This window comes from Gossypium raimondii, chromosome 13 (assembly GCF_025698545.1).
Source record: "Gossypium raimondii isolate GPD5lz chromosome 13, ASM2569854v1, whole genome shotgun sequence".
Lineage (NCBI taxonomy): Eukaryota > Viridiplantae > Streptophyta > Magnoliopsida > Malvales > Malvaceae > Gossypium > Gossypium raimondii.
The window spans coordinates 49,564,011-49,616,924 of NC_068577.1; the positions used below are offsets into that span (position 1 = coordinate 49,564,011).

At 32.3% G+C, this 52,914-nt stretch overlaps 2 protein-coding genes and 1 long non-coding RNA gene across 3 annotated transcripts; 2 read left to right on the forward strand and 1 right to left on the reverse strand.

The window, feature by feature from the left end:
- The first annotated feature begins 508 nt into the window (after nt 1–508).
- Nucleotides 509–5,254, forward strand: LOC105784150 (benzyl alcohol O-benzoyltransferase). The gene is made up of 2 exons (XM_012609949.2): nt 509–994; nt 4,280–5,254. The coding sequence occupies exons 1-2, from the start codon at nt 530–532 to the stop codon at nt 5,210–5,212; spliced, it is 1,398 nt and encodes a 465-aa protein (XP_012465403.2). The 5' UTR covers nt 509–529; the 3' UTR covers nt 5,213–5,254.
- Nucleotides 5,255–15,746: 10,492 nt separating this feature from the next.
- LOC128031900 (benzyl alcohol O-benzoyltransferase-like) lies at nt 15,747–20,841 on the forward strand. Its single transcript, XM_052626008.1, has 2 exons — nt 15,747–16,232; nt 19,839–20,841. The coding sequence occupies exons 1-2, from the start codon at nt 15,768–15,770 to the stop codon at nt 20,769–20,771; spliced, it is 1,398 nt and encodes a 465-aa protein (XP_052481968.1). The 5' UTR covers nt 15,747–15,767; the 3' UTR covers nt 20,772–20,841.
- Nucleotides 20,842–21,792: 951 nt separating this feature from the next.
- On the reverse strand, nt 21,793–22,686 carry LOC128036059 (uncharacterized). Its single transcript, XR_008192897.1, has 2 exons — nt 22,439–22,686; nt 21,793–22,089 (listed from the first exon to the last, which is right to left on the reverse strand). It is a non-coding gene; the product is annotated as an uncharacterized LOC128036059 (long non-coding RNA).
- Nucleotides 22,687–52,914: the final 30,228 nt, after the last annotated feature.

Consider the following 52,914-nt stretch of genomic DNA (forward strand, 5'->3'; position numbering starts at 1 on the left):
ACCCATTTTCTAATAGATATAAGAAAATAGGATGCTCAATTCTTCCACCGTATACACAAGAGGACCACTCAGAGATTTTATTTTTCCAATTTTAGTGATGGTACTAGTGATATTCCTCTTCTTTTACTTTTTATCTTCTATGTCATCTATTGCCCAGTTAGGGTTCAATTTTTAAAGTGGTATTCTTCTTCTTCTTCTCTTCTACATTATATACTGCTCAGTTAAGGTTCAAATTTTAAATTGGGGCCATTTAAACGGCAACTAGGATGCCAATGTGGCTAGTTAAATGACATGTCAACTTTACGTTACGTCTGTAACGAAAAATGATTAAAAGGACTGTTTTGTTATTTTTTGAAAGTTGAGTGACTAAATTGAAACTTGAGTGACTGTTTTGTCAGCTACCCCAAAGTTGAGTGATAGTTGGTATAATTTACCCTAAAATAAACTTCAAATTTCTACACTTTGGTTCCTATATAAAACATTTCAAAACACTTGATTAAGCACCAAACACTAGCTATTCTTTTCTATCATGCATCCTTTTGTCATGGCAACACCTTCCAACATTCCCCTTGAGTTCACTGTCCGACGTTGTGAACCGGAACTTGTCACTCCTGCCAAACCTACACCGTATGAACAAAAATTAGTATCCGATATTGATGATCAAGAGGCTTTCCGATTACACGTTCCGATATTCAACTTTTATCAATATGAACCTTCCATGGAAGGAAAAGATCCAGCTGAAATTATTAGGGAGGCACTTGCACAAACCCTAGTGTGTTATTATCCATTTGCAGGTAGATTAAGAGAAGGGGCTAATGGTAAGCTTATAGTGGATTGCACCGGTGAAGGTGTGATGTTTATAAAAGCCGATGCTGATGTTACACTTGAACAGTTTGGTGAACCAATTTGCCCACAATTCCCTTGCTTGGATCAACTCCTTTATGATGTTCCAGGTTCTGAAGGGATTCTAAATTGCCCATTGCTGTTGGTTCAGGTAATAATGTTCCAATTACTATGTGTGCGAGAGTTTTTCTTTTTTAATTCAACCATCTTCCTATTTCTGTTTGTTTTCAAAGTTTACCATTGCCGTATTAGATTGGTTAGATTAATAATATGAGTAAAAACTGATTTAGAAACTTCATTAAATCTAATCTCGCACTTGTACAAGTGATATTGTTTGTTTGGATTTGCCATAATATATCTGCTATACCCAAAAAAAAAAAAAAAGAACACCTAATAATTGATGGATTCAAATTGTAATTCTTAAAATGAATTTTAAACAATTGATTTTAGAAATCTTATATATATATATATATATATATATACTAAATTATATCATACTTACGATATAGGTGAAAAAGTTATCTAATAGATATATCTATAAAAATATCATATAAAAAGAATAAATGAGGTTTTGGTTGAAATAATAAAGTTAAAATATTAAATCATAATAATTTGAATTTTAATATTATTATTTATATATTTTCTAAATTTATATAAAATTTAAAAGATAAAAATACTCATAATATATTTATTATTTTATAAAATAATTTGATAATTTTCTAATTGTGAAGAGAACTCATTAATGGATTAGATCAACATAGGCAACCATATATAATTGCAAAGAAAATCTAAAAGAATAATAAAACATTCTTTTAAAAGACTGATCATATATTGATACATTAACATCTCGTATATTGGATGGCTGAAAATCAGACCGATTTGATTAAATAAAAATTGTTAGGTTGGTAAAATTTTAAATTAGTATAAAATTTATTTAACTTGTTAAATGGAAACAAGTAAAATTTGGTTTGACTTGAATTTTTTTTAAATTTTGAGTTAATCAAATTAAGTTATTCAATTTTTTAAATTAACTCAAATAAGTAATTTGATTTTTGTTCGAGTTGAATTGAATTTTACAACTCGAATTATTTGAGTCGTTGAATAACTTGAATAACAAAGTGATGTAAATACCTGTTGTGTCCTTGAAAGTTTTGAAAATTTACAAATTGGTCCATTTCAAAAAAATTAAAAATACTTCAAAATATTTATAAAGTATTTTTCCAAAATTTTTATAAAGATTTATGAATTAAAAACTAAAATTGTTAAGAAATATTAAAAATATATAAAAATAGTAAATTAACATTTAATTTGTTTCAAAATGATAAATTTGAGGCGTTAAACAAGTAAACTATCAAATCAAGTTTATTATACTGATTGACTGAGTCTTAGAACTGTCAAATTTGATTCAAGTGCGTTGAAGCACATTATCATTCTATTTAAGAGTTGGAGAGGGGCTATGGGATGTTCTAAACATTGTATCAAAAAGAACATATATAATAAGGACCTATAATGAGATTAATGTTCAAAAAAAGTTTATCATACTAATTATACTATTTTTTTCACATATTTTATTAATTTATTTTCAAAGAGATTTCTCATATACATGGTGTTTATGGACTAACTTGGAATTTAATCATATTGTCGAAAATTTCAATATGACCGGTTTAATTTTTTTAATTTAACTTGAACAAATTTATTTGACTTGAGTCAACTCAAATTTCATTTCATTTGATTTAATTCAAAAAATTCCAAATCAAGTTAGGATGATAAAATAGGACTCAAATCAACTCGATTAACTCAGAATTTTTCACTCAATTTTACTTGATTTGATCGAATGCTGATTGTTAAATGTAATTTTTAAAGATTTATTTGTAATTGATGAGATTTTAACTTTTAATTTATTCATTTTATATTAAATATTATAAAATTAAGTCAATACATATTTTATTATTTACATAGTTAGTAAATTTAAAACTATTTTTAACGAAAATGATTTGTTAAATTTGTATTAAAATTTTAAAACTCTACGAAAAAGTTATGTTCTTAGGGGCAGTAAATAAATAAATAAAAGATATTGCACACTAATAATGTGGCTGGAATTAATAAATTCCATAATATATATAAAAAATCAAAGGTCCAATGCGTTGGATCTTAAATCCGACTTTATAACCATTATAACTAAAATTACATCTTACTTTCTAATTATTTGGATTTTTATTATTTTATTTTATTTTACTTTGAGTAAATTTTACAGTTAGTTACAAAATTATGAAAATTTTTCGTTTTGATCACTTAATTAAAAAAATTAAAATTTTATCATTGAAATATTTAAAAGTTTTCATTTAAGTAACTAAACCATTCAAGAGTTTTCAATTTAAGTTATTAAACTATTCAAAAGTTTTTATATAAGTCACTAGGTTGCTAAGTTTTTTTTCAAGTTCTACCAGTGAGCTCCAAGCGACAATTCAACAATGTGTACGATGGATTAGTACTCATCACATACCTTAGATCTAAGTCCAACTGACAGTCAGTGTTGGAAATCAAAGAAAAAATATGTTTGAATTTTGGTTTACATATTCGTGATGTCAAAAGTCGTTCCATGAAAAAGAAATTGAACTATAAAAGAGAAATGGAAAAAGAACTTTCAATTGGTGCAGACAGTTCAAACACAAAAAACCATATAGCACCGATTTTAATAGTCTAGGGACTTAAATGAAAACTTTAGAATAATTCAGTGACCAAATTATAGCTTTTTTTGTTAAGTAACAAAAACGAAAGTTTACCCATAGTTTAGTGATAAATGATGTAATTTACTTTAAAATTTTTATAATTTAAATCAATAAGGTAAAATGTTGTTTAATCAATAAAATAATTTTAAATTTAATTTAATTATACAATATATATTAATATTAATATAATATTTTAACACATTTCAAGTAAAAAGATCAATTATAACTTTTCCTACTCAAAATTTTAGTGAATGACACCTCTTTACAACACAAATTTGGGTGTAAATTTGGGTGTAAGTAATTAGGTGAGAAATGATTATATGAAACTATGATTACATGTCATTCTTATCCGTTTCCAATAGGAGAATGACAAATCAGATTTTTTCTCCTCATTTTCAGCTTTTTCCTTTTGAAAAACTCAAATCCAACTAAAAATGCTATAAATAAGGAGGAAAAATCTAATTTGTAATTCTCCTATTGGAAATGGTAGGAATAACGTGGAATAACAATTTTATATAATCTCCTCTTGCAAGTAATCATAGTTTCATACAATCCATTCTCTTAATTATACTCTAGTGGTTCTATCTTCCATTATTTATTACTTTTTCTTAAGCACACAGTTTATTATATATATTTTTACATATTTATTAATAATCTAATATTTTTTTATGAAGTTTAAGTAACTAGGATTAGTTATTGCTTAGTAGGTAACAAGGTTGAAATGCGGTGGTTTCATATTCACTCTCCGTCTCAACCATGTCATGAGTGATGCTACTGGCCTAGCACAGTTCCTGTTTGCCCTGGGTGAAATGGCACGAGGCGTAGCCACTCACTTGATCTCACCTGTTTGGGAAAGACATCTCTTAGATGCTCGACACCCGGCAAGAATCACATTTACCCACCGCGAGTATGATGAAGTGGAAGCCCCTGTCACCACCCCCATTACCATCTTGCCATTTGACAATCCGGTTCAACGTTCCTTTTCCTTTGGCTTTGCAGAAGTTTCACTTCTTCGTAGCCTCCTACCTCCCCACCTTCGCCGTTGTACCACGTTTGAACTCATAACGGCTTGTTTATGGCGTTGTCTAACCCGTGCTATAAATCTTGACCCTGATGAAGAGGTACGCATGCTATGCGTTGTTAATGCACGTTCTAAATTCAATCCCTCATTCCCATCGGGATATTACGGGAATGTGATTGTCCTCCCGGCAGCAATAACAACAGTTAAAAGTCTCTGTGAGAAGCCATTAGGGTATGCAGTGGAATTAATAAAACAAGCGAAAGCAAGTGTGACAGAGGAATATGTGAAATCCGTGGCAGCTTTAACGGTGGCTCAGGGTAAACGGATCTATTTCCCGAATGTTATCGGTACGTACATTATATCAGATTTAACAAAGGCCGGATTCGAAGATATAGATTTCGGATGGGGTAAGGCTGTGTTTGGAGGGCCAATGATAGCGGTTGGGGTGGTAAGCTTTTTAATGCCAACCAAGAATAAGAAAGGAGAAGTTGGAAGTGTGACATCAGTTTGTTTGCCAGCTCCAGCGATGGAAAGGTTTGCTAAGGAATTGGACATGTTGAAGCACCGGGCAAGTGAGGGTAAAAAGAGTAAATCAAATTCAATTTCTTCAGCTTTGTAAAAGAAAGGGATGAGAAAATAAAGGGAACAATAAAGAATCGAATTCAACAGCATTTAGTTTATTTCAATTCGATTTTTATTAAATTTACTCCAAGTAGAAATCTTATAGGTTGAGTTTAGGTTAGGTCAAAGTATGATATTAGCATATTTTATATTTGTTTAAGTCCGACTCAATCCAAAATATGGGCTTAAAATTTTTTCCAAAATTACTCATATTTGCAAAAGCTAATTGAAGCCTATTTTAGGCTCACCCATTTTATTTTTAATTTTAAAAATATTTATATTATATTATTTTAATATTTAATAATTTTATATATTTTTATTTATTGAAATTTTGATATAGTAATCTTAAAATTATTTTATATTTAATTAGAGTAGTATTATATATTTAGTATAAGTTTATTTTTTAATTAGTTATAAATTACATAATATATAAAAATAACATAATATAAAGTATTATAAACTAAAAAACTATTCGGGTCGGGTTTTGAATATTCAAGCCTAAGCCCGATCCATATTTTAAACAAACCTAATTTTTATGCCCAAACCTATTTTTCAGGCTTAATATTTTTGCTTAAATCCTCTCAAATAATTATTTCAAACAAATTTATTTATTAAAATTAATTTCATAACATTATTACAAAGTAGTTTAATAATATATAAATACTTAAAGTTAAATTGGATTTAATTTTTGTTTAAAACGAAACACATGTAATTAAATGTTAATACGGAAAAAATTAGTAAGAAAATAAAAGAAATATTGTATACAACATTCTAACTTGTATCGTATTTTTGTTCTAGAAAGAATAAAATTATATATCAACATGATTTTTTTATATTTAGTACAAAATAGATGTAACTTTTCTTATTCATTACTAAATTTGTATATTAATGTATTTTTATTTATTTATATGTAAATATTTGAGTGTTACACAAAACCTAATTTACAAAAGGTTACTTTAAACTAATTGATTTCTTTTAATAAAATTGTATCAGTAATTTCACAACTATTAACTTCTTATAAACTATCTAATTATTTTTATTATTAAATTTTTGGGTTAAGCATATTTTAAATAAAATAATCTCTCCTATTCTTTTAAATTTATTTATCGTCTATGTCCTAAAGCATTAAAAATAATGAGATAAATACTTGTCATCGTATGTAACTTCCAAATAATTTTGAGCAAGTAATGATTATGACTTCTGCCCTTAAGATTCAAACTTCAAACCCTTATTTTTCCATCCCTTTCCATATTTTGCAATTCTACCAAATATAAAGACAATAAAACAATTAATTCAAAATAAATAAAACTAAATTTAATAAATGTTAAAAGCAATTTTGAAAAAAATAATTACATTAAAATGTTAATAATAAATTAGGAAGAAAATATATTGATACTAGTGAATAGCTCCTCTTCTCAAGTTACCATTGTTGAGGCATTTTCTTCGTTTGAGTCAACAAATTTTAGCAATAAAATTCTTGCCCTTGTGTTTCGTTTTGTTACTTTGGATGTTTGCTGGCTTATATTCCCAAGTCGCATCTACCATAACTTAGTGTTATCAAAATCTGGATCAGCTGACGATTACATTGCTGTTAAACCCGTAACCATGGAGCCATCCAAGAAATAAAGGTCTCGCTTTAAATGTCCGTGCATCACAACCATGGCACTTGAGAATACTTTCAGCACTCCACCTTCACTAGAGTATCAAAAGCCTTTCTTGTCCAAAGTACTCCAGGAAATCAAGCTTTTCTTCATTTTTGGAATGTGTCGAACATCTACTAGGTTTATACCTTAAAAACTTTAAGTAGCTTTTGCAATATAAGAAAAGGTGTAAGCAATGTAGACCTCTCAAAGATGTGTGTTTACAAGTGTTAATCTCTCTTAAAGAATGTAATTGAAAATGATAAAAATATCTAACAATAAGCACCTAAGAGATATGTACAAGAGAAAATGAAAATAAAAAAATTAAAGAATTGGAGGCTTTTCTTTTAAATTTTATGCTTGAATGTTCATTTCTTGTGTCTTGATGTGTTTTTTTACTTGTATTTATAACTATTGTATCCCATTCTTTTTGTAACAGCCCGATTCTAGTGCCATTAGAAAATAATAAGATAACTATTGTAAGGACCTGATAGTCAGGGGTGTCGAAAAGCAAGGTTCGAGACTTTATTTTCGTAAAACGAACTTGTAGATATTTTTTATTAAGTATGCAAAAGGTTAGTTTAGTAATAAATTAAATTTTGAATAAGTAATTTGCATGAAATTAGGAGTTATTAAGGTATAAGGACTAAATCGTGAAAGGGTCAAAAGTTGAATTATAGATTAAAATAAATAAAAGGGGACTAAAGTAGCAAATATACCGTTTATTAAATGGTGGGTGTGTGGCCGGTCATGGTTAAGACCATTAGTGTGTGTATTATATATATTATATATTTATGTTAACTTTAATAATAATGATAAAAAATAATAGTAATAAATAGTAAAACCAACACATGCAGACATTAAGAAAGAAAAGAAATAAAGAAAAGAAGACGAGAAAGCTTACGGCTAAGTAGACTTGTCCATGGGCCGGGCCGGGCCCGGAAAAAATTTTCGGCCCGACTCTTAGGCCCGGGCCCGGCCCGAAATATGGGCTTAAAATTTTGCCCAGGCCCGGCCTGAGAAAAAAATAATAAGCTCGAGCCCGGCCCGATTTTTAATAAACACAAAATATTTTAAAAATAAAAAATAAAAAATAAAAAAAATATTTTTAAAGTATTTTAAAATTAAAAAATAAAAATAAAAAATATATATTTATTATATTCGGGCCGGGCCGGGCCGGGCTCGGGCCAAAAAAGTTGAGCCCGAGCCCGGCCCATTTTTTAAATGGGCCTCATTTTTTTGACCAAGCCCATATTTCGGGCCTATATTTTTACCCGAACCCTCCCATATTTTGGGCGGGCCGCCTGGCCCATGGACAGGTCTACGGCTAAGGGACCTTAGGGTTCAAATCCAATTTGGTTAGTGCAATTTAGTCCTCTTTCTTGTAATTTTCATATTTTTGGAATCCCGGTACTTAGAGTTATTGGACCCATATTGTAATTTTTAGTATTCTTCAAGTTTGAGAATGTTACCATTATTAGTTAGCTATAAAGGATTAAATTGATAGATTTTTAAGTTAGAAGTGGGAAAAGACTAAATTGTGGAGTAAATTGTTGATTTTGAGTAATAAGGATTAAATTGTAAAAAAGTTGAAATTAAAGGGTAAAATTGAAAATAGGGAGCTAAAATTTAGCTTAGAGTGAAATTAGTATAAAATTTTAGGTTAAATATGGATACTAAATTTAGTCTCGGTTTAGGGGCTAAATTGAGGATTAAGCAAAATATAGTAGAAAAATTACAAATCTCTTAAGAATTGAGTGATATGATATTAATGTATTTAATTGTTTTATTTCGTAGCTAACGTCGTACCGGAATCCTCGACTAAAAAGGGGAAGGATAAAATCGACGTCAAATAGCTCGGAATTCACGATTTGTGTTTCTATATTCTGAACTCTTATAAATTGTTGCATTTTGAACTAATATGCATGGTAATACATGAGGTGAGTGGTTTTGTTACTGTCGAAACCCTTTTTTTTTTAAAATGAAAATGAGAGTTGCCACCAATCACTTTTAGGAGGCGTGATCAGGTCAACTCGTAATTTGATTGTTTTAATAAGAGGTTTGATTTATTAAAACAATATTTTTCGGTCTACAAAAATCTAGAAAATGGGTTCAAGAGTTGTTTATGCATGAGGAAGGATTAGTACACTCGTTACGCCCAAAATTGGTACCTAATTGATTACTTGATGTCTTTAGTGTCGAAAATTAAAAATTTGAAAAGAATTTGAAACATGATCCTTTTTTTGCATAATATTATTAAGATATGATTAACTAAATTAAATTAAATGGAACAAACCTTATTTCGAGTTAATCGAGAAGAAAGACCATGTCCCGTAAGTTAGGACACGATACCTTGGATTCTCGAAAACCAAAATAATTGCCATTTAATCGCTATCTAAATCTTACTTTTCATTGTTTAAATAGGATATTCGGTTATTTTGATTTTAAGAAGATGCCATACTCTGTAAGTTAGGAGCACAACTCCTCAAATTCCAAAAATAACGAACATTGGCTCGGTTTTGAGTATTTTCTATATGTTTGATAAAACGACGATATTATTCAAAATGATATGCATCTAAATTATTTGGGCATAGTGTAAAAATGAATAAATATATTCTAACATGACGGCATAGTAATTAATGAAATGAAACAAAATAGTGATGGGTAAAATAAAATGATATTAGAATGATAAATAAAATAAATGATAATAATAAATGACAGTCTCACTTTTTGGCTTTTCGCCAATTTTTGATTTTCAGTGTTGTGTTTACACACCTGTTATGGTTTCGTGGCAAAACACTTCCGTGCTCAATAGTTCCTAAAATTGATCATTCACTTTAATCGTTAGTCTCAACTCATGAAAGCACAACAAGACCAAATCGAATATACTTCCATTTCAAACGCATGATACATATCTTGAAACTCCGAATGAATATACTAACACTCCATAGAAGAGGGACCTAAACCAAAATGATTCTTTGCTGTCAAGACGATAGCAACATCCAATCAGCATTTAAATTAGGCACAAAACAAGGTGTCAAAGTTTTACTTACTAGAATAGCTACGAGAACCAAACCACGAGAACAACCAACGATAGAAAAACGGAATGACAAAGTGGAGGAGACAAGAATCGGCAATATGAAGGGAGACGAAAAGAAAAAGAATTGGCCTAAAGATTAACAATTCGGTAGCAACCAACAGGAATAGAAATGAGGTGACCGCAAGAAAAAGAAAAAAAAGATGGGTAGGGAAGTGTGTAAAACCAAAAAAAGAAAAGAAAAGAAAAGAATAAAAAAAGAAGTAAGCAGAAATTCACTAGCAATATTCGGCAGAAGAAGGAGAACAGTTGACAAAAAATTGAGCGAAAACAAAAGCTAAAGCTGAATTTTGGAAAATGAATCAGTTTCGGCACCACTACTGATCACCTCCCTTGATCCACTCCTCAAAACTCTCCTACTATCCCTCCACAAACCGTTCACTTCCCACCATACCTCAAATTCCTTATTTTCCTCTACCAATCCCACAACTACCGAAATCTCCCTCATTATCCTCCTAAAATTCGCCCACAACCTCCCCACACTCCTAAAATACTTAGAATTTTGTCAAACTACAACACCCACAAGGCACAAGCAGTATAAATAAATCCCCTGATCATGCAGAGATTTGAACACAAGACCTCCAACATATTTTCACTCCACTTAACCACTGGACCAGCAGGCCCATTCTGATGTATTTTACCAACATTTATTTATAAGCCTACTGATTAGAGATAGGGGTTTATTCATTTAAAAACAAAAATTTACCCAAGCTAAGGCTTGAACTTGGGACCTCTCAAACATTTCCTAGAACACTTAACCACAAAAGCTGATATATATTTGTGCCACAAGCATACGAAAAATTATATAAGATGATTTGCATTATCTGGTGGTTTATCCACAATTCTGATCTAGCAGCTTTAACTGTAATTTTGGTGGCACTGTCCACAATTATCTGTTGGTGTGATTTTGTTGGATGAGTTTTGGGGAACTCTATTTTGGTGTGTAGCGGAGTTGGGTAGGATGTTTTCTGATAAATCTGCACTCTGCTTTTCTAAAAAAACATTGCATTGGCATAACCATACATCCTCTGTTCTGTTATACGATCGTTATGAAATCTTTGAAATATTCTGATTTGTTCCGCTCTAGTTATATGATCATTATGAAACTCTTCATTACTCTGATTTGTATATTGTGTTTTGTTTTATCTCTGTTTGAGTTTAGTTATATATTGAGCTTCATAGCTCACCCTTTTGTTTTATCTTTGTCTATTCAGGTAAACCTCTAACTTAGGACCAGGCGACGTGTGGGAGCTCGAATTGTTTTTGCACTTAGTATAAATATGGTGAATTTCGTAATTATTTGTTTTGATATTTGGGGTTTGTAATCTGTTTTTGAACTCGTTTTGGTTTTTCGCTTAGTTTGTCAGTAATTGGTATTTTCTAACGTGAGACTACAAAATCACTTAAGTTGCCAAAACAGATTTCGATTTTCAAAACTAAAACTTTCAAAATGGTTTTCCACTACAGATTAGGTGATTTCTTAAGTAATTTTTGAAAGTGAACAAGTAGTTTTCTAACGATTGTTTGCAAAAGTCTTAATTGTTAAATACTTACTGAAATCAATTTTCCTAACAAGTGGATGTAATTCTCCAGATTCGGTTATAACTTCTAGGCCGAGTTTGAGGTGTTACATTTCATTTTATTTTATATTTGGTTTTTTTCTTTATCAACTAAAATCCCCCTTTATTTATTTTTTAGCTCTGCAGGTACAGGTTATGGGCATGACAGCGTCCTAAACTCAAAAATCTGGCCACGTAAACAGGAAAATTTGGAGTCCCTGTTCCTGCGGGATTGACCCAACTTCTCTATACTACTGTTTAATACTTGGTAAATTAATAGATGGGACTTGTTTGATAATCCATTAAAAAAATTTAAACGAGGTGAAAATTAATATTTTCAATGATATAAATTTTCAACTTATTTGATAATCTATAAAGGATAACTTTTTACAAAAAATGTCATTTTAGCCCTCCACGTTAGCAAAGTTAACATTTGTTAACTTAAATGACAATTTTTCCATCAATTTTGGGTGATTTGATAGAAAAACAGATGTTCAAGGGTTGAAAGAGATGAAAAGTTTAATAAAAGGCTAAAATGACTTTTTCATTCTAAAATTAGAAGGTTGATTAAGTCATTATACTTATTTAAATAACATGAAATGCTTTAAAAAAGATACAAACGTAAAATAAAAATATAATTTAAATTTAAATTTATCAAGCAATCTAATTATATTTCATATATTTAACTTTAAATAATATAGCAAATATATTTACAACTTAATTTTAAATATAATTTTCTTAACACAAAATTTTTCAATTTATCAAATTACCTTAATTTAACATTTGAATTACAAAAACGTTTTTTTTTTGAAAATAAATGAATCACATTTTACTCTTTACATTTGGATATATTCCATTTATGGGTGCGCTGTTATGGCTCTAAATACAGTCCAAATAACCCTTAAGTCACAGAATAGCCACTTAAATTTTGTGGCCAAAACTTTCATAAATATAGCATGTGAAATGTGAATCATGAAGTCCGCGAGATGGTACATAAATATATAAATTCACATAAAAATTTGGTCCTCTCTTTCTTTTATTTGCTTCCGAAAAAGTTTTATTTTATTAAATTTTAAATGTATGATAGTGACGTATTTAGGGGTTGGTAGGCCTGATTTACTTAAAATGAAAAATTATTCATTTAGGTCTTTTAAAATTTAAAAATTTTAAATTGATAAATATAAAATTACACTTTAATCCCTTCTAAAATGATAAAAATTTAATTTAATCCTTTAAAATTATAAAGATATAAACTATTACAAATTACAATTTAATTTTTATCCCCTAAATTTTTTTTTACTTCACCCCTATTTACTATGTAAAATAAATTTCTTCAAAATTTACCATTGTAATTATAATGATAGGATGAATAAAAGGTGATTGGACGCGTATCACAAGGTAACGGTCATCTCAATTCGGGCAAGCAAGTCAATCATGAATGCAACGACATAATTGGTTTTTTTTTCTTCAATTTTATCTCTTTCTTCATTAACTTTTACATATATTGATGTAAAATAATGATAAATTACACCAACAGTCATTCAACATTGGGATAACTGACAAAACAGTCATCATGTTTCAATTCAGTCACTCAACTTTTGAAAAATAACAAAATAGTCATTAACGTTATCAAAAAGAGACAAATCAGTCACCCATTAACATTTTCCATTACAGACTTAACGGGACTGTTGGTGTGGCAAGTTAACTAGCTAATTTGGCTAGTTAACTTGCCAAGTTGGAATTGAGCAGCCAAACGGATATAATTTGGGGCGGAAGGGACGGGTAAAAAAAGAAAGAAAAAGGGGAAATTGAAATTTGGGATGGGTTGAGTAGAAGAAGAAGGTGGAGGAGGAAGATCTTAAAATGAATTTAGTTCAATCAGAATCAATTAAATCATCTGAAAGTATCAATCCTTCTTTGCCAGCATTCTAACCACCTGTTGGAGCTCTATTCAACTTTGGTTTCTCAAAGGTAAACGATGCAGTTTCTATCCCTACCTTCAACAATATTGGTGCTACTTCTATTTTTGCTTGTTCGCCCTTAGAAGTTTCTTCGCATGGGTTCACATTTTGTGCCGGTCAGACTCAGAGAAGTATGTTCGAGAGCCTAGGGAACATTAATGCCAGTGGTATTTCAATGGATAGCACTTAAATTCCAAAATTTTGTTTCAAGGGCCTCAATTTAAGAATCCTTTTCTGATGGCAACCACTATTTGAACTGCCTGATTCTGTCCTGAATTCACTTGTTGCTGAAGTAAATTTTGCTGATTAATCAATCTCTTTGGTTTATATGATACAAATTTTAGTCCAAGACTACTGAGATTTATCTTTTTTTTTCTTCCTATAGTTGGTAAAGCAGTACGAAGATCCAAAACTCCAGCTTCACTGATATGTAAGGGTCACTGACAAACCTTTCTTAGGAATGATGATTTCCCTGATGGGCCAGCTCAGTTACACACATGTATGTGAAAATGTTTTCAGTTCTATATATTGTTGAACCTTATAATCTTTGTTCTTTGACTGAATGGGCTAAAATCCTTCATGTTGCAACTCTTCTAATGCAACAATACTGGAAAACCAAGATAGAGAAACATGGAGGGACAATCTCTAACTCGGTTATTGGTAGTTGTTTACATATTAAACTCCATCTATTTGATATTGATTAGAATAAGGTGTTTCAATCTTACTACACTCCTATTAGAATATGGTTTTACAAGCCTATAAATAGACATTCTACTCCTCTTATAATTAATTCGAATTCGACATAGTGAATTATCTTCTCCTCTGCCCATGGTTTTTTTTCCCGAAAGGGTTTCCATGTAAAATCTGTGTGTTCTTTATTTTCTCTCTCTTTTTCTTTGTGATAAATTGTCATTACTGATGTTCTATTTTTAACATAGCCATTGGACTTATTTAGTTAAATGATAATGGATGGAACATTTCAAGGAAAGAGGGGTACGAGTGGTGAGTGAAGCTTGGTTACTACACAGCATTGAGAAGCAAGAAACACAACCATTAGAAGCTTATGACATAGTTACAGATCTTGTTGTTGATGGCAAAGGAATTCCATGGGATAAACAAGTTCCTGAAAAACGTGCAATCAAATCACTTTCAACTGAAGTATGCCATTTCCTCTGAGAAATCTAAGGATAATTTAAAAAAAAAGATCAAACCAAATAAATTGTTTGTCTCTATTCTGTGATTTAATTGCTTGCACCTCAAGCTGTATGGAAAAAGAGGAGTCTACAAGGATACTAGATTGCAAGAGCAACGTGGCCAAATATTTGAGGAAGATGGGATATTATAAAACTGTGCCTTTTCACTTTGCGACCAATGAGGATGCATTAATGAGTAATCCAACGAGTTCTTTTATCAATTCTGGATTGATACTACCAATCAATAGAAAAAGTTTGTAGAAAAAGTGAAATCAATGAAAGAATCTGGACCTAAAGTAGAGGCAGTTTGGTAAGACTTTAGCCAAAGATGGTTCACTCTGATGCATTCTTCTACGCCCTTCATCTTCAGGGACTATCAAGAGCTTGTAGATCATGTGAAACTTGGAAGTTCAACATAAATACTAGTCCTTTTTTAAGTCTTATTTTTCTTCTTCCTGAACCAGGGCTTGAATGTTGTAAGCTGCAGCATCATTCGAGTGTGTTCTAGATATTGTTGTGGCATCCTATATGATTGGACATTTGGGTGATGATACTCTTGATGACCCATTTTCTAATAGATATAAGAAAATATGATGCTCAATTCCTCCACTGTATACACAAGAGGACCACTCAGAGATTTTATTTTTCCAATTTTAGTGATGGTACCAGTGATATTCCTCTTCTTTTACTTTTTATCTTCTATGTCATCTATTGCCCAGTTAGGGTTCAATTTTTAAAGTGGTATTCTTCTTCTTTTTCTTCTTCTTCTTCTCTTCTACATCATATACTGCTCAGTTAGGGTTCAAATTTTAAATTGGGGCCATTTAAATGATAACTAGGATGCCAATGTGGCCAGTTAAATGACATGTCAACTTTACGTTACGTCTGTAACAGAAAATGATTAAAAGGACTGTTTTGTTATTTTTTGAAAGTTGAGTGACTAAATTGAAACTTTAGTGACTGTTTTGTCAGCTACCCCAAAGTTGAGTGACAGTTGGTATAATTTACCCTAAAATAAACTTCAAATTTCTACACTTTGGTTCCTATATATAACATTTCAAAACACTTGATTAAGCACCAAACACTAGCTATTCTTTTCTATCATGCATCCTTTTGTCATGGCAACACCTTCCAACATTCCCCTTGAGTTCACTGTCCGACGTTGTGAACCGGAACTTGTCACTCCTGCCAAACCTACACCGTATGAACAAAAATTAGTATCGGATATTGATGATCAAGAGGCTTTCCGATTTCACGTTCCGCTAATCAACTTTTATCAATATGAACCTTCCATGGAAGGAAAAGATCCAGCTGAAATTATTAGGGAGGCACTTGCACAAACCCTAGTGTGTTATTATCCATTTGCAGGTAGATTAAGAGAAGGGGCTAATGGTAAGCTTATAGTGGATTGCACCGGTGAGGGTGTGATGTTTATAAAAGCCGATGCTGATGTTACACTTGAACAGTTTGGTGAACCACTTCTCCCACCATTCCCTTACTTGGATCAACTCCTTTATGATGTTCCAGGTTCTGAAGGGATTCTAAATTGCCCACTGCTGTTGGTTCAGGTAATAATGTTCCAATTAATATGTGTGGAGAGTTTTTCTTTTTTAATTCAACCATCTTCTTATTTCTGTTTGTTTTCAAAGTTTACCATCGCTGTATTAGATTGGTTAGATTAATAATATGAGTAAAAACTGATTTAGAAACTTCATTAAATCTAATCTCGCACTTGTACAAGTTATATTGTTTGTTTGGATTTGCCATAATATATCTGCTATACCAAAAAAAAAAAAAAAAACACCTAATAATTGATGGATTCAAATTGTAATTCTTAAAATGAATTTTAAACAATTGATTTTAGAAATCTTATATATATATATACTAAATTATATCATACTTACGATATAGGTGAAAAATTATCTAATAGATATATCTATAAAAATATCATATAAAAAAATAGATGAGATTTTGGTTGAAATAATAAAGTTAAAATATTAAATCATAATAATTTGAATATAAATATTATTATTTATATATTTTCTAAATTTATATAAAAATTTAAAAGATAAAAATACTCATAATTTATTTATTATTTTATAAAATAATTTGATAATTTTCTAATTGAGATAGAGAACTCATTACTGGATTAGATCAACATAGGCAACCATTAATCTATATATATATATATATACTAATGTATATATAATTGCAAAGAAAATCTAAAAGAATAATAAAACATTCTTTTAAAAGACTGATCATATATTGATACATTAACATCTCGTATATTGGATGGCTGAAAATCAGACCGATTTGATTAAATAAAAATTGTTAGGTTGGTGAAATTTTAAATTAGTATAAAATTTATTTAACTTGTTAAATGGAAACGAGTAAAATTTGATTTGACTTGAATTTTTTTTAATTTTGAGTTAATCAAATTAAGTTATTCGATTTTTTAAATCAACTCAAATAAATAATTTGATTTTTTGTTCGAGTCGAGTTGAATTTTACAACTTGAATTATTTGAGTCGTTTGAATAACTTGAATAACAAAGTGATATAAATACCTGTTGTGTCCTTGATAGTTTTGAAAATTTACAAATTGGTCCATTTCAAAAAAATTAAAAATACTTCAAAATATTTATAAAATATTTTTCCAAAATTTTATAAAGATTTATAAATTAAAAACTAAAATTGTTAAGAAATATTAAAATATATAAAATAGTAAATTAACATTTAATTTTTTTTAAATAATAAATTTGAGGCGTTAAACAAGTAAACTATCAAATCAAGTTTATTATCTTGATTGATTGAGTCTTAGAACTATCAAATTTGATTCAAGTGCGTTGAAGCATATTATCTTTCTATTTAAGAGTTGGAGAAGGGCTATGGGTTGTTCTAAACATTGTATCAAAAAGAGCAGATATAATAAGGACCTATAATGAGATTAATGTTCAAAAAAGTTTATCATACTAATTATACTATTTTTTCACATATTTTATTAATTTATTTTCAAAGAGATTTCTCATATATATGATGTTTATGGTCCTTAACTTGGAATTTAGTCATATTGTTAGAAAATTTCAATATGACCGGTTTAATTTTTTAATTTAACTCGAACAAATTTATTTAACTTGAGTCAACTCAATTTCATTTCATTTGATTTAATTCAAAAAATTCCAAATCAAGTTAGGATGATAAAATAGGACTCGTCAACTCGATTAACTCGAATTTTTCACTCAATTTTACTTGATTTGATCGAATCTTGATTGTTAAATGTAATTTTTAAAGATTTATTTGTAATTGATGAGATTTTAACTTTTAATTTATTCATTTTATATTAAATATTATAAAATTAAGTCAATACATATTTTTATTATTTACATAGTTAGTAAATTTAAAACTATTTTTAACGAAAATGATTTGTTAAATTTGTATTAAAATTTTAAAACTCTACGAAAAAGTTATGTTCTTAGGGGCAGTAAATAAATAAATAAAAGATATTGCACACTAATAATGTGGCTGGAATTAATAAATTCCATAATATATAAAAAACCAAATATAAAACATTATAAATTTATAGAATAGGTCAGGCCGATTTGGTCTTAAATGTTCAAGTCTGAACTTAACTCATATTTTAATCAGAATTAATTTATTTTTCAAACTCATTTTTAGCTTAATATTTTAGATAAATTATGTAAAAATTTAAATAAATTTTAAACTTGAATGAGTAATTGAATAATTCTAATCCTCAATCAACCCAGTGTAAATAAAAAGAAGAAGTGTAATGAGAGTCAGCTAGTAGTGTATCAAACCCCAACACTTTTTAAAATGTAAAACAAAATTACTAAGCCACGAGATTAAACAAATTCATTCAAATCAAAGGTCCAATGCTTTGGATCTTAAATCCGACTTTTATAACCATTATAACTAAAATTACATCTTACTTTCTAATTATTTGGATTTTTATTTATTTATTTTATTTTACTTGGAATTAAAATTTTGAGTAAATTATACTGTTAGTTACAAAATTTAAAAATCAAAATTTTATCATTGAAATATTCAAAAGTTTTCATTTAAGTAACTAAACCATTAAAGAGTTTTCAATTTAAGTTACTAAACTATTTAAAAGTTTTTATATAAGTCACTAGGTTGCCAAATTTTTTTTTCAAGTTCTACCAGTGAGTTCTAAGCGACAATTCAACAATGTGTACGATGGATTAATACTCATCTATGATTAGAAAAATATACCTTAGGTCTAAGTCCAACTCACAGTCAGTGTTGGAAATTGGAGAAAAAATATGTTTGAATTTTGGTTTGCATATTCGTGATGTCAAAAGTCGTTCCATGAAAAAGAAATTAAACTATAAAAGAGAATGGGAAAAAGAACTTTCAATTGGTGCAGGCAGTTCAAACACAAAAAACCCTATAACATCGATTTTAATAGTCTAGGGACTTAAATGAAAACTTTCGAATAATTCAGTGACCAAATTATAACTTTTTTTGTTAAGTAACCAAAACGAAAATTTACCCATAGTTTAGTGATAAATGGTGTAATTTACTTTAAATTTTTTATGATTTGAATCAATAAGGTAAAATAGTGTTTAATCAATACAATAATTTTAAATTTAATTTAATTATACAATATATATTCATATTAATATAATATTTTAACACATTTCAAGTAAAAAGATCAATTATAACTTTTCCTACTCAAAATTTTCGTCAATCACACCTCTTTACCACACAAATTTGGATGTAATTAATTATGTGAGAAATGATTATATAAAACTGTGATTATATGTCATTCTTATCCCTTTCTAATAGGAGAATGACAAATCAGATTTTTTCTCATCATTTTCAGCTTTTTCCTTCTGAAAAAACTCAAATCCAACTAAAAATGCTATAAATAAGGAGGAAAAGTTTAATTTGTAATTCTCCTATTGGAAATGGTATGAATAACGTGAAATAACAGTTTTATATAATCTCTTCTCTTACATGGAATCACAGTTTCATACAATCCATTCTCTTAATTATACTCTAGTGGTTCTATCTTCCATCATTTATTACTTTTTCTTAAGCACACCATTTATTATATTTATTTTTACATATTTATTAATAATCTAATATTTTTTTATGAAGTTAAGTAACTAGGATTAGTTTATTGCTTAGTAGGTAACTAGGTTGAAATGCGGTGGTTTCATCTTCGCTCTCCGTCTCAACCATGTCATGAGTGATGGTACTGGCCTAGCACAATTCCTGTTTGCCCTGGGTGAAATGGCACGAGGTGTAGCCACTCACTTGATCTCACCCGTTTGGGAAAGACATCTCTTAGATGCTCGACTCCCGGCAAGAATCACATTTACCCACCGCGAGTATGATGAAGTGGAAGCCCCTGTCACCACCCCCATTACCATCTTGCCATTTGACAATCCGGTTCAACGTTCCTTTTCCTTTGGCTTTGCAGAAGTTTCACTTCTTCGTAGCCTCCTACCTCCCCACATTCGCCATTGTACCACGTTTGAACTCATAACGGCTTGTTTATGGCGTTGTCGAACCCTTGCTATAAATCTTGACCCTGATGAAGAGGTACGCATGCTATGCGTTGTTAATGCATGTTCTAAATTCAATCCCTCATTCCCATCGGGATATTACGGGAATGTGATTGTCCTCCCAGCAGCAGTAACAACAGTTAAAAGTCTCTGTGAGAAACCATTAGGGTATGCAGTGGAATTAATAAAACAAGCGAAAGCAAGTGTGACAGAGGAATATGTGAAATCCGTGGCAGCTTTAACGGTGGCTCGGGGTAAACGAATCCATTTCCCGAATGTTATCGGTACGTACATTATATCAGATTTAACAAAGGCCGGATTCGAAGATATAGATTTCGGATGGGGTAAGGCTGTGTTTGGAGGGCCAATGATAGCAGTTGGGGTAATAAGCCATTTAATGCCAACCAAGAATAAGAAAGGAGAAGTTGGAATTGTGACATCAGTTTGTTTGCCAGCTCCAGTGATGGAAAGGTTTGCTAAGGAATTGGACATGTTGAAGCACCAGGCAAGTGAGGGTAAAAAGAGTAAATCAAATTCAATTTCTTCAGCTTTGTAAAAGAAAGGTATGAGAAAATAAAGGGAACAATAAAGAATCGAATTCAATTACAGCATTTAGTTTATTTCAATTCGATTTTTATTAAATTTACTCCAAGTAAAAATCTTATAGGTCGAGTTTAGGCCAGGTCAAAGTATGATATTAACATATTTTATATTTATTTAAGTCCGACTCGATCCAAAATATGGACTTAAAATTTTGTCCAAAATTACTCATATTTGCAAAAAACTAATTCAAGCCTATTATACGCTCACCCATATTATTTTTAATTTTTAAAAATATTTATATTATATTATTTTAATATTTAATAATTTTATATATTTTTATTTATTGAAATTTTGATATAGTAATCTTAAAATTATTTTAATATTTAATTAGAGTAGTATTATATATTTAGTATAAGTTTATTTTTTTAATTTGTTATAAATTACATAATATATAAAAATAATATAATATAAAGTATTATAAACTAAAAAACTATTCGGGTCGGGTTTTGAATATTCAAGCCTAAGCCCGATCCATATTTTAAACAAACCTAATTTTTATGCCCAAACCTATTTTTCAGGCTTAATATTTTTGCTTAAATCCTCTCAAATAATTATTTCAAACAAATTTATTTATTAAAAATTAATTTCATAACATTATTACAAAGTAGTTTAATAATATATAAATACTTAAAGTTAAATTGGATTTAATTTTTTGTTTAAAACGAAACACATGTAATTAAATGTTAATACGGAAAAATTAGTAAGAAAATAAAAGAAATATTGTATACAACATTCTAACTTGTATCGTATTTTGTTCTAGAAAGAATAAAATTATATATCAACATGATTTTTTTATATTTAGTACAAAATAGATGTAACTTTTCTTATTCATTACTAAATTTGTATATTAATGTATTTTTATTTATTTATATGTAAATATTTGAGTGTTACACAAAACCTAATTTACAAAAGGTTACTTTAAACTAATTGATTTCTTTTAATAAAATTGTATCAGTAATTTCACAACTATTAACTTCTTATAAACTATCTAATTATTTTTATTATTAAATTTTTGGGTTAAGCATGTAATAGCCCATTTTTGCCCGGCCCATTCAAAATAAGACCAACCTAAAATCATTAACATAGCCCAAATTAAATACAATTAAACCCAATAAAACTTGGGCCGAGCTTGACCCAATTACAAGGCCCAAGTGGCCTAAAGTCACAAAAACCCTAAGCAGCAGATAGCCGAGACTGCTTGCCCCACGTCGTCCTTGCACGTCGCACGTTGCCTCGCGCTCCAGCACGTTCTTCCTGTAGCAAACAACAAACTACAGCCACGAACAATAGTAGAAAAATGTAAGGAAAATTGTAAAAAAGGGAGCAGCAGTTTTTTGGGAGTTTTTTTGGCTTTTTTTATTTCGGCTATTAAAGCCAAATAAGAATCGGTAAAAAAGGGGGGGTGGCTCGGATATAAAAGGCTGATTTCAATTTGTAATAGGGGTTAGACGATTGTTGTAGTGAAAGACTGAAATACAAACAAAGAAAAATCAAAAAAACTATTTGGAAGGTAATTAGTCGACTCCATTTTTCTTTTCTTTTCACTGTTTTGTTCCTTTTTTTTTTCTCCCTTGTTTTGAAAACGAAAACGAAGCAAAGAAGAAGGAAAGGGGTTCTTACCGGTGGTAGCGCGCCGTCGTGGCGCCGTCGTCGTCGTTGTTGCCGGTCAGAAATGGGTCTGAAATGGTGGAAGGGAGGCTGCGGCAAATACAAAAATGGCAGAGAAAGGGTTTTGAAATGGGATTTTATAAGGGTTCAAAAGGGGCCATTTGCGCGATTGGTCCTTTTCTTTTTGGGGTTGTTTAAATTAAATTTATTATTTCTTTTAAATTTTACTGCATATTTTAATATTGTTTCAATCCGGTCCTCATTGCTGTGCAGTGTTTAGGAGGTTTGGGTAAATTTCTTTTTAGGTCTTCCTCATGTTACGCGCGTTTTAATTTGCTCCTTTTCACGTTTTCAATTTTTGAATTTAGCCTTTAAATTCTATTTATTTTCAATATTAATCCTTCATTTGTCATTTTAAGGTTTTTTTTTATAAATACTGTTAGATTGTTATTATTAGTGTATTATTATTAGTATTATTTAATATTATATTAAATATTAATATTATTATGCCTATATGTATATACGCATATGTATGTTAATATATATGTACATACTTTAAATGGCTTTAAAATATATAAACGTGTCTTGTATATTTTATTATTACTATATTTTTCTTAGTTTTATATGCATTCGTACATATACATATGTTTTATGAATTTTATATCATTTTCATTTTTCCTTTTTAATTCTATATATATATTTCTTTTATAATGTACATATTTATACACTATTCAAAGTTATAATAAAAATATTTTTCGCATTTTATATATATATTCATATTTTCATAATTTGCTAATATATTATGTTTATACATTTTATGTTTATTATTTTTAAAATGCATGTATATTTTATTATTGATTCATTTTCATGATTTTTGTATACGTATATATGCACGAGCATTTTATCATGTTTTTAAAGAAAATATATATATTGGTTCCATCAAAGTATTAAAACCATTTTTTTAAAAAATTAAATATTTGGCAATCATGATTCTCGAGAAAGATCGTGTCTTACTGGATCGTGATCATTTTTCGATGAATTTAGAAAGCTAAGTATTTATTTTACAATAAATTCGCAATTTTCAAATAAAAGCTTATTCTCGGGAATAAAAAATGTCGGGTCCTAACTTACTGGTCGTGACATTTCATCATCTCGAAATAAGAATTTCTAAAACGAAAGGTGCTATTCGGTATTTGAAATTCTGAGAAATTGTGCCTTAATTTACTGGGTTTCGATTTTTCTTTATTTGATCTAAATAATCGAATACCCTTTTAGATTTAATTGTGTGAGTTTTAAAATCAAAAGACAAACTTAGTTTTAAAGATTTAAAGATATTGTGCCCTAACTAACTGGGTGTGATATTTTATTTCTTAGAAATAGGAATGTTTATCTTTTTAATTCATCCTCGAGTTAAAATTTTTTATTTAAACTCTTTTCAAATTTTCGACATCAAGACATAAGATAATCAAATTTGGTACCGATTTTTGGGCGTTACGAGGGTGCTAACCCTTCCTCGTTCGTAACTGACTCCCGAACCTGTTTTCTCAAATTTTGCAGACCAGAATTGTTTTTATGGTGAGCCGATCACACCTTAATAAAGGATCGGTGGCGACTCCAATTTTTGTTTTTAAAGTCGATAACTTATTTTTCTTTTAAAAAAATGGTTTCCACAAAGCATATTTTAAATAAAATAATCTCTCCTATTGTTTTTAATTAGAAACTCTTTTAAATTTATTTATCGTCTATGTCTTAAAGCATTAAAAATAATGAGATAAATACTTGTATAAAATTTAAATGTCATCGTATGTAACTTCCAAATAATTTTGAACAAGTAATGATTATGACTCCGGCCTTAAGATTCAAACTTCAAACCCTTATTTTTCCACCCCTTTCCATATTTTGCAATTCTACCAAATATAAAGACAATAAAAACAATTAATTCAAAATAAATAAAACTAAATTTAATAAATGTTAAAAGCAATTTTGAAAAAAATAATTACATTAAAATGTTAATAATAAATTAGGAAGAAAATATATTGATACTAGTAAATAGCTCCTCTTCTCAAATTACCATTGTTGAGGCATTTTCTTAGTTTGAGTTAACAAATTTTAGCAATAAAATTCTTTCCGTTGTGTTTCGTTTTGTTACTTTGGATGTTTGCTAGCTTATATTCCCAAGTCGCATCTACCATAACTTACACTATGTTTGGTTGGGTGTATTGGATTAGCCAATACACCCCTAATCTGTGGGCCCCACTTAAGCCCCTCTTAAGCAGGTGTTTGGTTCAATGTATTGCCTAATACACCCCTAATACGTTCGCCCTAATCCCGAAATTCTCTGTTTTCTAATCCACAGCTTACCTTTCGGTTTACATCCGTTTTAGTTTTCACGCCTAATTTGCCCTCTGTTTCTGTATCATCTCTCCTTTATCTCATTCATTGCTTGCTTCGCCTTGCCGATAGCCCCAATTTCTTGTCGAGCATGCCATAGAAAGGCAAGAAGAGAGAGCTATACATTTTTCTTTCTTTGTTTTTCATAATGAGACCGAAGTTTTAACCCAGAAGCCCCAAATTCTTCTCCTTTCTTTCTTTGTTTTCTGTAACAAACCCAGAAGTTTGCACCTAGTTTCAGGTATTTTTTCTTCATGTAAACTATGATCATTTTCCTTGTATGCTAATAACTTAATATCATTCATTTACTGAGGTTTTTAGCTCTTTTGGTTTTATATTGCATCATTCATTTACTGAAGTATATAGGCTTTGTTGGTTCGTTCTAACAGGGAATTGGAAGTTGTTTCATTTTGGGTTTAAATTGTTAAAAGCATTAATTAATCAAAGGAAAAGAAGCATTTTTAAGGGGGATTTGGGGTTGCATGTGTTCTTCTGTTGTTCTTATTGATTTGTTGTGTAAAAGAAAGCAGTTGGTGTTAATTGAAGTTATTTGCAATGCATTTGATTGGTTTTATTTTTGAGCGGTGATTTTGTTGTCATTTAAAGTATGCTAAAGTGAATGATTTTGTTGTCATCTGTCGGTCATTTGGTTCCTGACTTGGATGACTTAAACTGCGAAATTTGTAAGTCGATAGTGTAGGCCTAGTCTAATTTTGGTTGACCCCAAAATAGATAACTCATTGTTACCTCTCATTGTTAGAATATTGAGACATACATAAAGGAAAAACAAAACACCAGCATGCTTTTGTCATCCTAGTAACCAAAACTGACCAGAATGTCTGAGTTATTCAGGTATACTAGTAGAAATAGTTGTAAACAATGATGTTCTATGCTAATGTTAATTACACAATGGTTTGCATCTGTTGTCATCTTTCCATTGGTTTTGGTTGCATTTTCATAGATACATGCATGGTTTATGTGCTTCTATTGAACTTCTTTTGCTGAAGATTACCATTTTTTTTATGACAGGGAGCTTTATAGTAATAACAGTGAGCTTGGATCTTTACTTGAATACTTTAACCGGACACATTCCATCTACTCTGGGCAAGCTTCAAAAGCTTCGATTCCTGTAAGAGTACATTTTTTGAGGTTAATTTACTTAATTTCTTTGCCCTCTTGCTTTCTAGTCATGTGTATATTGCTAGCTGAACTGGACATTATGTAAGAACCCACCATGGCCTAGACATATCATCAAAATGTTGACTAACATTCTAGGTGTGTCCAAATTCCAGATGATACAAGTAAACACATACACATATACACGATCCCCAAATCATAAAACATGTATCTAAGAACATAAGAACAATTAATATCCCGAAATGCTTGGCTAAAATTAAAAGAAAAAAAATAAAAGGGGTTCATTACTTTTAAGATAATGGGTTAGTTCCCTAGGGTGGGGGAAGGCTAGGTAGCATTTGCTAGATCACGACGAGGTAAAGAATTAGAAAGCTGCAGAATGTGACACACATAAAACATAATGGTGAACCATTATTTTTTGGGTATAAAAGTAGGGTCCTTTTTACAAACAATGCCACCATCTTTTTCATTTGATTAATGGTGAACCAATTTATTAATATTTACAATTACTAATGCCAAAAAGCTTAAAGGCTTGAAAATGGCCAATGAGTCCACTCCCTTCACATTCATTTACTAGCTATTTTGCTTAATTTATCCATAAAAAATGACATCGATATTAGTTGTCATATGTTGCTTTAAAGCATAATCAATGGAATAAAGAAAGGAAGGAAAGCAACATAAAGAGGAAATAAAATTAATAATTGATGAATCATCAAATTGCTCATCATTTTTTCTTTGCAATAAAATAATATGGATATTAGTTGTCATACGTAAAGATATGAACATAGATGTTATTCTCTCAAGTTCCAATTTCGATGCTTATATAATATCCAAATTTAAGATTAAATCTGCATATTTTAATTAAAATATAATTCGGTACTTATATAAACAATCAATCAAGTTCCAATTTCGATGCTTATATAATTATTATTAAATTAATAATATTCAAATTCCTTATTTAATTCAAATTGATTATAATATTATTTTAAATAAATTATCAAATTATAAAATGACACTCAATTGACATAATTATTCATAAAGAGTTTGTTCCTTTTTCAAATGCGTATAATGTTAATTACTCATGTTTTTGTTGCATCAACGGAGAAAATGTTCTAAAAATTAAAATTGATAAAATCTTACTGAAAATTAACAACATCTCAACAAAAATTGAATGAATTATCTATTTTATTAATTGAAAAAGATATCTTATACGATATTTATTTTAAAAAATTTGCTACTCTAAAGTGTGAGGGGATTGATACTGAGTTCTAATTTTAATATGGTGCAGTAATGGCTCGTCTGCCCTTAATTGCACAAAGTGTGAGGCGTAAAAGAATCGGTGCTGCATTGACAATTTGGTTAGAAATCTGTAGAATCGCGATTTGGTTCTTATTTAGAATGGGTGCCAGCCTTAGCCTACATACTTATAGACCAAGGATTAGGTCCTATACCGTAGATTTTTATGCACAACGGGATTATGTGAAGAGGCTTGTATATGCTAGTGACGAGACTTGTATTGAACAAGTTAGGATGAATAGAACTGCCTTTTTTAAACTATGTGAGATGTTAGAATCGATAGGGGGATTGAAGTCGTCAAGGTTCATGCTTGTTGATGAGCAAGTAGCAATGTTTTTACATATCATCTCCCATCACCTTAAAAATCGAGTTATCAAGCATCACTTTAGGAGGTCCGGAAGCGTAAGCGAGCATTTCATAGTGTTTTAAATCTTTGTCATACGCTTACAAGATGTCTTATTTAAAAGCGGACCCAATTACGGTACCGATTCTTCGACACAAGGTGGAAATGGTTTAAGGTATTAGGCTGAGTTTTATATATAGCTTGTACAACATTTAGTTGACTTAGAATTAATCATAGTGTTCTAACTCAAGGTTTTATATCATGTGATATAGAATTGCTTAGGTGCTCTTGATGGAACCCACATCAAGATTAGGGTGCCAACAGTTGATAAACCTAGATATCGAACCCGAAAGGTGACATAGCAACAAATATGCTAGGTGTTTGTACACGAGATGCAATTTGTTTATGTTCTTCTGGTTGGGAAGGTTCGATTCCGATGGACGGGTGCTTGAGATGCCATTAGTAGAAGACATGGACTAAAAGTTCCTTATAGTACGATTGTATAGTTAGAGGAATTTGAATTATTCATTAAGATCAAACTTTGTTTCTTGAATTAATCATTTTGTGCCAATTTATTTTATAGGTTGTTATTATCTAGTTGATCTTTGGGTACACAAATTGTGAGGATTTCTTGCACCATTTAGAGGACAATGATATCATCCGAATGAGTGGCGTCGGGGTTATCACCAAGTTCTCCGCAAGAGTTTTTTAATATGAAACATGCCTCAACACGTAATGTCATTGAAAGATGCTTTGGCTTATTAAAACTTAGATGGGGAATACTTAGGAGTCCATCGTTTTATCCTGTAAGGGTGCACAATAGAATTATTATTGCATGTTGTTTGCTCCATAATTTTATTCGAACCCATATGAGTATTGATCCCATTGAAGCGGAGGTGGGAGAAGGATTACCTACTAATGTGGTGGATGACGATGAACCGAATATCACAAATATTCATCCATCGGATGCTTGGGATACTTGGAGGATGGAACTAGCCAACCAAATGTTCGATGAATGGCAAGCATCTAGAAATTAGTTAGGTTTAGGGACAATTTGAGTTTGAATTGATTTGTTGATGTTATTTTATGTATCTAGTTTATTAAACTTTGGTGGTCTTTGATTACAATTCTGTATTGTACTAAACTTTGTTGAATTATAATTTAATTATCTTTTCATTCAACATGTGTTATAAATTTAAATTTAGTATTGAACTACCGATATAATATTATAAACTGTTCACCTTTTGATTCATGATATTCAAAATAGTAAATAATGTTAATTTGTTTTTTTTTCTTAAGAACAATATGTCAGGTGTTCCACCAACGGGTGTTTCTTCTCAAGCTTCTCGAGGAAGCAAAAGAAAATGGGTTCAAGAAGAGGATGCAGCCTTGGTTTCTTGCATGGTGGATTTGCACAATGTAGGAACATTTAATGCTGATATCGGGTTCAAAGCCGGTTATTTGAACGAGCTAGAGAAAATTCTAGAAAAGGCTTTACCAAGAGCAATGTTGAAGGCGAGACCAAATATTGAATCTCGGATTAGGTGCCTAAAAAGGGAATGGTCAGTCGTCTACGACATGCTTAATGGTCAAAACAACAGCGGTTTTGGTTGGGACGAGCATAGGCAGCTCGTTGTTGCTGAAGATGCAGTTTGGGAATCCTATATTAAGGTAAAATGTATTTCAAGTATTTATTTGTTTTTTTACAAAACTTATAACTAATATGGTTTCCTCATTTTCTTTAGAGTCACAAAAAGCCTCTCGATTCAGACATCGTTCTTTCCCTTACTACAACCGACTTCTTCGCCATATACGCAAGAGATCGGGCGATGGGAAAGACGCTCAAGCAATTCTTGATGTTCTTGAAGAAATACATCTTGAGGATGAGCGTACTACGATATGAATGAAGAGAAACACATTCTATGATGCGAAGTCGACGTCTCTTTAGACGACATGGATGTTTAAATACGGATCTGCGAGGAGATAGAGACCAAGGGGTTCCTCATCTTCAAACAAGAGAAAGAAGAAATCGATGCTCGTGATAATGTGTATTCTTGATTGAGGAGGCGCCACCTTGTTGGGGCAAAAATCCAGCCGTTGGCGATAAAATCGATGGGAGTATTGCCTCAGGGTGGTAGTTCGCAGAAGTCAAGAGAAGATGGAAGAAAGCTTCAAATTTATATTCACCTTATGGTCAATTGAAGGTTTAACCGACGATCGGTATGATGCTTTGAGTAAAATTCCGATCATCCAACTCAAATGATCGTTTTCTTTAGTTTACCTTACATTTGCCCGATTGGAATGGGTGGGAAGATTTCTTTCTCACCATTAAATATCAATGTTCAAACTTTTGATGTTGTAAAACTATATAACATATGGATTATGATGTACAATTTCATTTTCATCTAACTTTTCTTAGTATAAGTTAATTATGTTTATGCGAATATAATTCTCAAGTTATATATTGATTTTAGTAAATTCATAAGAACATTTTATGAAATTATATTTAATAATAATTATTTTAAATTGTATTAAATCATATATTTTAATTAAAATATATTTAATATTAATTATTTCAAATTTTCATTTAGTATCATATATTATGATTTGAGTAAATTCATATAAGAATATGAATTATTAAGAATTTTATTAAATTATATACCAAAATTATAATGTATTTAATAATAATTATGTTTAAATATGATTAAATTATTTATTATTGATATTAATAATCTTATTAAAATTTAAATAACAATAACAATAATAATTTACCAAAACAAATTTCGCTAATTATAAGAATTTTATTAAATTATATATTTTAATTAAAATATATTTAATAATAATTATGTTTAAACATGATTAAAATATTTATTACTGATAATAATAATCTTATTAAAATTTAAATAACATTAACATTAATCATTTACCAAAACAAATTTCGCTAATTATAAGAATTTTATTAAATTATATATTTTAATTAAAATATATTTAATAATAATTATGTTTAAACATGATTAAAATATTTATTCTTGATAATAATAATCTTATTAAAATTTAAATAACAATAACAATAATAATTTACCAAAACAAATTTCGCTAATTATAAGAATTTTATTAAATTATATATTTTAATTAAAATATCTTTAATAATAATTATGTTTAAATATGATTAAAATATTTATTACGATAATAATAATCTTATTAAAATTTAAATAACAATAACAATAATCATTTACCAAAACAATTTTATGCTAAGGGTATTCTAGTCATTTTAGTTTTTTCCATTATGCTATTACACCTCTATTCCATTCAACCAAACACAAGATTACTATTACGCCTCTATTCCATTACATTCAACCAAACAGTGGATTAGCTATTACACCTCTAATCCAATACACCTCTAATCCAATACAGTGAACCAAACGCACCCTTAGTGTTATCAAAATCTGGATCAGCTGACGATGACATTGCTGCTAAACCCGTGACCATGGAGCCATCCAAGGAATAAAGGTCTCGCTTTAAATGTCCATGCATCACAACCATGGCACTTGAGAATACTTTCAGCACCATGGCACTTGAGAATACTTTCAGCACTCCACCTTCACTAGAGTATCAAAAGCCTTCTTGTCCAAAGTACTCAAGGAAATCAAGCTTTTCTTCATTTCTGGAATGTGTCGAACATCTACAAGGTTTAGATAATACTGTCAAACATATTTATACAAGTTGTTCCAATCTCCATGACTTGGCATGCATAGTCATCTCCCATCAGTGTTGAATTAGAACACCTCTCAAACATTGAAAATAAATCCTTGGAGGTGCTAATGTGAAATGTAACAGCCATATCAAGAATCCGCCTCTCACCAGCGTAAGAGACAGATACTACCAAAACGAACTCAACATCATTTCAAGTTTTATACCTTAAAACTTTTAAGTAGCTTTTGCAATATAAAGAAAAGATGTAAGAAATGAAGACCTCTCAAAGATGTGTGTCTACAAGTGTTAATCTCTCTTAAAGAATGTAATTGAAAATGATAAAAATATCTAACAATAAGCACCTAAGAGATATGTACAAGAGAAAGTGAAAAAAAAAATTAAAGAATTGGAGGCTTTTCTTTAAAGTTTATGCTTGAATGTTCATTTCTTGTGTCTTGATGTGTTTTTTTACCTGTATTTATAACTATTGTATCCCGTTCTTTTTGTAACAGCCCGATTCTAGTGCCGTTATAAAATAATAAGATAACTATTGAAAGGATCCGATAGTCAGGGGTGTCGAAAAGCAAGGTTCGAGACTTTATTTTCGTAAAATGAACTCGTAGATATTTTTATTAAGTATATACAAGGTTAGTTTAGTAATAAATTAAATTTTGAATAAGTAATTTGCATGAAATTAGGAGTTATTAAGGTATAAGGACTAAATCGTGAAAGGGTCAAAAGTTGAATTATAGATTAAAATAAATAAAAGGGGACTAAAGTAACAAATATACCGTTTATTAAATGGTGGGTGTGTGGCCGGTCATGGTTAAGACCATTAGTGTGTGTATTATATATATTATATATTTATGTTAACTTTAATAATAATGATAAAAAAATAATAGTAATAAATAATAAAACCAACACATGCAAACATTAAGAAAGAAAAGAAATAAAGAAAACAAGACGCAAAAGCTTACGCCTAAGGGACCTTAGGGTTCAAATCCAATTTGGTTAGTGCAATTTAGTCCTCTTTCTTGTAATTTTCATATTTTTTGAATCCCGGTACTTAGAGCTATCCGACCCATATTGTAATTTTTAGTATTCTTCAAGTTTGAGAATGTTACCATTATTAGTTAGCTATAAAGGATTAAATTGATAGATTTTTAAGTTAGAAGTGAGAAAGGACTAAATTGTGGAGTAAATGGTTGTTTTTGAGTAATAGGGACTAAATTGTAAAAAATTGAAATAAATGGGTAAAATTGAAAATAGGGAGCTAAAATTTAGCTTAGAGTGAAATTAGTATAAAATTTGAGGTTAAATATGGATATTAAATTTAGTCTCGATTTAGGGACTAAATTGAGGATTAAGCAAAATATAGTAGAAAAATTACAAATCTCTTAAGAATTGAGTGATATGATATTAATTTATTTAATTGTTTTATTTCGTAGCTAACGTCGTAACAGAATCTCGACTAAAAAGGGGAAGGATAAAATCGACGTCAAATAGCTCAGAATTCAAGATTTGTGTTTCTATAATCTGAACTCTTACAAATTGTTGCATTCTGAACTAATATGCATGGTAAGACAGGAGGTGAGTGGTTTTGTTACTGTCGAAACCTTTTTTTTTTTGAAAACGAAGATGGGAGTTGCCACCAATCACTTTTAGGAGGCATAATCAGGTCACCTCGTAATTTGATTGTTTTAATAAGAGGTTTGATTTATTAAAACAATATTTTTCGGTCTACAAAAATCTAGAAAATGGGTTCAGGAGTCGTTTATGCATTAGGAAGGATTAGCACACTTGTTACGCCCAAAATTGGTACCTAATTGATTACTTGATGTCTTTAGTGTCGAAAATAAAAAAAATTTGAAAAGAATTTGAAACATGATCCTTTTATTGCAAAATGTTATTAAGATATGATTAACTAAATTAAATTAAATGGAACAGACCTTATTTTGAGTTAATCGAGAAGAAAGACCATGTCCCATAAGTTAGGACACGATACATTGAATTCTCGAAAATCAAAATAATTGTCATTTAATCGCTATCTAAATCTCACTTTTCATTGTTTTAAATAGGATATTTGGTTCTTTTGATTTTAAGAAGATGTCATACTCCGTAAGTTAGGAGCACAACTCCTCAAATTCCAAAAATAACGAACATTGCCTCGGTTTTGAGTATTTTCTATACGTTTGATAAAACGACGATATTATTCAAAATGATATAAATTTAAATTACTTGGGCATAGTGTAAAAATGAATAAATATATTCTAACATGACGGCATAGTAATTAATGAAATGAAACAAAATAGTGATGGGTAAAATAAAATGATATTAGAATGATAAATAAATAAATAAATGATAATAATAAAAACGACTAAAAAGTAAAATAAAAATACCATGCTAGCGAATGGTAATAATGCAGCATCAATTTGTAGTAACAATGGTGTAATAGTAGTATGTATAATAAAATATAAAAGTATAATAATAGTAGTAATAAATCATAATACCAATATGCATAATAATTGTAATACCCAATTTTGCCCAGCCCATATACAAATAATAAAACCAAAAAACAAATTTAAACCAAAACCAAAATAAATAAAATAGGCCCAAATTACCAAGCCCAATAACCTAAAAAACTAACCCTAGCCCAACACAAAATTAAATCAAGAAAAACCTAAGCGAGAAAAACTAGCAGCGACCACCCTCAGCAATGACCACCCTCGTCAGCGGCCCTTGCGCGCCTTCCTCGTACGTGCTCCCACGATCACCTGCAAAACGGATTCAAAGAGTCCAAACAATGTAAAACAACGGGAAAAAGGGAAATAAGTTGTTCTCGGGCTATAAAACGGCCAATATTGTTTGTAAAATGGGGGGGAGACCAAGGTTGTATTGAGAGAAGATTGGAAATACAAAGGAAAGGAAAAACAGATTCAAAATTTTTGAATAACAGAGGTTTTTGTTATTTTTTAGTTTGTTTTGTGGATGTTTGATTTATTTATTTATACATTTAGTTTTCATTTTTATTCTTTTATTTTTAACAATAATATAAAAGAGGAGAGGGGTAATACCTTCGAGGATTCGCCGTCAAAACTGCGTTCGCATCGCTCAAATCGGAGCTTGACGGAGCCCCGGGAATTGACTCGCCGGAGAACGGCGGCGTTGAGAGCTGGGGCTGAAAAAACCTAGCAGAGGGTTTTTATTTTTATTTTTTATTTTTTTCTTCCTTCTTACTGCTGAAAACATTTGTTTTTTTTCAAAAAAATTTGTTTTAAAGCATATAAGCAAAACGGGGCCGTTTTAAATGGCCAGACCCGCGCGGTGACCCGACCCGGAGGGGAGGATCCGCGCGTTCTGGCTTTTAATGGTAGAATTGCGCATTTAGCCCCTGCTTTTTGTGATGCGTTTCAATTAAACTCATTTTGTTTTTTTTAAATTAGCCACGAATTTCATTTCTATTTCAATTTGGTCCCTCGCTGCGCAGCGTTTTGGAAGGTGGGAATAATTTCCCTTTTGGTCCTCCATTATTGCTTGCGCATTCAAGTTGGTCATTTTTAATTTATTTCAAATCTGCCCCCACTTTTTTCCGTTTTAGTTCAATTGAGTCCATTTTTTTCCAGCTATTTTTATAATATTTTTTATTATCATTATTATACCTATCTATGTACACGCACATGCGTTTTTTTTATCATATTTATGTATATACTGTATATATATTTAAATGTCTTATATGCATATGTTATATACGTAATTATTATTATTTTATAACATTCATGCATTGTTTTTTTATAATACATATACATACGCATGGCTTTTATATAATATATATATGCACTTTTTTTAAAGTATATAATACCTCTATATATTTTATACATTTATTTTATTTTATTTTATTTTCTTACTTTTACATATATAAATAAAATCTTTATATTTTATTTTACTTTATTTTTATAAATATTTATGTACATATGTTTTTTATTTTTATTTTGTTTTTTTACGATATACTTATACTTTTCTTTGTAAATATCTATACATATATGTTTGAAATTAGGGTATCCGTTTCATGTTATACCTTAACCCTTTTTAGCCTCCCTTTTAAAAATATATATTTTGCTTTTCCCAAAGTATTTAAATCATCCTATTTTATAAATTCCAAAATATTTGGCATTCATGATTCTCGTGAAAGATCGTGTCCTAACTTACTGGATTGCGATTATTTCTCGATGGATTTAGAAAGCCAAGTATTTGTTTTGCAATAAATTCACAAATTTCAAATGAAGCTTATTCTCGGGATTCAAAATGTTGGGTCCTAACTATCTGGTCACGATATTTTGATTTGCTCGAAATAGGAATTTTCAAAAGCAAAAGGCAATATTCGTATTTTGAGGATTTAAAAACATTGTGCCCTAACTCACTGGGTGTGGTGTTTTATTTCTTTGAAATAAGAATGTCTTGTTATTTTGATTCATTCATGAAATAAAAAACTTTCCTTTTAAAATCTTTTCAAATTTTCGACACCAAGGCATTAAAAAATCAATTTGGTACCAATTTTGGGCGTTACGAGGGTGCTAATCCTTCCTCGTACGTAACTGACTCCCGAACCTATTTTCTCAAATTTCGCAGACCAAAATTATTTTTAAGGTGGGCCGATCACACCTTAATAAAGGATCGGTGGCGACTCCATTTTTTTTAAAGTCGACAACTAAATTTTTTATTTTCAAAAAAGCGGTTTCGACAGCTTGGTGACTCCGCTGGGGACGTTAGAGAGTCGAGCCATAAATTGATTATGTTTTGTCTTTTTGTCGAAAATCAAAAGTTTTTTAATCATGATTTCCTTTCGCATTTATTCATTTTCACCATGATATGTTTGCATGATTGGACCAAGTCAGTTGATCTGTATTTGCATTTTGCATTACATGGTCAGTTTTACCCATTAAGTGAGAGCGAGAAACTAGTCCTTCGCGAGGTTTTCACCTCCGTGCAGGATAGTGGACCGCTTCCGGGATACATCCGTACCTATGTCTTGGTGAGATTTTCTTCTCCGTGCAGCCATGGGGAAATGTATTCTCCTGAACTGAACTCGGTCCATATGAGCCTACAATGGGTGAGGATCGAGGAATCTGCTGGTTCGGGTACCCTTACTCTAGAAACTAAACCTCATATAGTGAGCTTTAGGAACTTACCCTAGGTAGAGCTATACCAAACCCTAGTGGATTCCTAAATAAATGTTCTTGCTATTTCATGTTTGTATTGGATTATATCTTTTTGGTGTGATATTGACTTGGGTTTATTTTGTTTTGATTGCATGACATCATGATTGCATTGCATTTGCATATTAGAAAATAGATGTTGATTTGAGTTCGATTACTAGATTAGAAAGCTTGTTATGAAATACGGGTTTCTTGATAAGGTGGTAGATAATACGGTGGTTCGAAGAAAACATGTCACGAAAACCTAACAAGAGGAGTATACGACTTTGCTGCATGACCTAAGGATCCAAATTGTCAAAGTCTATTCAAAAGTCATCAAAGGTCCCAATCTTTTAAAGAAGCTAATGAACGTGAGTGAGCAAGGAGTTGCGACCTAGATTGAACAAAAAGGAGCTCAAATTCGCGAAATGCATCTTAATATCCGAATGGTCGATGTCTTCGCTTGGAGTACGAGGGGGAAGCCGTATATATATATCCACTTTATGTAAAGAGATTTGTTTTCTAGTGAAGATTTCTAGTAAAGAATTGAACATGAATCAAAGTCTCTTTTCGCATTCATTTCATGCATTTGCATTACATTGCATCATATGCATTAAAAACCTTTAATTGATCCTAATTAACTAAAATCATTACTCCGTTAACCTGGAAACCAATCAACCAACTCAACACCGATACGGCACTCAAGCAAAGACGAAAGATATGGATCAGAGATTGGAAAAACTGGAACAATGTCAAAAGAAGATGCAGGACCGACTTCAGCTACAGGTGCAGGAGCGGTTAGACAGGATGAAACAAGAGATGTTTGAGAAGATGCGAGAATCCCAAGAAGATATAGTGGCAAAGTTAACCCAACTGATAACTAAGGGAAGTGATAAAGGAAAGGGCCCCATGGCAAATGTCGATGAGGGAAATGATGATGAACCTCTCTATCCTCCAAGTTTCACCCCTCCACATGTGCTAACTCAAGCTGAATACCCATGCAAATCTATTGTCACCATCATGCCGCAGCAGTTTCAGGCTGGTGTTTCGAACTTCCAGGCTGGACCGGGTTCTAATCTCGAAAATAACCCTGTTAACTCTGTCATTCCTGACTTTGATGAAGTGGTTGAGAAGGAAAGAATGAAGGAGGAGCTACCGAAACAGTTAGAGGAAAGGTGTAGGTGGCTCGAGGAGAAGTTCAAGGCGATGGAGGTCACTGAAAGTTATCGAGGCATTGATGCAAAAGAGCTGAGTTTAGTGTCGGATTTGGTACTCCCTCATAAATTTAAGATGCCAGAATTCGAGAAATACAATGGGACAACTTGCCCAGAGGCCATATCACCATGTTCTGTAGACGAATGGCAGGATATGTTAACAATGACCAGCTCTTGATACATTGTTTCCAAGACAGTCTTGCAGGGGCAGCATCCAAATGGTACAATCGGTTGAGTTGTGCCACGATTGGTTCATAGAGGGACTTGGCGCAAGCATTCATGAAACAATATAGTCATGTGACAGACATGGCTCCTGATAGAATCACCCTTCAAAATATGGAGAAGAAGCCGAACGAAAGTTTCAGGCAGTATGCACAAAGGTGGAGGGAGGTCGCAGTCCAAGTTCAGCCACCGCTCTTGGAGAAAGAGATGACCATGCTATTCATTAACACGCTGAAAGCACCGTTCATTACACATATGTTAGGGAGTGCCACAAAAAGCTTCCCTGACATAGTCATGAATGGCGAAATGATCGAAAATGCTATAAGAAGTGGGAAAATCGATGCAGAAGAGAGTAACAAGTGGTCAACCTCAAGGAGAAGAGAAACTGAGGTGAACAACACAGGTTACTCTAAATCAGTTACTGTAAGTCATCCAGGAAAGGGGGTTGCTAGTCAACAAAGTTCATTGAGGCAGAATGCAGGTGAAACCGGATCTTGAGAAGCTCCAGTTCACGCCAATTCCGATGTCGTATAAGGAGCTGTACCAAAGCTTATTCGATGCACACGTTATTTCTCCTTCCTACTTAAAACCCCCACAACCTCCGTATCCCAAGTGGTATGATGCGAACGCACAATGTGACTACCATGCGGGAATTACAGGGCACTCAATCGAGAATTGCATTACCTTTAAAAAGCTAGTTGAAAAACTCATTAACATGGGTGTTGTCAAGCTTGGTGACTCGTCTAGCGCAGGAAATCCGCTACCCAATCATGGTTGAGGATGGAAGGACTGCAATGTATGAAGAAGTGGTGAGAAATTTGCACCTCGATGCCATATATGCGGACACAGTTAAAAGGGTCCTTGTTAGATATTGGCCTTAGAGGTGTTCTAAATAATGGGACTGCAGAGGAAACCCCTAAAGTATTTAGAGTCTGTTAGTGTAATGTTCAGAACACACTTGTTGCTTTCAGCCTAAAAGCAATAAGGATTTCTTTGTGAAATAGGCTCACGTCTGAACATTATTATTTTAATGAAATACATTATTGCAATCATCTTTGAGCAAATGTTCTTTCATTCTTTACATTTTTTTCATTCTTTTGGACTTTTTCTGCCAAGCCATTCATTCATTCATATTATTCATACATTTTTTTGTACATTCTTTGGTACCCACTATGGGTCCCCAAATATCAATGACATGAGTGACGCTGCTTCAGACTCAAAATTGCCTTTTGAGTGAGACTTGTGTTTAGAGGGATCTCATGACTTTGAAGATGTCATAAATTGTAGCTTATCTCCTGGCTTGTTAAGGATGGTAGAGCAAGAAGGAAATTTTACCTCACGAGGAAACAATAGAGACTGTGACCTTGAGGTAACATGCATAACCGAAAAAGCAAAGCAGGACTTTGTTGAGTTACTTCAAGCATTCAAAGATGCTTTCGCATGGTCATACCAGGATATGCCCAGGTTAAGCACTGTTATTGCAATCTGAACAACAGCACGATATCAGAAATTTACAGTATGTTCAAGGTTAATATCATGAATGATACAGTGAAAACTCTACCGGAGCAGTGCCTATCTCTTTACTTCATCACGGTTTTTTCTATTGAAGTTCTTTCTCTCTGGGTATTGGCTGAGCAAGTTGGATGAAGCAGAACAGATCCAATCGCAATGTGATCAATTGAACTTGATAGAAGGAAGAAGACTAAAATCAATTCATCACGGTCAGATGTACCAGAAATGAATGATGCGAGCCTAAAACAAAAGGTTCATCCTAGAGAATTCCACGAGGATGACCAAATGTTGAAGATCCTCCCTCTACAAAAAAATATCTTGGAGGGAAGCGGATGCAAAATTGGAATGAACCTTATGATTATAGAGAAGGTTTTTTCCAAAGGACCTTTGATTTTGAGCGAGATGGATGATAAACTTGCGAAGTCCTGTAAACTCAGATTCAGTCAGGAAATACTCCGCTTAAAGAAGGAGAGGACCAATATAAAAACCCGCAAAGGGCAGTTTGAGTCCCCCAAAAAAAAAGAAAAAAGAAAAAAAAGTGATGTGAAAAAGTGAAAATGAAAACTGAAAAATAGAAAAGTAAAATGGAGAGGCTAAGGTGAAAACCCGCAAAGGGCGCCTTAACCAAAGGGGATTTGAGTTGAAAACCCGAAAAGGGTGGCTCAAATATTGATTAGAATGGGGCATGAGATTATCGGAGTAGCTCAAATACTGATCAGAATGGGGCATGCAATGGTCTTGCTATACCTAAATCAACAGGAAAGGGTAGGCGACATCTTGGGGCATCGACAAAGTACTCCTAAACACATGTTAAACTTAGAATGGTCTTCAGAAAGTTTGTACAGAGAAATTCAAGCTGCGATGTCTGGGGCACCTAATCCTTATACCATTTTTGCTATTCTTGGAACACTTCATTCATTGCCAAGATACGCATTCCTAAATCAATTTCTTTGTTATCCATCTTTATTATCCTTGATAATTTATTCATTTTGAGCTATGCTCAGAGCCAACTCTATTCTTATCCATGATCTTTTTGCAAGTATGTGGCATTAGAATAATAATTAATGGACTAATAAAACTTTCACAAGGGAAGTTTTTCATATTACTCTAAAAGCTTCTAAATAATATAGGAACCTCAAACAGGACTATTGTTTAGAACGCACCAGGTTCAAAGTTTGGAAATCTAATAAGGAAGAGTCTAAGTTAAGACAATCCCTTTGAATTTTGTTGTCTAAAACATTGATTGAAAAACGGCAAGATGTCGTGTTGGTGGCAAAGCTTAAATGAACAAGCAAGCAATGATCACCGAATAAGAAGTTGTTCTTGGAGAAGAATTCTTCATTTGTGCATGAGAATTTGGTATGACACCCTGGGAATGGTGTAAGAGACCAAAAAGTTTCACATCCTGTATCCTTGAATTGTGATAGCAGAGGATTGAGAAAAAGCTGAATCTTTTTACTCTTGGGTTACAACAGGAGAAAGATGGTACATATTTTGCATCCCAGTGGATCAAACTTGGAGGTTTACAGTGGGGGGTTATCTGGTTAAGTGTTTTTCGGAGATGCTAGCTGAGCAAGAATGTGTTATAGCTCATTAGTGAGGAAACCTTAATAAACTTGGAGTAATAATAACTCAAACGTTAAAATATCATTTTCATGACATTCTGCATTCATGCAAACACCATTCACATCTGTCTAGTTAAGAGCATTTGATTCATTTTGATCATGTCATCCTAATCATTAGGCATAATTAGGTTTATTATACAGGTCATTTTCTCCAGAGAACAGATCAGTGATGATAACAGATATTGCCTTCCTGCATCGACAGTGAAGCAGATCGAAGACACCAACCTCGCCTCCCTCGGAGACAGTGGAGCAGGTTAAAGATAGCAGATCTTGCCTTCCTGCATAGATAGCGAAGCAGAACAAAGATGGTAGATTTTACCTCCCTGTGGTTACAGTGGAGTAATTGTAACCAATAATTCTTCCCTGGGCAACAGTGGAGTAGATTGAAGATTTCAGATTTTATCTCCCTAAGCAGTAGTGGAGCGGATCAAAGATGGCGGATTTTACCTCCCTGAGGTTACAGTGGAGTACATTGAAGCCAGTAATTCTAGTTCCTGGCGGCGGAATAGATTGAAGATTTGGATCTTGTCTCCTAGCGATGAGTGGAGCAGATCAAAGATGGTGGATTTTACCTCCCTATGGTTACTGATGGAGTACATTGAAGCGATAATTTTACTTCCACAGGCGGCGGAATAGATTGAAGATTTCAGATCTTGTCTCCCAAGCGATGAGTGGGCAGATCAAAGATTGTGAATTTTACCTCCCGTATTACGATGGAGTACATTGAAGCGATAATTCTACTTCCACAGGCGTGATGGAATAGATTGAAGATTTCAGATCTTGTCTCCCCAAGCGATGAGTGGAGCAGATCAAAGATGGTGAATTTTACCTCTCGTGGTTACTGAGTGGAGTACATTGAAGCCGATAATTCTACTTCCACAGGCGTGATGGAATAGATTGAAGATTTTAGATCTTGTCTCCCCAGCGATGAGTGGAGCAGATCACGGTGGTGAATTTTACCTCCACGAGGTTACTGATGGAGTACATTGAAGCGAAATTCTACTTCAGGCAAGCGATGGAATAGATTGAAGATTCTGGTCTTATCTCCTAGCGATGAGTGAAGCGAGATCAAAGATGGCGATTTTACCTCCACGAGGTTACTGGTGGAGTACATTGAAGCGATAATACTATCTCCCGGCGGCGAGATGGAATAGATTGGAGATTACAGATCTTGTCTCCCTAAGCAGTAGTGGAACAGATCAAAGATGGCAGATTTTACCTCCCTGAGGTTGCAGTGGAGTATATTGAAGCCAGTAATTCTATTCCCTCGGTCGGCAGTGGAATCGATCGAAGAAAGCAGATCTTGTCTTCATGTATTGACGTGAAGTAGATCGAAAAAAGTTGATCTTGTCTTTCCATACTGGTGGTGAAGTAGATCGAAGATACGAGTCTTATCTCCCTGAAGTTGCAGTGGACCAGACAAAAGTAACCAATCCCATCTCCTTGAAGTTGCAATGGAGTGGATTAAAACCGCAGATCTCATCTCTCTGAAGTTGCAGTAGAGTAGATCATATCAGATTTACCCTTAAGTTGTAGCAGAACAAGTTGAAGCTATAAGTCTTATCTCTCTGAAGTTGCAGTGGAACAGATTAAAGATAGTAAATTTTGTTCCTTTGAGGAGCTACAACGTATGAATTCAATCTCCCCGACATTGCAGTGGAGTGGATTGAAGCACTGGTTCCTATACCTCTGAAGATGCAGTAGGAAGGAACGAGGCTACTTGAAGTAGAAGAACACCAAGGTCCAGCACGACCGGGCAAAATTGACCATTTTAAAGTCTTTGCTCCGTTCCCATTACACGACAACGAGCAAAGAGGGGCAGCTGTAATACCCAATTTTGCCCAGCCCATATACAAATAATAAAACCAAAATAAATAAAACAGGCCCAAATTACCAAGCCCAATAACCTAAAAAACTAACCCTAGCCCAACACAAAATTAAATCAAGAAAAACCTAAGCAGAAAAACTAGCGCAGACCACCCTCAACAGCAGTCACCCTCGTCACGGCCCTTGCGCGCCTTCCTCGCACGTGCTCCACGATCACCGCAAAAGCAGTTCAAAGAGTCCAAACAATGTAAAACAACGGGAAAAAGGGAAATAAGTTGTTCTCGGGCTATAAAACGGCCAATATTGTTTGTAAAATGGGGGGGAGACCAAGGTTGTATTGAGAGAAGATTGGAAATACAAAGGAAAGGAAAAACAGATTCAAAATTTTTGAATAACAAAGGTTTTTGTTATTTTTTAGTTTGTTTTGTGGATGTTTGATTTATTTATTTATACATTTAGTTTTCATTTTTATTCTTTTATTTTTAACAATAATATAAAAGAGGAGAGGGGTAATACCTTCGAGGATTCACCGTCAAAACTGCGTTCGCATCGCTCAAATCGAGACTTGAGCGGAGCCCATGAATTGACTTCGTCGGAGAACAGCGGCGTTGAGAGTGAAATGAAAAAACCTAGCAGAGGGTTTTTATTTTTATTTTTTATTTTTTTCTTCCTTCTTACTGCTGAAAATATTTGTTTTTTTTCAAAAAAATTTGTTTTAAAGCACATAAGCAAAACGACGCCGTTTTAAATGGCCAGACCCGCGCGGTGACCTGACCCGGAGGGGAGGATCCGCGCATTCTGGCTTTTAATGGTAGAATTGTGCATTTAGCCCCTGCTTTTTGTGATGCATTTCAATTAAACTTATTTTGTTTTTTTTTAAATTAGCCACGAATTTCTTTTCTGTTTCAATTTGGTCCCTCGCTGCGCAGCGTTTTGGAAGGTGGGAATAATTTCCCTTTTGGTCCTCCATTATTGCTTGTGCATTCAAGTTGGTCATTTTTAATTTATTTCAAATCTGCCCCCACTTTTTTCCGTTTTAGTTCAATTGAGTCCATTTTTTTTAGCTATTTTTATAATATTTTTTATTATCATTATTATACCTATCTATGTACACGCACATGCGTTTTTTTATCATATTTATGTATATACTGTATATATATTTAAATGTCTTATATGCATATGTTATATCGTAATTATTATTATTTTATAACATTCATGCATTGTTTTTTATAATACATATACATACGCATGGCTTTTATATAATATATATGCACTTTTTTTAAAGTATATAATACCTCTATATATTTTATACATTTATTTTATTTTATTTTATTTTCTTACTTTTACATATATAAATAAAATTTTTATATTTTATGTTATTTTTTATAAATATTTATGTACATATGTTTTTATTTTTATTTTGTTTTTTACGATATACTTATACTTTTCTTTGTAAATATCTATACATATATGTTTGAAATTAGGGTATCCGTTTCATGTTATACCTTAACCCTTTTTAGCCTCCCTTTTAAAAATATATATTTTGCTTTTCCCAAAGTATTTAAATCATCCTATTTTATAAATTCCAAAATATTTGGCATTCATGATTCTCGTGAAAGATCGTGTCCTAACTTACTGGATCGCGATTATTTCTCGATGGATTTAGAAAGCCAAGTATTTGTTTTGCAATAAATTCACAAATTTCAAATGAAGCTTATTCTCGGGGATTCAAAAATGTTGGGTCCTAACTTACTGGTCCTGATATTTTGACTGCTCGAAATAGGAATTTTCAAAAGCAAAAGGCAATATTCAGGTATTTTGAGGATTTAAAAACATTGTGCCCTAACTCACTGGGTGTGGTGTTTTATTTCTTTGAAATAAGAATGTCTTGTTATTTTGATTCATTCATGAAATAAAAAAGTTTCCTTTTAAAATCTTTTCAAATTTTCGACACCAAGGCATTAAAAAATCAATTTGGTACCAATTTTGGGCGTTCGAGGGTGCTAATCCTTCCTCGTATGCGAATCGACTCCGAACTGTTTTCTTAAATTTCGCAGGCCAAAATTATTTTTAAGGTGGGCCGATCACACCTTAATAAATTATCGGTGGCGACTCCATTTTTTTTTAAAGTCGACAACTAAAATTTTTGTTTTCAAAAAAGCGGTTTCGACAATAATAATAATAATAATAATAATAATATTAACAATATTAATATTAATATTTGTACAAGCCCATTTTTGCTCGGGCCCAGACAAATAAAACCCAATTTTTTTTTTAAAAATTAACAGTCCAAGAAATTTAACCCAAAACACCCTAGCCCAATTGAAACCTAAACTTAAACCTAAAATAGTAACCCATTACAACCCAAAACCCACTGACCCAATAGTCAAACTAGGGTTTCAATTTTCTGAAACCCTAGCCGCCGCACCCTATCCCTAGCCTCAGCTACCAACTCCTCTGACAACCGCAACCACCGCCACTCCTCCCTGCCGCACCAACCAGTCCCTGCAAAGAAGAACAAGCACGCAAGAAAAACATTAGAAAATAAATAAATAAAGTGTTGTAAATGGCTATAAAAGCCATCTAAAACCATTGTAAACGGGGTTTTTGGTTTTTTTGTTTGAAGAGAAATAAAAAAAGCAAAGATTCAAGCATCAATAAAACAAAAATAAAGAAGCAAGCAACGAAACAGATTTGAAAAAGAAAACGCAAAGGTTTTATTTATTTATTTATTTATTTATTTTCGAACTTTTTTTATACGTTTTATATATATACACATAAATATATAGTAAAAAAAGTACCTTTTAGAATTTTTCGGCCATCGTGGACATCGGAGCCGTGGCCGGCGACCAGCGGCCGCCGCGGTGGTCCAGCGCCAGAGCCTTCACCGGATTCTGGGCTAAGAACGGAGGGGGGAGAGCATTTTTTTATTTTTTTGAGAAAGAAAAGAATGAAGTTTTTGTCAAAAAATTGAGTTTTATAGGCCCCAAAACGACGTCGTTTTAGGACTAGCCTTAAATGCCAAAAACGACGTCGTTTAGCCTATCAACCTGCGCATGCGACCCGACCCGCCAAAGGATCCGCATGTTTTCCTTTCGATCCCTCCATGTTTCGCGTGTGTCACAATTCGATCCTTTGCCTTATTTTATTTCCGATTCTCCCATGAGATTTTGTTTATTTTCAATTTAGTCCTATTCTTATTCTTATTCTTATTCTTATTCTTATTATCCTTACTATTATTATTATTATTATTATTATTATTATTATTATTATTGTTATTATTATCATTATATTTCCATTTATATTTACTTATGTAAGTTTTAAATATGTGTGTCTTATTATATTATTATTATTATATAATTGTTGATATATATATATACATGTATATATATATTTTTATAACTTATTTAATATATACATAAATACTCATATTTTTTATATTCTATAATTTATATACATATCTATACATATATACCTATATACAATTTTTCTCACAAATACGTATATATATACTTATATATATGTTTACATATTAAAATATGTATATTTATATATATATATATTATTTTTTATTTTATTATAATTCACATACATATATATTTTTCTTATATGTACATATGCATATTTTTATATTTTATAATTTTATCTATTTTCTTTGTTATTATTATTGTTTTACTTGATTTTCATTTATTTATTTATTTATTCACATGTCCATTATTATCATTATTATATTCTTTAAATGCTTGGTTTTATTTGTTTATTTACTTGATATTGTGTATATATGATTGATTTGTTTTTTATTTATCTTTTCATTATTTTTGCTCATGCTATTTATATTTACACGATCACAATTGTTACTCCATTACATCAATTTTTACCCAGATTCAAAAAAAGAAATTTTGAAAATAAAGGTAATACTCAGTATTTGGGATCTTCGAGAGGATTGAGCCCTAACATATTGGGTTTCAATTTTCTTCATTGAATCTAAATAATCGAGAATACTCTTTAGTCAAAAAACATAAATAATAAGCTCATTATCGGGAATTCAATATGTTGTGTCCTAACGCATTGGATATGACACGTTGTTTTCTCGAGATGAGGATTTTTCAAAAAATAATAAAGGCAATATTTTGCATTTGGAAATTCAAGAAAGCGTGCCCTAATGTGCTGGGTTTCGATTTCTCGTTTAGCCAAATAGTCAAATACCCTCTTAAAGTTTCAAAGTATGGGTTTTGGAAACCATAAGGTGATCTTGATTTCGAGAGTTTAAAGTATCATATCCTAAGGTGCTGGATATGATATTCTTTTGGAACAAAAGAATCTTAAATTCCAACCCATACTGTTCAAAAGTTTTTAGGATCGTATTTTTAAAATTCTTCAAAGTTTTTAATTTTTTACATTAAGACATTAACTAATCAACTAGGTACCAATTTTTGGGCGCTACGGGGTGCTAATCCTTCCTCGTACGTAACCGACTCCCGAACCCATTTTTTTAATTTCGTGGATCAAAATCGTTGTTTTAATAAAATCAAATCGTTTATTAAAAACAACAACTTTTCAAGGTGATCCAATCACACCTTATCAAAAAGGATTGGTGGTGACTCCCATTTTCGTTTTCGTTTTCAAAATCCAAGTAAACCCGTTTTATCAAAAAAAATGATGTCAACAGCTTGGCGACTCCGCTGGGGATTTTAAATAAGAGAGTCAAGCCACGTGTTGATTAATTTTTGTCTTTTGTCAAAAATTGAAAATTTGGTTTAAATGTATGATCCTTTCGTTGCATTTTGTTTGTCATTTTTGTGGTCTTTAATATGTTTACTTTTTTGGTTCAAGCCTTTTGATATTTTTGCACATTGCATTGCATGATCGTAGGTCATACCCTCTTAAGTGGGAGTGTGAAGCTACTCCTTCGTGAGGTTTTCACCTCTGTGTAGGATAGTAGATCACTTTTGGGATACATCCGTACCTATGTCTTCGTGAGATTTTCATCTCCGTGCAGCCATAGGGAAATGTATTCCCCTGAACTGAACTTGGTCTGTATGAGCCTATTATGGGTGAGGATCGAGGAATCTGCTGGTTCGGGTACCTTTGCTTTAGAATCAAACCACATGTAAAAGACCTTAGGAGCCCACCCTAGGTAGAACCACACCAAACCCTAGTGGTCACCTGAATAGGTGCTTTTTTGTTCCTTTCTTGCTTACTTTTGCTTTGTACTAACCCGTTTTGTTTTGTTTTATTTATGATTTCTTTGCATTTTCATCAAAGAAAAGAGGTGTTGATTCAAATTTGATTGCTAAATATAAAAGCTTGTCATGGAAAACGAATTTCTTGATAAAGTGGAATATAATGCAACTGCCCGAATATGGACTGATTAAACACAACGAGAGAAGGCTGGAAGTTCGTGGAGGAATATACAACTATGCTTCTATGAAAGGACTTGGCACATGCTTTTATGAAGCAATATGGCCACGTGACAGACATGCCACCTGACAGAATTACACTGTAAAATATGGAAAAGAAGCAAAGTGAGAGCTTCAGGCAATACGCTCAAAGATGAAGGGAGGTAACGGCACAAGTCCAGCCACCTCTTTTGGAGAAAGAAACCACGATGCTTTTCATCAATACTCTGAAAGCCCCATTCATTAACCATATGTTGGGAGCACTACCATGAGCTTCTCAGATATAGTAATGTCTGGTGAGATGATCGAAAATGCAATAAGGAGTGGGAAGATAGATATGGGCGAAAGCGTCAAAAGATTAACCCTAAAGAATAATGAAAATGAAGTGAATAACTTGAGCCTGTATAATAAAGGGTATTCCAAACGGGTCACTATAGGCCAACCGAGGGTTGTGACTACTTGTTATCAAGGCCCTTCAAGACAAGAATCTAACTCGAGGCCAAATACAGAAAGACCCCAGTTCACACCCATTCTGATGACATATAGAGAGTTGTATTAGAAGCTATTTGATGCACATTTGGTATCTCCGTTTTACTCAGAGCCCGTACAACCTCCGTACCCCAAATGGTGTGACACAAATTCACAATGCGATTATCATGCGAGAATTACGGGGCATTCCATAGAAAATTGCGTTGCCTTTAAAAAAGTGGTTGAAAGGCTTATCAGTATGGGCGTTGTCAAATTTGATGATTCCTCTAGTGCAGAAAATCAGTTACCCAATCATGATTGATAATGAAGTGAATGCAATGTATGAAGAAGTTGGGAAATGTTCACATGAATGTTATTTGTGGAAAAGCAACTGAAGAATGGACTTTGTTAGATATCCGCCTTTATAACCCTGGGAGTGTTCTAAGCAACAAGACTGCGGAATAAGTCTCTATAGCATTTAGAGCTTACTTAGAGTAATATTCAGAACACACTTGTTGCTTTTAGCCTAGGGGCAATGATAACTCTTTTGTAAAATAGGCTCATGTCTGAACGTCATTATTTTAATGAAATGCATCTTTACAATTATTTTTGAGCCAATATTCTCTCATTCGTTACGAATAATTATTTTTGATTCTTTTATTCTTTTGGATTTTCTTCCAAATCAATCTTTCATTCATAATTATACTGTACAAATAATTATTCATAAATTCATACATTCTTTGTATATTCTTTTGTACCTACAATAGGTCCCTGAATATCAATGACATGAGTGATGCTGCTACAGACTTAGAATCTCCTTTTGAGCGAGACATGTGTTTAGAGGGATCGCATGATTTTGAAGATGACATAGATTGTAGCCTATTTTCGGACTTGTTGTGGATGGTAAAACATGAAGAGAAACAAATTTTACCTCATGAAGAGACAATGGAGATTGTGACCTTGGAGGAAAGAAAAATAGTAAAAATTAGAACATGCATAACCGAAAAAATGAAGCAAAACCTCATTGAGTTACTTCAAGAGTTCAAATATATCTTCGCATGGTCATGCCCGGGTTAAGCACTGACATTGTAACAGGAATAATAGCACGATATCAGAAGTTTACAGGCTGTGCAAAATTAACACTATGTCACCCCAAAGTGAACAAAGCATTGGAAGTAAAAAAAAACTCTGCCGGGGCAATGCCGTTCTCTTGAGTCTATCACAGTTTTGCCTATTGAAGACAAGATTCTTTCTCTTTGAGTTTTTGTATCCAATCCCGATTGAAGAGGAATGTTCAAAGTTATCCATGATCGTCAAATGCGTCAAAAGTAAATGATGCAAGCTCACAAAAAGTTCTCCCTAGAGAATTCTATGAGAAGGACCGGGTATTGAAGAAGATTCTTCTCATACAAAAAAAACTTCATGCCAAGCTGGAAAGGACCTTATGTGGAAGACCTTATCTGGAAAAGCGTCAATCTTGATCGGAAGGGATAACGAGGACATGCCTAATCCTATGAGTTCAGATTCAAGAAAAATTGTTAAAAAAAAGAAAAAAAGAAGAAGAAAAGAAAAAAAGAAGGAAAAAGAAAAAAAGAGGAAGAAGAAAAGAAAAAGAAAAAAAAAAGGAGAGGCCAATGTGAGAACCCGTAAAATGCGCCTTGAGACCAAAGGGGATTTGAGTTGAAAACCTGAAAAAGGCGACTCAAATTTTGATCAGAATGGGGCATGAGGTGATCAGAGCAGTTCAAATTTTGATTAGATTGGGGAGCATATGGTGATCTTACTACACCTGAATCAACAGGAAAGAGTAAGCAACATCTTGGGGCATCGACAAAGTCCTGTAGATCTCCTAAACACATGTCAAACTAGAATGGTTTTCAGAAAGTTTGTACAGAGAAGTTCAAGATGCGATATCTGGGGCACGTAGTCTTTATACTATTTATATTGAATTTGATATTTTTGGAATACTTTATTCTTTTTCAAGATATGTGTTCCCAATCAATTCTTTTGTTATTGCTGCTATTTTTAATGATTTATCCATTTCGGGTCATACTTCCAATTTAATCCTATTTTATCCGTCGTTGTGACCTTTTGTAAGCATTGAAATAATGATTAATGGACTAATAATACTTTCACAATAAAAGTTTTGCATATTACTCTAGAAGTTTCTAAATAATATAGGAACCTGAAACAGGACTATTGTTTGGAAAACACCAAGTTTAAAGGGTGAAATATCTAAGAAGGAAAAGTCTAAGTTAAGATTATCCTTTCAGATTTTGTTGTCCAAACATTGATTGAACAAAATGAAACAGATGTCGTGTTGGTGACAAAGCTTCAATGAACAAATAAGCAATAATCACCGAGTAATAAGAAGAGGTTTTCTCAGAGAAGAAAATTTTGCAATTGTGCATAAACATTTGGTGTGACACCCTAGAAATGGTGTAAGAGACCAAGAAGATTCAGATCCTGTACCTCTGAATTGCAGTGGGAGAAGATTGGGAAAGAGCTTGATTTTATACTCAGTGGGAGGAAGATGGTTCAAATTTTATGTCCCAGAATTACAGTGAATTGAACATAGAATTACAGTGGATTGGACCTTGAAGATTACAATGGGGGCAATCTGGGCATTACCAACCGAACAAGATATCATTCTGACGTGTTGGCAATAAAGCCTTATTGAACAATAGGCAATAACAACTCAAACATTGAGGGATCATTTTCATTCATGCATACACGTCTAGTTAGGAGAATTCGATTCATTTCTTATCATAACATCCTAATCATTAGGCATAATTAGGTTCATTATACAGGTCATTTTCTCCAGAGACCAAATCGGTGAAGCCATTAGTCCTATCTCCCCAAGTAGCACTGGAGTAGGCCGAAGATTGTAGATCCTGTCTCCCTAAAAAGTAGAGGAGCAGATCAAAGGTGGTGAATCTTATCTTCCCAAGTTAGTAGGGAAGTATATTTAAACCACCAGTCCTATCTCCCTAAGCAGTAGTGGAGTAGGTCAAAGATTGTAGATCCTGTCTGCCTAAGCAGTAGTGAAGCAGATCAAAAAAGGTGAATCTTATCTTCCTAAGGTAGTAGGGAATCAGATTTAAGCCATTAGTCCTATCTCTCTGAGCAATAGTAGAGTAGGTTGAAGATTGCAGATCCCATATCCCTGGCGGTGTAGTGGAATAGATTGAAGCTACAACAGTAAATCTTGCTCCCTGACATTGCAGTTGAAAAGATTGAAGCCATAACGACGAATCTTACTTCCCACGTAGTACAGTGGAACAGATTGAAGCTACAACGGTGAATCTTTCTTCCCTGACATTGTAATTAAAAGATTGAGGCCACAACGGTGAATCTTACTTCCCTAGTGGTGCAATGGAACAGACTGAAGCTACAACGGTGAATCTTGCTTCTCCGACATTCAATTAAAAGATAGAGGCCACAACGGTGAATCTTACTTCTCTGGCGGTGCAGTGGAACAGATTAAAGCTACAATGGTGAATCTTGCTTCCCTGACATTGCAATTAAAAGATTGAGGCCACAACGACGAATCTTACTTTCTTAGCGGTGCAGTGGAATAGATTGAAGCTACAACGTCGAATCTTGCTTCCCCGACGTTGCAATTAAAAGATTGATGCTACAACGGCGAATCTTACTTCCCTGGTGGTGTAGTGGAATAGATTGAAGCTACAACGGTGAATTTTGCTTCCCCAACATTGCAATTAAAAGATTGAGGCCACAACGATGAATCTTACTTCCCTGGTGGTGCAGTGGAACAGGTTGAAGCTACAACGACAAATCTTGCTTCCCTGACATTACAATTAAAAGATTGAGGCCACAACGGTGAATCTTACTTTTCTGGCGGTGCAGTGGAACAAATTGAAGCTACAAAGGTGAATCTTGCTTCCCCAACTTTGCAATTAAAAGATTGAGGCCACAACAACAAATCTTACTTTCCTAGTGGTGTAGTGGAACAGATTGAAGCTACAACGGTGAATCTTGCTTCCCCGACATTGCAATTAAAAGATTGAGGCCACAACGACGAATCTTACTTCCCTAGTGGTGCAGTGGAACAGATTGAAGCTATAATGGCGAATCTCTCTTCCCTGACATTACAATTAAAAGATTGAAGCTACAACAGCGAATCTTATTTTCTTGGCGGTGTAGTG

Coding starts and splice junctions, on each gene's coding strand:
- LOC128031900 (XM_052626008.1), top strand. CDS start 15,768: ATGCATCCTTTTGTCATGGCAACACCTTCCAACATTCCCCTTGAGTTC. Junction 16,233..19,838: donor GCCCACTGCTGTTGGTTCAG/GTAATAATGTTC, acceptor ATTGCTTAGTAG/GTAACTAGGTTGAAATGCGG.
- LOC105784150 (XM_012609949.2), top strand. CDS start 530: ATGCATCCTTTTGTCATGGCAACACCTTCCAACATTCCCCTTGAGTTC. Junction 995..4,279: donor GCCCATTGCTGTTGGTTCAG/GTAATAATGTTC, acceptor ATTGCTTAGTAG/GTAACAAGGTTGAAATGCGG.